Here is a 72,089-nt window from a genome sequence, read left to right on the forward strand (position 1 = left end):
TTTACATGTTAATATCTTATGTTGAACTGCTACCATCATTCATATTTGAAATGTAAAACTTGAGAATGGATGTCAAGTCTTGACATCATTTTCAGTAAGATACATCGTGATAGGAATCATGATGGGAGTAATTGATAAGGTTAAGAGTTCTTAACTTATCAATAAGTATATTGAATTCAAAGGCCTTGAATTCAAGAATGACTTATCTCAAGTATGGCATATAGATAGGGGGAGTTAAGGTTAACTCCGTTATCAATTGATTATCATCAACAAAAAGGGGGAGATTGTTGAATCTCGGATTTTGATGATGAAGTCAATTGTCATTTGTTATCTAATCCATATATTGAGATAAGTGTGTGGGATTAACTACGATGGAAGTAAGACATGCAGTAGAAGTTACGCCGGAGTCAAGACCATGATCACGTTGTAGGTTCGAGAGTTTGACGGAAGTCCGAACTATCGTCGGAGGTTCTACGGGAACATATCTAAGAAGTCCAGGAGCTTGCCAAAAAAGCTCATCGAAACTCGCCAAGTGAATCGTTGCAAGTCCATGAGTTTGTCGGAAGTCCACCGGAGCATCGCCGAAGGTTCGTCGGATGTTCGCCGGAAGTTCGCCGGAAGAAGCGATTGACGCACCGGAGCAAGTTGCAGTAAATGTCTTAAGAAATATCATAGTTAGCATGTAGATTAAGTTAGGAATGGGAGGTGATCCCATTAACTTAATCTGGGGGCAATTGGGCCCTTAATAGACCCAAATTGGGCCGAATGGATCAACTCATTCGGACCAGAATTCCTACTAGGCGGTGGCATCGCCAGGGTCGGTGGTGGCACTGCCCAGGAGATAGTCTCCCAGGAAAGCTAGGCGGTGCAACTGCCCAGGTTAGGCAGTGGCACCACCTGGGCTCAACCTCCAAGCAAGACTAGGCGGTGTAACCGCCCCAGTTAAGCGGTGGCACCACTTGGGCTCAATCTCCGAGCGAGACAGGGCGGTGCAACCACCCTAGTCAAGCGGTGGCACCATTTGGGCTTAGTCTCCGAGTGAGACTAGGCAGTGCAACCACCCCTATCAAGCGGTGGCACCGCCTAGAGGCTCAGTCTCCGAGTTACCAGGCGGTTGTACCGCTCCAATCAAGAGGTAGTACCACCAGGACCCCGAAAATCTGGGATAAGACATTTTTGAATTCCAAATTCAAACCAGTTTGGGGCCTATATATACCCCACCCTTGTAGATTCTACACTTGGGGTTGATCTCTTTAGGAGATCGGCCTCCTTAGAACTCTATAGGGGCTCCTACCTCCAATTTGCTGCTCAAAGGCTGCAGAAAAGATTTATCTATTGCTTATGAAAAGAGGAGGAATATATGACTATTTATAGGGCTTCTAAACCCTAACTCCTAATAGGACTCCTACTCAAGACTCCTACTTCAATCCAACTCCTAATAGGACTCCTACTCAAGACTCCTATTCATTTATAACTCCTTATTCTTCTCTAAGAAACAACCTCCTAACCCTAGCTGGCCTCTTCACCTCTTTAATAGGGGTCGGCTTAGGTAGATTTTACATTAATGTCCCTCTCAATTAGGACTCTCCAAGCTAGAGTCCTAACAGACCAGCCCTCTTCAAATTAGCCTTGTCCTCAAGGCTGATGATTCATGAATTCTTGGAATTTGATCTTCAAGTCGTCATAGTTCTCCCAAGTGGCATTTCTATTGGTAGGTTCGCCCACTGTATTAGCACTTCATTAGTGGGTCGTCGTCGTCGAGTCACGATCCGTTGATCAATAATGACACTTGGCTGGGTTTGGAGTTCTCCTTGGGTAGTCTTATTTGGTGGGTGGCTTTGGGTTGTCTCCAAGCACCTATTTACAACTTTCGTTTGGCCATCAGTTTGTGGGTGATATACCGTACTCCTTTTTAATTTAATACCCTGCATATGGAATAACTTTGTCCAAAATCTTCTTGTAAAGATGCAAGTAGAATTTGTCACAAGTATAATGTATCCCTTATAGTGTAATTCTTTTGAGTCCCAATTGTAATGAGCCATGGAGCTTGGTGCTTCCTCCAATTTTTTTATAATCTTACTAGTCTCTGAATCTTCCTACCATTCTATCTTAATATCCTCAAGGAAGTCGTTGGTCAGAAGTGAAATGGCCGAAACTTCAGCTTGCTCGGGTAGCTACGAAAGCGCATCTACAAGAACATTCTCTTTCCACTTTTTGTAAGTTATTTCATAATCAAATCTAAGAAGTTTTGTTACCCATTTTTGCTGCTCAGGGGATGATATCTTTCGCTTAAAAATGTACTTGAGGCTTTTATGGTCGGTTTTAATTTGAAATCATTGACCAATCAAGTAGGGTCTCCACCTCGTTGTTGCGCACACAATGGTGAGCATCTCCTTATCATATATTGACTTATTTTGATGGGAGGGAGATAATGCCTTGCTAGTATATGCGAGTGGTCGACCATCTTGCATGAGAATAGCTCCAATTCCGACTCTAGATGCCTCGGCCTCAATAATGAAGGGTTGGTTGAAATCTGGTAGTGTTAGCACCGGCGTCGTCGTCATGGCTGCCTTAAGTTTGTCGAAGGTAGCGAAGGCTCTGTCCAACCATTGGAAGATATCTTTTTCCAGTAAGGAAGTAAGTGGTGCACTAATCTTTCCATAGTTTTTCACAAACTTACGGTAGTAGCATGTTAAACCTAGAAAGCCATGTAGCAATTTTATGTTTCTCGGGGTCGGCCAGTTTTGCATTGCTTCAATTTTGAAGGGGTCCACTACCACACCTTCCTCTGATATGATATGCCCAAGATATTCCACCTTCTATTGAAGAAAGCAAAAATTCGTAGTGGTTGTTGTATCTTCAAAAGGTGGTTTTTGGTATGTCTTCTTCGCACACTCGTATTTGATGATACCCGGATCAAAGGTCCACGTATGTGAAGATTTGTGCTCCCTTTCATCCAGCAATTTTTCTGCTATTAGAATAAGGTATTTGTCCTTGATGTTTATGCCATTAAGAGCTCGATAATCAATGCATATTCGTCATGTTCCGTCCTTCTTGCGTACAAGAAGCACCGGTGAAGAGTAAAGGTTACAACTTGGCCGAATAACTCCTGTTTCCAGCATCTCTTTTACAATCATTTCTATTTCATCATTCTGGAGATGTAGATATTGATATGGCTAAGTATTTGCTGGAGGTTTGCTTGAAAGAATCATTATATAATGATCATGCCGACGAGTAAGAGATAGGTTGTGTGATTCGTCAAATATATCTGAAAATTCAGAAAGCAAAGGAAGTAGGTTTGGATCTTTAAATTCTATTGGCTCTCCCTTAGTTTGCTGCTCAAGTTGTACCAAAAAGCCGCTACATGCTTTATGCAAAACCTTCTTCATTTGTTATGTGCAAATCGTCGTTACGTCGCCCCTACGTTTCCCATTTAGTATCACCTGTTTCTCCTTACTGTAAAATTTCATAATTAGTTGCATAAAATTCCAAAAAATATCACCTAATGTCGTCAACCATTTAATTCTGAGCATGGCCTCATGATCATCAAGAGGGAGAAGGAAGAAATATGTAATTATCTCTTGGTAAGGCCTCATGATCAGCAACAGTTTCACTTATGGGTGCCTACGTGTTAGAACCCTTACAGATTCTAAACTTGGGGTTGATCTCTTTAGGGGATCGGCCTCCTTGGAACTCTGTAGGGGTTCCTCCCTCCAAGTTGCTGCTCAAAGGCTGCAGAAAAGATTCATCTATTGCTTAAGAAAAGAGAAGGAATACATGGCTACTTATAGGGCTTCTAAACCCTAACTCCTACTAGGACTCCTACTTAAGACTCTTACTTCTAACCAACTCCTAATAGGACTCCTACTCAAGACTCCTATTCCCTTACAACTCCTAATTCTTCTCTAAGAAAAAACCTCCTACATGAATGTCCCTCTCAATTAGGACTCTCCTAGCTAGAGTCCTAACAGAATGTCCCTCTTAATTAGGACTCTCCTAGCTAGAGTCCTAATAGTTTTACATGAATGTCCCTCTCAATTAGGACTCTCCAAGATAGAGTCCTAACAGACCCGCCCTCTTCAAATCAGCCTTGTCCTCGAGGCTGATGATTCGTGAATTCTGGGAATTTAATCTTCAAGTCATCATAGTTCTCCCAAGTGGCATTTTCTATTGGTAGGTTCGCCCACTGTATTAGCACTTCATTAGTGGATCGTCGTCGTCGAGTCACGATCTATCGATCAATAATGGCACTTGGCTGGGTCTGGAGTTCTCTTTGGGTAGTCATATTTGTTGGGTGGCTTTGGGCTGTCTCCAAGCACCTATTTAAAACTTCCGTCTGGCTGTTGGTTTGTGGGTGATATGTCGTACTCCTTTTCAATTTAGTACCCTGCATATGGAATAACTTTATCCAAAATCTGCTCTTGAAGATGCAAGTAGAATTTGTCACAAGCACAATGTGTCCCTTATAGCATAATTCTTTTGAGTCCCGATTATAATGAGCCACGGAGCTTGGTGCTTCCTCTAATTTTTTTTTTTAATCTTACTGGTCTCCGAATCTTCCTGCCATTCCATCTTAATATCCATAAGGAAGTCGTTGGTTGGAAGTAAAACGACCGAAAATTCAGCTTGCTCAGGTAGCTGCGAAAGCGCATCTACAACAACATTCTCTTTCCACATTTTGTAAGTTATTTCATAATCAAATCCAAGAAGTTTTGTTACCCATTTTTGCTGCTCAGGGGATAATATCTTTCGCTCCAAAAAGTACTTGAGGCTTTTATGGTCGGTTTTAATTTGAAATCGTCGACCAATCAAGTAGGGTCTCCACCTCGTTGCTGCGTGCACAATGGCGAGCATCTTCTTATCATATGTTGACTTATTTTGATGGGAGGGAGATAATGCCTTGCTAGTGTATACGAGTGGTCGACCATCTTGCATGAGAATGACACCAATTCTGACTCCAGATGCGTCGGCCTCAATAACGAAGGGTTGGTTGAAATATGGTAGTGTTAGCGCCGGCGTCGTCGTTATGGCTGCCTTAAGTTTGTCGAAGGTAGTGGAGGCTCTGTCCGACCATTGGAAGACATCTTTTTCCAGTAAGGAAGTAAGTGGTGCACAGATCTTTCCATAGTTTTTCACGAACTTACGGTAGTAGCCTATTAAACCCAAAAAACCATGTAGCAATTTTATGTTCCTCGGGGTAGGCCAGTTTTGCATTGCTTTAATTTTGAAGGGGTCCACCGTCACACCATCCTCTGATATAATATGCCCAAGATATTTCACCTTTTGTTGAAGAAAGTAAAAATTCGTAGTGGCCGTTGTTTGTTCGAAAGGCAGTTTTCGATATGACTTTTTCATACACTCGTATTTGATAATACCCGGATCTAAGGTCCAGCTTTGTGAAGATTTGTGCTCCCTTTCATCTAGCAATTCATCTGCTATTGGAATAAGGTATTTGTTCTTGATGGTTATGCCATTGAGAGCTCGATAATCAATGCATATTCGCCATGTTCCGTCCTTCTTGCGTACAAGTAGCACCGGTGAAGAGTAGAGGTTGCAACTTGGCCGAATAACTCCTGTTTTAAGCATGTCTTTTACAATCCTTTCTATTTTATCCTTCTGGAGATGTAGATACTGATATGGCCAAGTATTTGCTGGAGATTTGCCTGAAAGAATCGTTATATAATGATCAAGCCGACTGGTAAAGATAGGTTGTGCGGTTCGTCAAATATATTTGAAAATTCAGCAAGCAAAGGAAGTAGGTTTGGATCTTCAAATTCTATTGGCTCTCCCTTAGTTTGCTGCTCAAGTTGTACTAAAAGGTCGCTGCATGGTTTATGCAAAACCTTCTTCATTTGTTGTGTGCAAATCGTCGTTATGTCGCCCTCACGTTTCCCGTTCAATATCACCTGTTTCTCTTTACTGTAAAATTTCATAATTAGTTGCATAAAATTCCAAGATATATCACCTAATGTCGTCAACCATTTAATTATGAGCATGGCCTCATGATAATCAAGAGGGAGAAGGAAGAAATATACAATTATCTCTTGGTCCTGCAGCAATAGTTTCTCCTGCGGGCGCCTACGATCACAATTCAAAATCCGTCAGTCGACGACCTTAACGACAAACCTGATGCAATTCTCAATAGGTAAGTTCATATGGACAGCAACCTTACTATTTAGGAAGTTATTAGTGCTGCCCGTGTCGATGAGAACAGTGATCGGTTGTTGTTTGAGAAGGCCTCCAACTTTCATCGTTTGCGGGTTTGAGTAGCTAGCTAGTGTATGTACCGTAACTTTGATCGGTTGTGGCTCTTCTTCTGCATCTTCTTTTTCATGTTCAAGGCTCTTTTCTGGATGTTCAATGACCTCTTCTTCTATCGGTTCAATCATAAGAAGTCTCCCTTTACTACAGCGATGCTCACGGCTCCACGGCTCATCACAATGCCAACATAACCCCTTTGCATATCGCTCCCGAAACTCTTCTCTTGTTAACCTCTTTGGTATAGGGACTTGGTCGACATTAGGGGGGGCTGAGGGCTTCAATATTACTGGTTGAGGAGTGACCCTAGTCCTCCAAGCTTCATGGTTCAATTGCTCCTCTTGATGTCATGCGAAAGAGATGGCTGCCATAAGCGTATACGGTTGTCGCGCTTTAACTTCTCCTCAGATCTCCGGCTTCAAGCCCTCAATGAAGGTCCTCAATAGCTGTTTTTGAGACCAATCATGAGTTTGATTAGATAACCTTTCAAACCTGGTTTGGTACTCCTGAATGGTGGAAGTTTGTCGGATCTTTGCTAGTTGTCCATCAATATTCTCGTAATCGGTTGGTCTGAAGCGGATCAGCAGTCCTTCTTTGAATTGTTGCCATGAAAGGACTCCATAAGTATGTTCAAACCAGTCAAACCACTGTATAGCATCCCCTTCAAGATGTATAGCTACAATTTTCACCATATATGCATCCGCGGTTTTGTGGTACTGAAAATATCGCTCCGCGCGCGAGATCCAACCAATCGGGTCTCCTTCTTCCCATCTAGGAAAGTCCACTCTCATGCATGGATAGTTGGGGTCAGTCATAGAGCTTCCCCTCTCTTGGAAGTCATATCTTTGGGTTTGGTGCGATTGGGCATAGCTCTCTCCTTGATGTGATTTCTTCATGCTTAGTGGTCGGCCCAATCTGAGTTCGGTAAAGAGCGTCCGAATCTTATCCTCCATTCGTGCCTCGAAGGCTTCGAATTTAGTATTGATTACCTCCTCAGATGCCATAGTATATGCCGCCAAATCTGTGATGTTAAGATCTCTCTTTTGTTGTCGGGTTAAAGGCATGTATTGGTTGAGAGAGGTGATGGTCGAAAGGGTTGGTAGATCGGTGGATGTAGGCTACGGTTTAGGCTTGTTTTGTGGCTATTTTGGATGCAGTTTGAGGGTGTGGTTTGGTGGAGTTTTAGGGCTGTAGATGAAAGTTTTGGATCTGTGGTAGATGGTAGCAAAGGTTTGATAGAAATAAGTGGAAGTTCCAGAAAGTATGTGCTGTCTTGTAAGAGTAGAATTGTCGTCGAAGAAACAACGGTTTCTCGACGTAATTTCCACCAAAAACTTGAGAGAATTGAGGAGGGAATTGATAGCAAAATCACAGTTTATATGACAGCAAGGATATATAATTTAATCAAGAAAATTTCGGCAGTATAACAGCAAGGAAATTTGTGCTAGTTGCGATTGCAGAATTCTCGTTGAAAAATTTCAGCAGGTTACGACGAAAATTTACAGCAACATAAAATCGTTTTTAGAGATGAATTTCTTAATAGATCAATCTTAGAGGGAAGCCAAGATGATCTATGAAGTGTATAAGAAATTTCATTCAAAAAAGATTACAAGTAGATGGGTTAAGGCAACAATATGCGGCTGAAATTTTCTACAGCACAGATTTTTAGGTATAGCAGATTGGACGTAAAAGATCAGTGGTTTATATTGAGAATTTTTTGATGAAACCAAAGGTAAATCCACTTGCCAAAGCTGTCATAAAAATTTCATAGAGATTTGGATAGAAATAATATAGTATCAAGATCAAACAAACAGTGCTATGCGGCTGAAATTTTACAATGCAGATTTTCAAGTATAGCAGATTAGACGTAAAAGATCAATAGTTTATATTGAGAATTTTTTGAAAAAACCAAAGGGAAATCTGCTGTTAGGAAGTGTCAAAGATGTCATAAAAATTTCATAGAAATTTGGATAGAAAAAGCACAGTAGCAAGATCAAACAGATGGTACTATGCGGCTGGAATTATGTAATGTATCTTTCGTCGTAGAGATGAAAACTTTGTGACGAAAGGTTTATGCAGCAATATAGGAACAATTTTTGTTTTTAGATTTTTGAATAAGGATAACTAAATTGCAGCAGCAGTAAGGTAGGAAACCAGAACCTGTTGCAATTCACGGGGAGATCAAAGGATGATCCGCGGTGGTGGAGATGATGGCGGAATTCGGCGACGATCTTTTAAGCAATTGTGGGAATTGCTTTGGGCGGTTGTGGAGGGCTGATGGATGGCAGTGGAAGGGCAGCGAGATGCCAAGAATGCTGCTCTGATACCAGGTGGTAGAACCTTGCAGATTCTAAACTTGGGGTTGATCTCTTTAGGGGATCAGCCTCCTTGGAACTCTATAGGGGTTCCTCCCTCCAAGTTGCTGCTCAAAGGCTACAGAAAAGATTAATCTATTGCTTAAGAAAAGAGTAGGAATACATGGCTATTTATAGAGCTTCTAAACCCTAACTCCTACTAGGACTCCTACTTAAGACTCTTACTTCTAACCAACTCCTAATAGGACTCCTACTCAAGACTCCTATTCCCTTACAACTCCTAATTCTTCTCTAAAAAAAACCTCCTACATGAATGCCCCTCTCAATTAGGACTCTCCTAGCTAGCGTCCTAACAGAATGTCCCTCTCAATTAGGACTCTCCTAGCTAAAATCCTAACAGTTTTACATGAATGTCCCTCTCAATTAGGACTCTCCAAGCTAGAGTCCTAACACTATGATCATACTTCAAAATCCATTCATTGGCGACCTTAACGTCAAACCTGCTGCAATTCTTGATAGGTAAGGCCATCTGGACAGCAACCTTACTGTTTAGAAAGTTATTAGTACTGCCCATGTCGATGAGAACAGTGATCGGTTGTTGTTTGAGAAGGCCTCCAACTTTCATCGTTTGTGGGTTTGAGTATCGGCTAGTGCATGTACTATAACTTCGGTCGGTTGTGGCTCTTCTTCTACATCTTCTTCTTCACATTCAAGGCTCTCTTCTAGATTTTCAATGACCTCTTCTTCTATTGGTTCAATCATAAGAAGTCTCCCTTTACTACAGCGATGCTCACGGCTCCACGGCTCATCGCAATGCCAACATAACCCCTTCGCATATCGCTCCTGAAGCTCTTCTCTTGTTAACCTCTTTGGTATAGGGACTTGGTCGATAGTAGTGGCGGCTGAGGGCTTCAATATTGCTGGTTGAGGAGTGACCCTAGTCCTCCGAGCTTCGTGGTTCAATTGCTCCTCTTGGTGTCGTGCGAAAGAGATGGCTGCCATAAGCGTGTACGGTTGTCGCGCTTTAACTTCTCTTCGGATCTCCGGTTTCAAGCCCTTAATGAAGGTCCTCAATAGCTATTTTTGAGACCAATCATGAGTTTGATTAAATAACCTTTCAAACCTTGTTTGGTACTCCTGAATGGTGGAGGTTTATCGGATCTTTGCAAGTTGTCCGTCAATATTCTCGTAATCGGTTGGTCTGAAGCGTATCAGCAGTCCTTCTCTGAATTATCACCATGAAAGGACTCCATAAGTATGGTCAAACCAGTCAAACCAGTCAAACCACTGTATAGCATCCCCTTCAAGATATATAGCTGCAATTTTTACCATAGATGCATCTGCGGTTTTGTGGTACCGAAAATATCGCTCCGCGTGCGAGATCCAACCAATCAGGTCTCCTTCTTCCCATCTAGGGAAGTCCACTCTTATGCATGGATAGTTAGGGTCAGTCATAGAGCTTCTCCTCTCTTGGAAGTCATATCTTCGGGCTTGGTGCGATTGGGCAAAGCTCTCTCCTTGATGTGATTTCTTCGGGCTTAGTGGTCGGCCCAATCTGAGTTCGGTAAAGAGCGTCCGAATCTTATCCTCCATTCGCGCCTCGAAGGCTTCAAATTTAGCATTGGTTACCTCCTCAGATGCCATAGAGTATGCCGCCAAATCTGTGATATTAAGATCTCTCTTTTGTTGTTGGGTTCAAGTCATGTATTGGTTGAGAGAGATGATGGTCGAAAGGGTTGGTGGATTGGTGGATTTAGGCTATGGTTTAGGCTTGTTTTGTGGCTAATTTGGGTGCAGTTTGAGAGTGTGGTTTGGAAGAGTTTTTGGAGCTGTGGATGAAAGTTTTAGATCTGTGGTAGATGACAGCAAAGGTTTGATAGAAATCAGTGAAAGTTGCAGCAAGTATGTGCTGTCTTGTAAGAGCAGAATTATCGTCGAAGAAACAGCGGTTTCTCGATGTAATTTCCACTAAAAACTTGAGAGAATTGAGAAGGGAATTGATAGCAAAATCACAGTTTATATGACAGCAAGGATGACTAATTTAATCAAGAAAATTTTGATAGTATAACAGCAAGGAAATTGGTGCAAGTTGTGATAGCAGAATTCTCGTCAAAAAATTTCAACGGCTTATGATGAAAATTTACAACAACACAAAATCATTTTTAGAGATGAATTCCTCAATAGATCAATCTTAGATGGAAGCAAGATGATCTATGAAGCGTATAAGAAATTTTATTCAAAAAAGTTAGCAAATAGATGGGTTAAAGCAACAATATGCGGCTGAAATTTTCTACAGCATAGATTTTCAAGTGTAGCAGATTGGACATAAAAGATCAGTAGTTTATATTGAGAATTATTTGATGAAACCAAAGGAAAATCTACTATTAGGAAGTGTCAAAGATGTCATAAAAATTTCGTAGAAATTTTTATAGAAAAATCACAGTAGCAAGATCAAACAGATGGTGCTATGTGGCTGGAATTTTGCAATGTATCTTTCGTCATAGAGATGAAAACTTTGTGACGAAAAGTTTATGCAGCAATATAGGAACAATTTTTTTTTTTTTGGATTTTCGAATAAAGATAACTAAATTGTAGCAACAGTAAGGTAGGAAACCAGAACCTGTTGCAATTCACGGGGAGATCAAAGGATGATCCGTAGTGGTGGAGATGATGGCGGAATTCGGTGACGATCTTTTAAGCAATTGTGGGAATTACTTTGGATGGTTGTAGAGGGTTGATAGATGGCTGTAGAAGGGCAGCGAGACACCAAGAACGCTGCTCTGATACCAGGTGTTAGAACCCTTGCAGATTCTAAACTTGGGGTTGATCTCTTTAGGGGATCGGCCTCCTTGGAACTTTATAGGGGTTCCTCCCTGCAAGTTGCTGCTCAAAGGCTGCAGAAAAGATTTATCTATTACTTATGAAAAGAGGAGGAATATATGACTATTTATAGGGCTTCTAAACCCTAACTCCTAATAGGCCTCCTACTCAAAACTCCTACTTCAATCCAACTCCTAATAGGACTCCTACTCAAGACTCCTATTCATTTACAACTACTTATTCTTCTCTAAGAAACAACCACCTAACCCTAGCTGGCCTCTTCACCTCTTTAATAGGGGTCAACTTAGGTAGATTTTACATTAATGTCCCTCTCAATTAGGACTCTACAAGCTAGAGTCTTAACAGCTCAGTCTCCGAGCTGTTAGGCGATTGTACCGCTCCAATCAGGAGGTAGTATCGCCAGGACCTCGGAAATCTAGGAAAAGACATTTTTGAGTTTCAAATTCAAACCAGTTTAGGGCCTATATATACCCCACCCTTTCCTGCATGAAAGGGCATCGAAAATCCAATCTTACTCTGTGATTTTTAGAGCTCAAAAGTGTTGTAAAGGCTAGAAGTTATCCTCCCTCTTTTCTTCCAAGTTTTAATCTTTCAAGAGAGGAGAGAAAAGTTTGTAAGAGTTGTCTCCTAAGCCTGTCAAAAGGAGTGAAACTACAAAAGGGTGGTTGGCCTTCGCCTATTGAAGGAAGGCCTCTAGTGGACGTCGGTGACCTCATCGGAGGAGGAAGCCAAAAGTGGATGTAGGTCAAGATTGACCGAACCACTCTAAATTTTGGTTTGCATTTACTTTTTGTTCTCTATCTTAACTGTAAACTGCCTCCATAGCTTTACTTTAACTGCACTTCGCCTAATCTAAGTTAAAGCAACTTCCGAATCGGCTTTCATACCGAAATCGCTTTTATCGTACGAACGTCGTATTTCAGTTTGCAATTACATTCTATTCTCTATCTTAACTGCAAACTGCCTTTATATCTTTACTTTAACTGCATCTCGCTTAATCACAAGTTAAAGTTATCTCTGAATCGGCTTTCTTACCGAAATCGTTTTTATCATACGAATGTCGTTTTAAATCATCGAAAGTTTTCCGCTGCACTAATTCACACCCCCCCCCCCTCTTAGTGCTCTTGATCCTAATAGATCCAAGTGCAATAGCCCACTACACTGGGGATTCAAGGGATCTACGGTACAAAGGTGGCATTGTGTTTATACCCAACTCCCCTTGTATCAAAATCATCCTGCATGAAATGCACTCTACACCTTTAGCAAGGCATTCTAGATTCCTGAGAACCTACAAAAGAGTGAAGTAAAATTTTTATTGGAGAGGGATGAAAAAAATTATTTCTAAATATGTGGCACAATGTGATGTATGTCAACAACATAAGGGTGAAATAGTGGCAAGTCCAGGGAAGCTACAACCACTACCCATACCAGACTCGGTGTGAACTGACATCTCCATGAACTTCATCGAAGGGCTGCCACCTGTTAGAACCCTTACAGATTCTAAATATGGGGTTGATCTCTTTAGGGGATCGGTCTCCTTGGAACTCTATAGGGGTTCCTCCCTCCAAGTTGCTGCTCAAAGGCTGTAGAAAAGATTCATCTATTGCTTATCAAAAGAGGAGGAATACATGGCTATTTATAGGGTTTCTAAACCCTAACTCCTAATATGACTCCTACTTAAGACTCCTACTTCTAACCAACTCCTAATAGGACTTTTACTCAAAACTCCTATTCCTTTACAACTCCTAATCTTCTCTAAGAAACAACCTCCTAACCTTAGCCGGCCTCTTCACCTCTTTAATAGGGGTCAGCTTAGGTAGGTTTTACATGAATGTCCCTCTCAATTAGGACTCTCCTAGCTAGAGTTCTAACAGACCCGCCCTCTTCAAATCAGCCTTGTCCTCGAGGCTAACGATTCATGAATTTTGAGAATTTGATCTTCAAGTTGTCATAGTTCTCCCAAGTGGCATCTTCTGTTGGTAGGTTCACCCACTGTATAAGCACTTTAGTAGTGGGTCGTCGTCGTCGAGTCACGATCCGTCGATCAATAATGGTACTTGGCTGGGTCTGGAGTTCTCCTTGGATAGTCATATTTGGCGGGTAGCTTTGGGCTGTCTCCAAGCACCTATTTACAACTTCTGTCTTGCCCTCGATTTGTGGGTGATATGCCAAACTCCTTTTCAATTTAGTACCCTGCATATAGAATAACTTTGTCCAAAATCTACTCGTGAAGATGCAAGTAGAATTTATCATAAGCACAATGCGTCCCTTATAGTGTAATTTTTTTGAGTCCCAATTGTAATGAGCCACGAAGCTTGGTGCTTCCTCCAAATTTTTTATAATCTTACTAGTCTCTGAATCTTCCTGCCATTCCATCTTAATATCCTCAAGGAAGTCGCTGGTCGGAAGTGAAACGGCCGAAACTTCAGCTTGCTTGGGTAGTTGCGAAAGCGCATCTACAAGAATATTCTATTTTCCCTTTTTGTAAGTTATTTCATAATCAAATTCAAGAAGTTTTGTTACCCATTTTTGCTGCTCAGGGGATAATATCTTTCGCTCCAAAAAGTACTTGAGGCTTTTATAGTCGGTTTTAATTTGAAATCGTCGACCAATCAAGTAGGGTCTCCACCTCGTTGTTGCGCGCACAATGGCGAGCATCTCCTTATCATATATTGACTTATTTTGATAGGAGGGAGATAATATCTTGGTAGTGTATGCGAGTGGTCGACCATCTTGCATGAGAATGGCTCCAATTTCGACTCCAGATGCGTCGGCCTCAATAATGAAGGGTCGGTTGAAATCTGGTAATGTTAGCACCGACGTCGTCGTCATGGCTGCCTTAAGTTTGTCGAAGGAAGTGGAGGCTCTGTCCAACCATTGGAAGATATCTTTTTCCAATAAGGAAGTAAGTGGTGCATTGATCTTTCCATAGTTTTTCATGAACTTGCGGTAGTAGCCTGTTAAACCCAGAAAGCCATGTAGCAATTTTATATTTCTCGGGGTCGGCCAGTTTTGCATTGCTCCAATTTTGAAGGGGTCCACTGCCACACCTTCCTCTGATATGATATGCCCAAGATATTCCACCTTCTGTTGAAGAAAGCAAAAATTCGTAGTGGTTGTTGTGTGTTCAAAAGGTGGTTTTCGGTATGTCTTCTTCGCACGCTCGTATTTGATGATACCCGGATCAAAGGTCTAGCTTTGTGAAGATTTGTGCTCCCTTTCATCTAGCAATTTATCTACTATTGGAATAAGGTATTTATTCTTGATGGTTATGCCATTGAGAGCTCGATAGTCAACACATATTCTCCTTGTTCCATCCTCTTGCGTACAAGTAACACCGGTGAAGAGTAGAGGTTGCAACTTGGCCGAATAACTCCTGTTTCGAGCATCTCTTTTACAATCCTTTCTATTTCATCCTTCTGGAGATGTGGATACTGATATGGCTGAGTATTTACTGAAGATTTGCCTAGAAGAATCGTTATACAATGATCATGCCGACGGGTAAGAGGTAGGTTGCGCGGTTCATCAAATATATTTAATAATTCAGCAAGCAAAGGAAGTAGATTTGGATCTTCAAATTCTGTTGGCTCTCCCTTAGTTTTCTGCTCAAGTTGTACCAAAAAGCCACTGCATGCTTTATGCAAAACCTTCTCCATTTGTTGTGTGCAAATCGTTGTTATGTCGCCCCCACGTTTCCCGTGCAATGTCACCTGTTTCTCCTTACTGTAAAATTTCATAATTAGTTTCATAAAATTTTAAGAAATATCACCTAATGTCATCAACCATTTAATTCTGAGCATGGCCTCATGATTGTTAGGAGGGAGAAGGAAGAAATCTGCAATTATCTTTTGGTCCTACAGCAATAGTTTCTCCTATGGGCGCCTACGATCACAATTCAAAATCCGTCCGTTGGTGACCTTAACATCAAACCTGCAGCGATTCTCGATAGGTAATGCTATCTGAACAGTAAGCTTACTATTTAGGAAGTTAGTAGTACTGCCCGTGTCGATGAGAACAGTGATCGGTTGTTGTTTGAGAAGACCTCCAACTTTCATCGTTTGCGAGTTTGAGTAGATGGCTAGTGCACGTACTGTAACGTCAGTCGGTTGTGGCTCTTCTTTCGTATCTTCTTTATGTTCAAGGTTCTCTTCTAAATATTCAATAACCTCTTCTTCTATTAGTTCAATCATAAGAAGTCTCCCTTTCATCTTTTGCGGGTTTGAGTAGCCAGCTAGTGTGTGTATTGTAATGTCGGTCGGTTGTGGCTCTTCTTCCACATCTTCTTTGTTATGATTAAGGCTCACTTTTGAATGCTCAATGACCTCTTCTTCTACTGGTTCAATTAAAAGAAGTCTCCCTTTTCTACAGCAATGCTTGTAACTCCACAGCTCGTCGCAATGCCAACATAACCGCTTCGCAGATTGCTCCCGAAGCTCTTCTCTTGTCAACTTCTTTGGTGCAGGGACTCAATCGACAGTAGGGGGGGCTGAGGGCTTCAGTATTTCTAGTTGAGGAGCAACTCAAGTCCTCAAGCTTCATGATTCAATCGCTCTTCTTGATATCGTGCGAAAGAGATGGCTGCCATAAGCGTATACGGTTGTCGCGCTTTAACTTCTCCTCGGATCTCCGGCTTTAAGCCCTCATTGAAGGTCCTCAATAGCTCTTTTTGAGACCCATCATGAGTTTGATTAGATAACCTTTCAAACCTGGTTTGGTACTCCTGAATGGTAGAGGTTTGTCGAATCTTTGCTAGTTGTCCGTCAATATTCTCGTAATCGGTTGGTCTGAAGCGAATCAGTAGTCCTTCTTTGAATTGTCACCATGAAAGGACTCCATAAGTATGTTTAAACTAGTCAAACCACTGTATAGCATCCCCTTCAAGATGTATAGCTGCAATTTTCACCATAGATGCATCGGCGATTTTATGGAACCGAAAATATCGCTCCGCGCACGAGATCCAACCAATTGGGTCTCCTTCTTCCCATCTAGGGAAGTCCACTCTCATGCAAGGATAGTTGGAGTTGGTCATAGAGCTTCCCATCTCTTGGAAGTCATATCTTCGGGCTTAGTGCGATTGGGCAAAGCTCTCTCCTTGAGGTGATTTCTTCGAGCTTAGTGGTCGGCCCAATCTGAGTTCGGTAAAGAGCGTCTGAATCTTATCCTTCATTCGCGTCTCGAAGGCTTCGAATTTAGCATTTATTACCTCCTCAGATGCCATAGTATATGCCACCAAATCTGTGATGTTAAGATCTCTCTTTTGTTGTCAGGTTAAAGGCACGTATTGGTTGAGAGAGGTGATGGTCGAAAGGGTTGGTGGATTGGTGGATGTAGGTTACAGTTTAGGCTTGTTTTGTGGCTATTTTGGGTGTAGTTTGAGGGTGTGGTTTAGTGAAGTTTTAGGGCTGTAGATGAAAGTTTTGGATCTGTGGTAGATGGTAGTAAAGGTTTGATAGAAATAAGTGGAAGTTGCAGCAAGTATGTGCTGTCTTGTAAGAGTAGAATTGTAGTCGAAGAAATAATGGTTTCTCGACGTAATTTCCACCAAAAACTTGAGAGAATTGAGGAGGAAATTGATAGCAAAATCATAATTTATATGATAGCAAGGTTATCTAATTCAATCAAGAAAATTTCGGCAGTATAACAGCAAGGAAATTGGTGCAAGTTGCGATTGCAGAATTCTCGTCGAGAAATTTCAGCGGGTTACGACAAAAATTTGCAGCAACATAAAATCATTTTTAGAGATGAATTTTTTAATAAATTAATCATAGATGGAAGCCAAGATGATCTATGAAGTGTATAAAAATTTCATTCAAAAAAGATTGCGAATAGATGGGTTGAGGTAACAATATGTGGCTGAAATTTTCTACAGCACAGATTTTTAAGTATAGCAGATTGGATGTAAAAGATCAGTGGTTTATATAGAGAATTTTTTGATAAAACAAAAGGGAATTCTACTGTTAGGAAGTGTCAAAGCTATCATAAAAATTTCGTAGAGATTTGGATAGAAACAACGTAGTATCAAGATCAAACAAACAGTGCTATGCGGCTGAAATTTTACAGTGCAGATTTTCAAGTATAGCATATTAGACGTAAAATATCAATAGTTTATATTGAGAATTTTTTTGACAAAACCAAAGGAAATCTGCTGTTAGGAAATGTCAAAGATGTCAAAAAAATTTTGTAAAGATTTGGATAAAAAAACACAGTAGCAAGATCAAACAAACGGTGCTATACGGTTGGAATTCTGCAATGTATCTTTCGTCGTAGAGATGAAAACTTTATGATGAAAAGTTTATGCAGCAATATAGGAATAATTTTTTTGGGATTTTCAAATAAGGATAACTAAATTGCATCAGCAATAAGGTAGAAAACCAGAACTTGTTGCAATTCACGGGGAGATCAAAGGATGATCCGTGGTGGTGGAGATGACGACGGAATTTGGCAACGATCTCTTAAGCAATTGTGGGAATTGCTTTGGGTGGTTGTGGAGGGTTGATGGATGGCTATGGAAGGGGAGCGAGATGCCAAGAACGTTGCTCTAATACCAAGTGTTAGAACCCTTGCAGATTCTAAACTTGAGGTTGATCTCTTTAGGGGATCGGTCTCCTTGGAACTCTATAGGGGTTCCTCCCTCCAAGTTGCTGCTCAAAGGCTGCAGAAAAGATTCATCTATTGCGTATCAAAAGAGGAGGAATACATGGCTATTTATAGGGTTTCTAAACCCTAACTCCTAATAAAACTCCTACTTAAGACTCCTATTTCTAATCAACTCCTAATAGGACTTCTACTCAAGACTCATATTCCTTTACAACTCCTAATTCTTCTCTAAGAAACAACCTCCTAACCCTACCCGGCCTCTTCACCTCTTTAATAGGGGTCGGCTTAGGTAGGTTTTACATGAATGTCCCTCTCAATTAGGACTCTCCTAGCTAGAGTCCTAACACCACCATACAAAGGTAAAAGCACAATTCTCGTAGTGGTTGATCGACTTACAAAATATGCTCATTTTTATGCTATGCAAAATCCCTACCCTATTGCTAGCATTACCTAGATTTTCGTAAAAAATATTGTTAAACTGCATGGGATGCCAACATCCATTGTAAATAATCATGACAGGATCTTCACTAGTAAATTTTGGACCGAGTTATTTCAATTACAGGACACCAAACTCAAGATGAGCACAGCATATCATCCACAAACTGATGCCCAAATAGAGGTGGTGAACAAGTGTTTAGAGACATACTTTCGGTGTTTCGCCAGTGACCGACCAAAGGAGTGGGTAAAATGGCTTCCCTGGACCGAATGGTGGTATAATACTACATATCATTCATCTACAAAATGTGCCCCTTATGAAGCATTGTATGGTCGATCGGCCCTTGTGATTCCAAATTATATAATTGGCTCGGCTAAGGTAGATTAGGTCTGTTAGGAATGAGTCGGCACTAAGAGGAGGGGTGAATTAGTGTAGTGGATAAAAACGTCGATTTCAAAAAAAAATTTCATACGTTGAAAATCGATCCCGGAAATATGCTTAACTTAAAAGCATGTTCGTAAACATATTGAAAGCAATACGCAAGCAAGGAGGTTTGCAGTAAGGTAAGTTGTACAAAAGAAACGCAAACCATATTTTTATAGTGTTTTGGTTCTCGTGACCTATATCCATTCCACTGATTCCTCTTTTGTCGAGGCCACTAGCATCCACTATCGATCTTCCTTTAATAGGCAAAGATCAAACTCCTTCTTACACCCTGATAAGACCCTGGGAGTCTTATCGTCACTCTGATACCAAATGATAAGACCCTAAGGTCTTATCGTAGAAGAAATGGAAGAAATGGGGATGCTCTGATACCAAATGATAAGTCCCTAAAGTCTTATCGTAAAAAAGAAGAAAAGAAAGGGGATGATCAATTCGAGGGGATCAGCCTCCTTGATCGCTTCGAGGGGATCAGCCCTCCTTGATCACTTCGAGAGGATCGGCCTCCTGGGGTTTGTCAAAAGACAGAATAGTTTTTTCCATATATAACTAAAAAGAAGTAATTATATCCCTATTTATAGAGTTCCACCCAGAATCCATTAGGACTTGAACTCTAATAATAAATAAATATTAAATAAACCTCTACTTGACTCTAACTAAACTAAACCGACTCAATAAACAACTAGACTAAACAGACTCAATAAACATTATTCAAAAACTCAGAAAAAGAGTCCTAACAGTTCCTCCCTCTTCAAATCAGCCTTGTCCTCAAGGCTGAGTAGCATCAATCTTGGGGAGCTTCTCTTTCAGCACTTCAATCATAGGCTATCTGCAATGTATCATAAGCCGTTGATCAAGTAAGTATGGTCTCCACTTTTTGACAGTGTAAGCAACAAGTCGATCTTTTAGTGTAGTAATCATTGCAAAAAACTCCTAGCCTTTGCTATCACAAGTTAAAATCCATCCATAAGTAATCTTTACTTCGAATCTGTCACAGCCTTCAATATGGTAAGCTACTCCGGTTGTAACTTTCCTGTCCATAAAATTATTAGTGCTGCACGTATCAATCAACATAGTGACAGGCTGATGCTTCAAAGTTCCTATGATTTTCATAGTTTGTGGGTTAGCATAGCTAGCCAATGCATGCACTGTATGTGTGATGGCTTCAATATCTTCATCAGTTTCCACACCTTCATAATCAAAGTCCAACTCTTCTGCTTTCGGTTCCTCTCCAATTGGCTCAATCATCATATGTTGTCCTTGTTTACATTGGTGCTCCATACTCCACTTTTCATCATAGTGCAAACCCTTTGCTGATCTTTTATTGAGTTCTTCTTGGGTTAGTCTTCAGGTGTCAAGGCTTTGGTTGGGAATAGATGGGGCCAGTGGCTTACTAATCATCTAGTTGTTGTCACTTCTGTTTCCATGATTTTCCCTATTGATTTTTTTCTCATGTAGATGTGCGAATAAGATCGCAACTATCATAGTGCGGGGTTGACGAGCCTTAACTTCATACCGAATCTCTGAAATAAGCCATTCAATAAATGTATCCAGAAGTTGTCATTCCAACCAATCTCTAGCTTGATTTGATAATCTTTCAAACCTACTTTGATATTCCAGCACCATAGAAGTCTAACAAATTTTGGCGAGCTATCTATCCACCTTCATGTACGAGTAGATTGTGTCACAATCTTGGAGCCCTTTTCTAGTATTTCCAGATCTGTGCAATGTAGAACTTGAGCTCCCACCTTGTTGAAATTTACTAAGGCTCCCCAGTAAGTCCTTTTTGAAATCATTAAGTACTTCTTGTAATCGGTTCTCAATTCTAATTTCCAATGCTTCCATTTGTGTTTTTACTGAGTTATCGGTAGCCATTTCGTAAGACTGCAAATCTGTAATCTCAACTCCTATTTTTGGTGTTGGTCAAGGGCATCAATCACTACCCTATTTGGTGCTGCTGTTGTGATGCAGTCGGTGGCAACACTATGGGAATGAAGGGTTGCTGCGAGGATGCGGGGATGTAGCTACGGTCGCCGCGTGGGAGGCAGCGATGCTTGTTGCGGTCGCTGCGTAAAGGGATCTCTATTGCTGAGGGCTTGGAGGCAGCGATGGTGGTGCGGCTGGGGCAGCACCGCCAAGGGTTCACCGCTGCGATGGCTGCGACGACACGGATGGAAGGCAGTGTTGCTCTATTTCTATCACACTGCGGAAGGTGGCGCTGGTGAGAGGCAACGATGCTTGTTGCAGTCGCTGCGTGGAGGGATCGTTGCTGCTGAGGGCTGGGAGGCAGCGATGGTGGTGTGGTTGGGGGCAGCGCCGGTAAGTGTTAGGATCGGAGCGGCAGTAAGAGGGGGGGGGTGAATTAGTGCAGCGGATTAAAACTTCGATTTTAACAAGTTCTTTCGTACGATAAGAACGGAACTTGAAAAGTTTAACTTGAAAGCGTATTCTTAAAGTTGCGCAGCAAGGGTAATAAGGAACTAAAGCAGTAAGAAGATTTGCAGTAATGTAAATGACAATAATAAAATGCAAACCAGAGATTACGCCGATTTTTAGAGTGGTTCGGTCAAATGACCTACTCCACTTGCGAGGCCCCTCTTCGATGAGGCTCCCACCTTCCACTAGCAAGTCTCTTGAAATGGAAGGGTAAACACCCCTCTTACAACCTTTTACAAGTAGCTCAACCTCTTACAAATTTTCAATAAGAAAGAAGGAGGAGAACTCTCTAGCAAATTGAAAACAAGACTTGCTAAGACTTTCTAAGACTTTTCTCTCAATCAAAATGCTTCTCAAAAGTTGTTACCTCAGCTGAGATTTGAGGGGTATTTATAGGCCTCAAGAGAATTCAAATTTTGGGCTCCAAAATTTGAATTCTCTTAGGGTTCCCGGTGCTGGAGGTGCCACCGCCCAGCCAGGCGGTGCCACCGCCCAGCGCTCGGGTGCTGGACGGTGCAACCGCCCAGCCAAGGAGGTGTCACCGCCCAGCTCTCGGGTGCTGGGCGGTGCCACCGCCTGGCACTCCGATTTCACTGGTTTGGCTTAATTTAAGCCCAAACCATATCTGACTTTGGGCCCAGTTGGCCCCTAACCAGGATATAGGATTATCTCTTAATCCTAATCCTAATTATAAGTGAACTACATAACAAAAACACATCCTAAGCAAGCTTTCAACCGCGAACGTCGAGTCTTGTTTCGACGAGCTTTCCGACGAGCTTCTTCTGACGGACTCCCATCATGCTCCCGATCTTGTGATGACTTTAACGAGTAGCCGAGCCTTCTCGGTGATCTCCGTGAACCTCCGACGATCTCTTCGGCGAACTTCCGAAAATTCCGATAGGTTCCCGATTTCTTCTCGGTTGGTTCCGGCAGCATCTCCGACGATTCTTCGGACTCTTAAACGTCCATCGATCTTGACTCCGGTATTCTTGCTTTGTGTTTTCTGGTTATCGTAGTTAATCCTGCACACTTAACTCAATAATATGGATTAGATCAATCAACCCATAAATTGATTTCATCATCAAAATCCGAGATTAAATAATCTCCCCCATTTTGATGATGACAATCAATTGATGATGGAGTTAAACATAACTCCCCCTATCTATATGCCATATTATGAGAAGATGAAAACACTTAAATTTCATCCATTGAATTCAAGCATAAACCGATAAGTTCTAACCGTAGAGCTTATCGTTATTCTCATTAAGCAATAGTAAATGAGAAACTTCGATGAAAATCATAAGTCAAATGATATGGGACAATTTTTACTACGATAGGAGATAAAGATTTTCAACATGAATTTCATGATATCGATGTAAGGCATGCTTTCAATATGATCAATCAATCTTGTGATATTCTCAAGGATTTTGCAAGGCATATAAGACATTCATATCACACAAGCTTTTGCAATTCATATAAGTCATGCTATTAAAATGATACAAGTCATCACTTTTCTCCCCCTTTGTCATCAACAAAAAGGGAATGAGACTTGAAGCACATAATTTATCATACAAAGATTTTATCATTGATCATACATCACTCATCTATATTATCATTGATCATACAAAGATTTTATCATTCAAAATTAAGTATGCTAAAATATTTACGCAGAGTTCATCTTAAAGGAAAATTCACCATTCATCCATATTATCAAATCTCTTCTTTTTATAAATAACAAAAATTGTAGATGTACAAAGAAGAGATTGGGATAAGAAAAAAATTTTAAGTAGTAACTCCAATAAGTCAAGATCATAATTCGAATACAAATCCATTCAAATTCAATTCGTCAACTTGAAACTCATAATCAAGCCATCAAAATCAATTTCGAGATTCAAAATATCATAAAATCATTAATCTTGATCAGATGGAAGCGGTGTTTGACTCAAGATAGGATAAGATAATTTAACAAGTCACCGAGGAACGGAGAGAGAATGAAAAACTTTATGGAAAATCCATTCAAACAAGTTTATTCTTAGGGACAATTTAACATACCTAATTTCCTTCTAATGAATTCAAATTGGTCTTCATTCAAAGCTTTTGTAAATATATCTGCTAATTGATGCTTTGTGTTAATGAATTCTAGAACAACATCATTGTTAAGGACATGATCGCGTATGAAATGATGCCTAACGTCAATGTGCTTAGTTCTAGAGTGCTGAATTGGATTTTTATTAAGACATATGGCACTAGTATTATCACATTTTATGGGAATATTTTTAAAGTGAATTCCATAGTCTTCTAATGTATTTTTCATCCAAATGACTTGTGCACAACATGCACTTGCAGCAATGTATTCGGCTTCCGCCGTAGATAGTGCAACTGAATTTTGTTTCTTGAAAGTCCAAGAAACAAGTGCATATCCTAAAAATTGGCATGTTCCAGATGTACTTTTTTTATCTATCCTACATCCACCAAAATCGGCATCTGCATAAGCTATTAGATCGAATTTTTCAGATTTTGGATACCACAATACTAAATTTGGAGTTCCTTTAAGATACCTAAATATTCTTTTAACACTCTTTAGATGAGATAATTTAGGATTAGATTGAAACCTAGCGCAAAGTCCTACACTAAACATAATATCTGGTCTAGTTGCGATGAGGTAGAGTAGACTACCTATCATTCCCCTATATGTTTTTTGATCGAAATTTTCACTATTTTCATCCATATCTAACTTAGTCGCAGTACTCATAGGGGTGTTTATTACTTTTGAATTATCCATGTTAAATCGTTTTAACAATTCTAATGTATATTTGGATTGGTTAAGAAATATACCATCACTAAGTTGTTTGATTTGTAATCCTAAAAAGAAAGTTAATTCACCCATTAAACTCATTTCAAATTCATGAATCATACATTTGGCAAATGATTCACATAGTGATTCATCCGAAGAGCCAAAAATAATATCATCAACATAAATTTGCACAATAAGAAAATTATTTTCAAAATGTTTAATAAACAATGTAGTATCAACCTTGCCTTTGGTAAAATTATTTAAAATAAGAAAGGAACTAAGCCTTTCATACCAAGCTCTAGGAGCTTGTTTCAAGCCATAGAGAGCTTTAGTCAATTTGAATGCATGATTAGGAAGAAGAGAATTTTCAAATCCGGGAGGTTGTTCGACATATACTTCTTCGGAAATAAAACCATTCAAGAAAGTACTTTTAACATCCATTTGAAATAGTTTAAAATTATTACTACTAGCATAGGCAAGGAGCATTCTTATGGCTTCTAATCGAGCCACGAGAGCGAAGGTTTCTTCGTAATCGATACCTTCTTCTTGGTTGAAACCTTTGGCCACTAATCTAGCCTTGTTTCTAACCACGATACCATTTTCGTCTTGCTTGTTTCTAAAGACCCACTTAGTACCTATGACTAAGTGGTCACTTGGTCTAGGAACAAGCTTCCATACCTCATTCCTCTCAAATTGGTTCAATTCTTCTTGCATTGCAATGATCCAAAAATCATCTTTTAATGCTTCGTCAATGCATTTAGGTTCAATTTGAGAAAGGAAAACGGCGTTAGCACAGAAATTTTTGAAAGAAGAACGAGTTTGAACCCCTTTTGATGTATCTCCTATAATTTGCTCTTTTGGATGAGCATCTACATACTTCCATTCTTTTGGTAAAGAAATTTCGGAAGAAGATGCATTCAAATGGCTATTTTGAGGAGAGGGTTCATTTAAATTCAAATTATCAAAACCAAGATCATCATCAAAATCATTTTTCTTTAAATCGAAAATTTCATTAAAAACTACATGAATAGACTCTTCAATTACTAAAGTTCTTTTATTAAAAACCCGAAAAGCTTTAGAAACGGAAGAGTAACCAAGAAAGATGCCTTCATCGGATTTAGCATCAAATTTTCCTAAAGCATCCCTTTCATTTAAAATAAAGCATTTACAACCAAAAACTTTAAAATAGGAGATGTTTGGTTTTTTGTTATTCCATAATTCATAGGGAGTTTTGGATAAGGATGGTCTTATTAGGACTCTATTCATGATGTAGCAAGTCGTATTTACGGCTTCGGTCCAAAAGTACTTAGGTAAACTATGTTCATTCAACATAGTTCTTGCCATTTCTTGTAGGTTTCTATTTTTCCTTTCAACTACTCCATTTTGTTGAGGATTTCTTGGAGTTGAGAAGTTGTGATTGTACCCATTACTTTCGCAAAAATTTTGAAAGTCACGGTTTTGGAATTCACCACCGTGATCACTCCGAATTGATGAAATCATGAAGCCTTTTTCGTTTTGAGTGAGTTTACAAAATTTAGAGAAACACTTGAAGCAATCACTTTTGTGAGCTAAGAAATAGGTCCAAGTGTATCTAGAGTAGTCATCCACAATCACAAAAGCATATTTGCTTCCACCTAGACTTGTTGTATCAATTGGTCCAAATAAGTCCAAATGGATCAATTGTAATGGTCTAATAGTGCTAATTTGATTTTTTGGTTTGAAGCTTGTTTTTATTTGTTTGCCTAGATGACATGCATCGCATACTTTGTCCTTAATAAACTTTATATTTGGAATTCCTCGTACTAATTCTTGAGATGAGATCTTAGATATTATTTTCATGCTTGCATGGCCGAATCTCCTATGCCAAAGCCAAGCATCATCATTTATGGTGGAGAAGCACATTTCATTACTTAGTTCATCAAGATTGATGGTATAGACATTATTTTGTTTTAAAGCAATCATAGTCATGTTATGATTTGGTTTTTCAATAATGCACATATTTGATTCAAATCTAACGATGTAACCTTTATCGCATAGTTGACTAATACTAAAGAGATTATGTTTCAATCCATCAACTAGTAAGACATCATCAATGGAAAAATTAAATTTATTACCAATAGTTCCCTTGCCAATGATTTTGCCCTTGTTGTTGTCTCCGAAGGTAACGTACCCTTCTTCTTTGCTAGTGAGCATAGAGAAATGAGATGGATCTCCAGTCATATGTCTTGAGCATCCACTATCGAGATACCATCTCTTGCTCCTAGCTTGTGGGTTTGTCTATAAAAGAGGATGATTTTTAGGTACCCATTTGATTTTGGGTGCCTCAAAAATTGACCCACTAACTTTGTTATTTATTATTGAATTCTTTATAGTTCCTTTAGGAACCCATATTAATTTTTGTGAACTAATTTTCCTAAATGGGCAATTGTAGGCAATATGTCCGGATTTGCAACAAAAGTTGCATTTCATATAAGAGGAAACATGTAATGTAGGTCCTTTTATGAAAGTGGTAGGATTTTGATGTAATCCTTTTACAAATCCAATTCCATTTCTATTTGCGATGTGACCCTTGTGTGCAAGGATCATATCTAATCCTTTGCTACCAACCTTAAACATGTTTAAGGTTTCCTTAAGAAGCAAATTTTTATTTTTTATTGCTTCTAAGTGCTCACACTTAAAGCATGGAGGAGTTTGAAGACTATCAAACTTATCTTGTAGCAAAGCATGCTCTTTCTTTAAGATACTTAACTTCTTGCTAACAGTTCTACATTCATCAAATAATTCATGAAAAGCAATAGATAGTTCTTCAAAAGATAAATCTTCATTAAATAAATCACATACCTCTTCTCCTAACGCCATTAGCGCGTAATGAGCAACTTGCTCGGTGTTGGACTCCTCTTCTTCGGATGCGCTTGAATCATCCCACGTTGCTTTGAATGCCTTCTTTTTTTATGTTCTCTTTTTGACTTGAGGACAATCGTTCTTATAGTGTCCCGGTTTTTTGCATTCATAGCAAATCACTTGGTCCTTCTTTTGTTCAAATTTATTTTTTGTATTATTTTTAAATCTGTTCTTTCTTAAATATTTTTTAAATTTTTGAGTCAAAAGTGCAATGTCATTGTCACTGTCCTCATCACTTGATGTTCCTTTCAAGTGGTCTTCTTGTGATTTGAGTGCCATATCCTTCCTGTTCTTTGGAAGGGGGTTCTCGAGCTCGTCATGAGCTTGACATGTCATTTCGTAGGTCATTAGAGACCCAATGAGTTCTTCAAGAGGGAATGCTTTAAGGTCTTTGGCCTCTTGAATGGCCGTAACTTTTGGATCCCAACTTTTAGGGAGGGATCTTAAGATTTTAGTTACTAGTTCAAAGTTAGTAAAATCTTTACCAAGAGCTTTGAGTCCATTGATGACATCCGTAAATCGGGTGTACATGTCTCCGATGGACTCACTTGGTTTCATTCGGAAAAGTTCGTAAGAGTGCACAAGGATGTTGATTTTGGACTCTTTCACTCGGCTAGTGCCTTCATGAGTGACCTCAAGAGTTCTCCAAATATCAAAAGCCGAATCACACATTGAAACACGATTAAATTCGTTTTTGTCTAGTGCACAAAACAAGGCATTCATAGCCTTTGCATTTAAAGCAAAAACCTTCTTCTCCGATTCATTCCATTCGCTCATCGGAAGAGAAGATTTTTGAAATCCATTCTCAACAATAGACCAAAGCTCAAAGTCCATAGAAATGAGGAAGATCCTCATGCGAGTCTTCCAATATGTGTAATCCGACCCATTAAACAAAGGTGGTCATGCAATAGAGTGGCCCTCTTGCATGCCGGAGTAAGCCATCTCTCTTGGGTATTAAACCAAATATGAGAGATAACCTCGCTCTAATACCACTTGTTAGGATCGGAGCGGCACTAAGAGGGGGGGGTGAATTAGTGCAGCGGATTAAAACTTCGATTTTAACAAGTTCTTTCGTATGATAAGAACGGAACTTGAAAAGTTTAACTTGAAAGCATATTCTTAAAGTTGCGCAGCAAGGGTAATAAGGAACTAAAGCAGTAAGAAGATTTGCAGTAATGTAAATGACAATAATAAAATGCAAACCAGAGATTACGCCGATTTTTAGAGTGGTTCGGTCAAATGACCTACTCCACTTGCGAGGCCCCTCTTCGATGAGGCTCCCACCTTCCACTAGCAAGTCTCTTGAAATGGAAGGGTAAACACCCCTCTTACAACCTTTTACAAGCAGCTCAACCTCTTACAAATTTTCAATAAGAAAGAAGGAGGAGAACTCTCTAGCAATTTGAAAACAAGACTTGCTAAGACTTTCTAAGACTTTTCTCTCAATCAAAATGCTTCTCAAAAGTTGTTACCTCAGCTGAGATTTGAAGGGTATTTATAGGCCTCAAGAGGATTCAAATTTTGGGCTCCAAAATTTGAATTCTCTTAGGGTTCCTGGTGCTAGAGGTGCCACCACCCAGCCAAGCGGTGCCACCGCCCAGCGCTCGGGTGCTGGACGGTGCAACCGCCCAGCCAAGGAGGTGTCACCGCCTAGCTCTCGGGTGCTGGGCGGTGCCACTGCCCAGCTAGGCGGTGCCACCGCCTGGCACTCCGATTTCACTGGTTTGGCTTAATTTAAGCCCAAACCATATCTGACTTTGGGCCCAGTTGGCTCCTAACCAGGATATAGGATTATCTCTTAATCCTAATCCTAATTACAAGTGTACTACATAACAAAAACACATCCTAAGCAAGCTTTCAACGGCGAATGTCGAGTCTTGTTTCGGCGAGCTTTCCGACGAGCTTCTTCTGACGGACTCCCATCAAGCTCCCGATCTTGTGATGACTTTAACGAGTAGCCGAGCCTTCTCGGTGATCTCCGTGAACCTCCGACGATCTCTTCGGCGAACTTTCGAAAATTCCGATAGGTTCCCGATTTCTTCTCGGTTGGTTCCGGCAGCATCTCCGACGATTCTTCGGACTCTTAAACGTCCATCAATCTTGACTCCGGTATTCTTGCTTTGTGTTTTCTGGTTATCGTAGTTAATCCTGCATACTTAACTCAATAATATGGATTAGATCAATCAACCCATCAATTGATTTCATCATCAAAATCCGAGATTCAACAGTAAGGACTCGCCACTATGGTGGCTGCGATGGAGGAAGAGTTGCTGCCCTATGTTTTTGTCACTGTGTGCGATGAGAGCGCGGAGGCTGAAAGGCGACGATTGTGACTGCTATGACCCAAGGAAGCAATCGCCGAGCAGCCGGGTTGAGGCTGCGGTGATGGCAACCAACAACTGCTGCAGTAGAGGCAGAACAAGAGGGAGGTGGCATTGAAGCGGCCGAGGTTGAGGCTGTAGTGGTGGCAACCGGCGGCAGCGGCAAAGATGCAGAGCAAGGGGGCTGCAGCAACGGTGCAGATAGAGGGGGTTGACGTGAAGGCTACGGTGGCTGGCAGCAACAGTTGTTGCTGGCCGGAGCCAAGCGGTGGTGGTGGAGAAGGAGGCAGCGAGGGTCATGGCAGGCTGGGCGGCGAGCGACGTTGTCGCTGGCTGGGCAGCAGTGGCGACAGTGGTGGCAACCGACGTTCGTAGTAGCAAGGGGATCCACGATTGCGGCAGCAAGGGGACCCGTGACTGCGACGGTGGTAACTACCCTGTTTCGATCACCACGGATGTAGAGCAAGGGGGAACAGCGGCTGGGAAGCGAGCGGGAGCAGTGGCTGGGAGGTGAGCAACGGTCGTCACACGGGGGAGCAGCGGTTGGAAGGCAACGGCGACGGCGACGGCTAGAAACAAGGGCAGTAGATGTGAGTTGCCCGTGATTGCCCTGTTTCGGTTACAAAAGATGCAGAGCAAGGGGGAGCAACGGTTGGGAGGCGAGCACCGGTCTGGCTAGGGCAGCGTCGTCGATGGACGGCTACGAGGAGTGGTCCGTTGGCTGGGAAACAGTGGCCGCGGCCTTCTTGCTCAGGGGAGATGGGGAAGCCAGGAGAGGAGGTTGTTGGCCGGGGCACAACCGCGGCGTTGGGCGCTGGGCAAGGAGCAGCGACGGCGGTGGTTGTCGGCCATGAAGCAGCATCGGCGGTGGAGAATAGGCAGTGGTGGTCGGTGCAGGGAAGCAAAGGTTCCTTCTCGGTTGAGAAGGAACAGCGTGTGGGGCTGCTGGCTTCACCCTTTCTCATAAATTTTTTTTTTTTGAATGATAGCTATGGCAACATAGCGAGAACGCCAAGGATCGTCGCTCTAATACCAAATGATAAGACCCTGGGAGTCTTATCGTCGCTCTGATACAAAATGATACGACCCTAAGGTCTTATCGTAGAAGAAATGGAAGAAATGGAGATGCTTTGATACCAAATGATAAGACCCTAAAGTCTTATCATAAAAAAGAAGAAGAGAAAGGGGATGATCACTTCGAGGGGATCAGCCTCCTTGATCGCTTCGAGGGGATCGCCCTCCTTGATCACTTCGAGGGGATCGACCTCCTAGGGTTTGTCAAAAGATAGAATAGTATTTTTTATATATAACTGAAAAGAAGCAGTTACATCCCTATTTATAGAGTTCCATCCAGAATCCATCAAGACTTGAACTTTAATAATAAATAAATATTAAATAAACCTCTACTTGACTCTAACTAAACCAAACCGACTCAATAAACAACTGGACTAAACAGATTCAATAAACATTATTCAAAAGCTCAAATAAAGGGTCCTAACACACCCCCCTTCTCCTTTTATTAGGTTTAGGAGACAACCATTATAAGCACTCACTCCTCTCTCAAACTATTCTAATACTTAGACTAGAAGAGGAGGAATCTCACAAGAGATTGCTATAGAGTTTTTCCCTTTTTAAATTCTCTATGCTTGTGTCTTTTAACCAGGGATGAGTGGGGTTTTTATAGGCCTCAAGTTGATTCAAACTTGGCGCCTAAAAATGTCTCATCAAGGGTTTCTAGGGCACGGGCGGTACCACCGCCTATGTAGGGTGGTACTACCACTAGTGTCAATCTGACACTAACACTGCACTGGGCAGTACCACCGCCCAATCTGGTGGTACCACCGCCTGACACCAGACACTGGGCAGTACCACTGCCTGACAGCCTCTCGAAGATTGTGTTTGGGCGGTACCACCGCTTGACATAGTCTTAGAGACTATACCACTATGGTGCCACCTATTGGGTCATTGTTTGGGCTTTTCATTGGGCCCAACACAGTCCTTACATGGGCCTAACTGGCCCCTAATTGGGTTCGCCTAATTTCAATCTAAATTATGTGCTAGCTACAAATTCTAAGGCATACACTAAGCTAAATAAGTCTAATGAGTCAAGGTTTCTTCTAGCAAGCTTCCGACGAACTTCGGATGATCTCTCAACAATGTTCCAGCGGACTCCTGGCAAGCTCCTATACTTCACAATGATCTTCTTGGCGAGTTTTGATGAGCTTCTTTGGTAAGCTCCTAGACTTCTCGGTTGGTTTCGGCAAAACTTCTGACGAACGTCCAAACTTCCGATGAACTCTCGAACTCCCAACGAAATCTCGTTCTCGACTCCGGGACTTCATTTTGCTTTATGTCTTGCTATTGTAGTTAATCCTGCATATATAAAACATATTTCAATCTAGACAATTATTACTAAGCATGAATCATGTTGTCCGGCTTGTCATTGGTCCATTAACGCTTCTTCCGATTCTTCAGCGCATTATCCTCTCTTGCGACCTATTACCCAATCGGCCAATTGACCTTCGCAACTCCGATATCCTTGGTGCAATATCCACTCTTCTTAGCCCGATGCCCGAAACCATGGCTCGAAGCCTTCTGTCGATACGTCGATTGATCCTTCAGCGCGACATCCAATCTTCTAACATGATTTTCTTTGGCCCAACATGATTCTTCCTGCTTTAATTGTCTCTCCCTGATCGAAGCATCTTGTGTCACTCAAAACGTATATTAAATTATTAAACACTATCAATTGGTTTCATCATCAAAATCTAAGATTCAGCAAGGTCGACCGAGAATTGATTGACAAACTCCTACAACTCTTAAAGGATAATCTCTCTGTTAGGACCCTTTTTCTAAGCTTTTGAATAATGTTTGTTGAGTCTGTTTAATCCAATTGTTTATTGAGTTGGTTTGGTTCAGTTAGAGTCAAGTAGAGGTTTATTTAATATTTATTTATTATTAGAGTTCAAGTCTTGATGGACTCTAGGTGGAACTCTATAAATAGGGATTTAACTACTTCTTTTGGGTAATCTATGAAAAATACTATTCTGTCTTTGGACAAACCCTAGGAGGTCGATCCCCTCGATGCGATCAAGGAGGGCCGATCCCCTCGAAGCGATCAAGGAGGGCCGATCCCCTCGAAGCGATCAAGGAGGCTGATCCCCTTGAAGCGATCATTATCATCCTCATTTCTCCTATTTCTTCCACGATAAGACTTTAGGGTCTTATCACTTGGTATCAGAGCGACGATAAGACCTTTAGAGTCTTATCATTTGGTATCAGAGTCTACGATAAGACCTTTAGGGTCTTATCACTCTCTACCCCTGAAGCCAGAATGAAGCAGCAAGTCGACACACGATGAAGTGAAAGAGAATTTACAATTGGAGATTGGGTTTATCTTTGCTTACAGTCATATAAGCAACTCTCCATCAACACACGAGCCTCTATGAAGCTATCCTCACGTTTTTATGGGCCCTATCAGATCATAGAGCGTATTAGAGCCATGGCGTATAGACTTAAATTTCTTGAAGATGCCAAAATTCGCCCTATCTTCCATGTGTCATGCCTGAAGCCCAAGTTGGGAGAACATAAGTCACCCTATATCCAACTGTCCAACACCACTGATGATGGAGATATTCAAGCCCAACCACAAGCCATCCTCGATCGCAGAATCGTGATGCATTGCCAATGTCCCTCTTTTGAAGTACTAGTGTATTAGAATAATTTACCACTTAAAGATGCCACATGAGAATCATAAGAGGAGCTAAAGACCTAGTTCCCTGAGTTCATGGAACCTCAGCCTTAAGAACAAGGCTGATTTGGAGAGGGCGGACTTAATAGGACCCTAGCAAGGTTGGGTCCTACTCAACCAAGAAGCAGCTAATAAAACCCTGTGAGATTGTAATAAACCCCACCTTGCCACCTCTATCCTATAAAGAAGAGTGGCTAGGATTTATATTTGGGCCTTTAAGCTTCCTAGCCGTCGCTCCTTTTACTGGGTGGGTTGGTTAGGGTTAAGGGCAAAAGGGATAACTCACTTAGAAAGCAGCCCCTAGGGCTAGGGTTTGGAGTCTTATATAATCATTTAGCTTCCATCTCTTTGAGAATAAGATCTATCTATAATTGCAGTCATTTGGCCGACTTCTAGGAGGGTGGAACCCTTATAACGTTCCAAGGAGTGATGTCCCTCAAAGATCAATCTACATAGAATTCCTCTATGGTTCTATCAGAATGATAAAGTGATCCTCTTGAAAGCCAAAAAGAGCCATTTCTCTTGGGTGTTAAATCAAATGAGAAAAATATGACTCTAATACAAACTATTAGGATCGAGTTAGCATTATGGGGGGAGGGGGGTGAATTAGTACACGAATAAAAATGATGTTGGTTCGAAAATCTCGTTCGATAAAAACGTTTTGACAAAGCCCGTATAGGAAATATTTAACTTTGAAAGTGTACGGAAGTGTAGAGTGAGAATGTAAAGTAAGTAAGGCAATTTCTAGTAAAGGTAAATTGCACAAATAAAAATGTAAATCGAGTTTTATAGTAGTTTAGTCATCGTGACCTACATCCACTCCCGATTCCTCTTCCATCGAGGCCACCGACATCCACTAATGATCTTCCTTCAATAGGTGAAGATTAACTAGCCTTTTACACTCTTTCTCCTTTTTACGGGTTTAGGAGACAACCCTTACAAGTCTCTCTTTCTTAGAGCTCACTTCTCCCTTTAGACAAACTTCTAAATACTATGAAGAAATGAACTGAAATCCTAAGAGAATTTCCTTATTTTTTCTCAAGTATTTTTCCCCTTTTTTCAACTTAATTTCATGCTTAATTCTTACTACACCAAGCAACAATAGCTGGGATATTTATAGACCCCAAATGACTTTAAAATTGGAGCCAAAAAAGGTCTCATCCTGGGTTTCTCGGGTCATAGCAGTATCACCACTTGTGCTGGGTGGTACCATTGCCTGCAGCACTGATACTGAACGGTACCACCGCTTGGGAGACTATGTCTAGGTGGTACCATCGTCCAAACTAGCGGTACCATCGCCTGACAGTCTCGGAGTCTGAGTTTGGGCAATACCACCACCCAGACTAGTGGTACTACTGCCTGACATAGTCTCGAAGACTATGCCACTGATAGGTCTATCTGTTAGGTCACTGTTTAGACCTTTCACTTAGCCCAACATAGCCCAAACTTGGGCCCAACTGGCCCCTAATTGAGTTGGCCCAATTCTAACCCAATTACGCCTAAAACCTACTTCGATCTAGACAATTATTACAAATCTTGAATTAAATGTTATCCGACATGTCATTGGTTCATCGACGCTTCGTCCGATTCTTTAGCGCATCGTCCTTTCTTACGGCCTATTGCCCAATTAGCCAGATAACCTCCGTAACTCCAATTTCCTCAGCATAATTTTAACTTTTCTTGGCCCGATGCTCATACCCATGGCCTGAAGCCTTCTGCTGATACGTTAACTGATCCTCCGGCTCGATGTCCAATCTTTTGATATGTTCTACTTCGGCCCAACATTATTCTTCCTACTATAATTCTCTCTCCCTGATTGAAGCTTCCTACGTTACTTAAAACGTAGATCCGATTATAAACACATCAATTGATTTCATCATCAAAATTTGAGATTCAATACTCTCTAGCGATGATCCACATGGTAGGGGTTGTGAAGACGCTCCTCGAATTATTGTTGAATCTCGGATTTTGATGATATAATCAATTGGTGGGTTAATTGATCTAATCCATATTATTGAGTTAAGTGTGCAGGATTAACTACGATAACCAGAAAACATAAAGCAAGGATACCGGAGTCGAGCTCGATGGACGTTTAAGAGACCGAAGAATCATCGGAGATGCTGCCGGAACCATCCGAGAAGAAATCGGGAATGTGTCAGAAGTTCACCGAAGAAATCGTCGGAGGCTCGCGGAGATCACCAAGAAGGCTCGGCTACTCGTTAAAGTCATCACAAAGATTGGGAGCTTGCAGGGAGTCCGTCGGAAGAAGTTCGTCGGAAAGCTCGCCGGAACAAGACTCGACGTTTGCGGTTAAAAAACTTGCTTAGGATGTTTTTTTGTGTTATGTAGTTCACCTGTAATTAGGATTAGGATTAAGAGATAATCCTATATCCTGGTTAGGGGCCAACTGGGCCCAAAGTCAGATTTGGTTTGGGCGAAAATTAAGCCAAACCAATGAATCGGAAAGCCAGGCGGTGGAACCGCCTGGCTGGGCGGTGACACCTCCTTGGTTGGGTGGTTGCACCGTCCAGCACCCGAGCGCTGGACGGTGGCACCTCCAGCACCGGGAACCCTAAGAGAATTCAAATTTTGAAGCCCAAAATTTGAATCCTCTTGAGGCCTATAAATACCCCTCAAATCTCAGCTGAGGTTACAACTTTTGAGAAGCATTTTGATTGAGAGAAAAGTCTTAGAAAGTCTTAGCAAGTCTTGTTTTCAATTTGCTAGAGAGTTCTCCTCCTTCTTTCTTATTGAAAATTTGTAAGAGGTTGAGCTGCTTGTAAAAGGTTGTAAGAGGGGTGTTTACCCTTCCATTTCAAGAGACTTGCTAGTGGAAGGTGGGAGCCTCATCGAAGAGGGGCCTCGCAAGTGGAGTAGGTCATTTGACCGAACCAATCTAAAAATCAGCGTAATCTCTGGTTTGCTCTTTATTATTGTCATTTACATTACTGCAAATCTTCATACTGCTTTAGTTCCTTATTACTCTTGCTGCGCAACTTCAAGAATACGCCTTCAAGTTAAATTTCTCAAGTTTCGTTCTTAACGTACGAAAGATTTTGTTAAAATCGAAGTTTTAATCCGCTGCACTAATTCACCCCCCCCTCTTAGTGCCGCTCCGATCCTAACAAGTGGTATCAGAGCAAGGTTATCTCTCATATTTGGTTTAATACCCAAGAGAGATGGCTTACTCCGGCATGCAAGAGGGCCATTCTATTGCACGACCACCTTTGTTTAATGGGTCGGATTACACATATTGGAAGACTCGCATGAGAATCTTCCTCATTTCTATGGACTTTGAGCTTTGGTCTATTGTCGAGAATGGATTTCAAAAATCTTCTCTTCCGATGAGCGAATGGGATGAATCGGAGAAGAAGGTTTTTGCTTTAAATGCAAAGGCTATGAATGCCTTGTTTTGTGCACTAGACAAAAACGAATTTAATCGTGTTTCAATGTGTGACTCGGCTTTTGATATTTGGAGAACTCTTGAGGTCACTCATGAAGGCACTAGGCGAGTGAAAGAGTCCAAAATCAACATCCATGTGCACTCTTACGAACTTTTCCGAATGAAACCAAGTGAGTCCATCGGAGACATGTACACCCGGTTTACGGATGTCATCAATGGACTCAAAGCTCTTGGTAAAGATTTTACTAACTTTGAACTAGTAACTAAAATCTTAAGATCCCTCCCTAAAAGTTGGGATCCAAAAGTTACGGCCATTCAAGAGGCCAAATACCTTAAAGCATTCCCTCTTGAAGAACTCATTGGGTCTCTAATGACCTACGAAATGACATGTCAAGCTCATGACGAGCTCGAGAACCCCCTTCCAAAGAACAGGAAGGATATGGCACTCAAATCACAAGAAGACCACTTGAAAGGAACATCAAGTGATGAGGACAGTGACAATGACATTGCACTTTTGACTCAAAATTTTAAAAAATATTTAAGAAAGAACAGATTTAAAAATAATACAAAAAATAAATTTGAACAAAAGAAGGACCAAGTGATTTGCTATGAATGCAAAAAACCGGGACACTATAAGAACGATTGTCCTCAAGCCAAAAAGAGAACATAAAAAAAGAAGGCATTCAAAGCAACGTGGAATGATTCAAGCGCATCCGAAGAAGAGGAGTCCAACACCGAGCAAGTTGCTCATTACGCGCTAATGGCGTTAGGAGAAGAGGTATGTGATTTATTTAATGAAGATTTATCTTTTGAAGAACTATCTATCGCTTTTCATGAATTATTTGATGAATGTAGAACTGTTAGCAAGAAGTTAAGTATCTTAAAGAAAGAGCATGCTTTGCTACAAGATAAGTTTGATAGTCTTCAAACTCCTCCATGCTCTAAGTGTGGTTGGTAGCAAAGGATTAGATATGATCCTTGCACACAAGGGTCACATCGCAAATAGAAATGGAATTGGATTTGTAAAAGGATTACATCAAAATCCTACCACTTTCATAAAAGGACCTACATTACATGTTTCCTCTTATATGAAATGCAACTTTTGTTGCAAATCCGGACATATTGCCTACAAATGCCCATTTAGGAAAATTAGTTCACAAAAATTAATATGGGTTCCTAAAGGAACTATAAAGAATTCAATCATAAATAACAAAGTTAGTGGGTCAATTTTTGAGGCACCCAAAATCAAATGGGTACCTAAAAATCATCCTCTTTTGTAGACAAACCCACAAGCTAGGAGCAAGAGATGGTTGTTAGGATCGAGAGCACTAAGAGGGGGGGGGTGAATTAGTGCAGCGGAAATCTTTTAGCGATTAAAAACAAAAGCTGCGTTCGATCGATAAAAATCAGTTTTGAAGCAAAAGCCGATTCTAAGATAACTTATGATTAAGTGCAGTTTACGTCTAAACGTAGTTTACGTCTAAACACAATTTATGTTTAAATGCAGTTTTACGTCTAAACGCAGATTTACGTCTAAACGCAGATTTACGTCTAAACGCAGATTTACGTCTAAACTCAGATTACGTCTAAAACGTCTAAACACAGTTTGGACAGTTTTACGTCTAAACGTAATTTTACGTCTAGATGCAGTTTCAAAGGGATCTGAACTTAGAAACTCGTTCGTAATAGCGCAGAAGACAGTTTTGCAGAATCAAGGCGTAAACGTAAACTGCAATGTAAATATTGCACGAAAACACTGGTTTACATCTGAAAACAGATTTGGAAAGATCAGCACTTAGAAACTTGTTCGTGAAGACGTAGGAGACAGTTTTGCAGAATCAAAACGTAAACGTAAACTGTAATGTACGAAAACACTGATTTACGTCTGAATGCAGATTCTGAAGGAACAGCACTTAGAACTTGTTCGTAGAAGCGCAGAAAGCAGTAGTTATGAAGGAGGTTTGCAGTAATGATAAAGTGCTCAAAATAAACGCAAACCATAGATTTATAGTGGTTCGGTCAGTCTTGACCTACTCCACTTTTGGCTTCCTCCACCGACGAGGTCACCGACGTCAACTAGAGGCCTTCCTTCAATAGGCGAAGGCCAACTGCCCTTTTACAGTTTCTCTCCTTTTGACAGGCTCAGGAGACAACCTTTACAGACCTTTCTCTCCTCACTTTACAACTCAAGAACTTGAAGAACAGAAGGAGGAGACTTAAAGGCTTTACAACACTTTTGAGCTCTTAGAATCACAGAAAAGATCAAGATTTCAGTGTAGGTCTGTATCTTTTCAGTGCTGAATGGGTGGGGTATTTATAGGCCCCAACCCAATTCAAATTTCGAGCTCAAAACGATCAAATCCCGGAATTCCGGGATCAGGCGGTTGCACCTCTTGACTGGAGAGGTTGCACCGCCTGGCAGAGCTCGAAGACCGAGCTCAGGCGGTGCCACCTCTCTGTCAGGGAGGTTGCACCGCCCAGTCTTGCTCGAAGACTGAGCTCAGGCCGTGCCACCTCTCTGTCAGGGAGGTTGCACCGCCTAGTCTTGCTCGAAGACTGAGCTCAGGCGGTGCCACCTCCCGGCTGGGGAGGTTGCACCGCCCAGTCTCGTTGGGAGGCTTAGCCCAGGCGGTGCCACCTCCTGGCCTAGGCGGTTGCACCTCCTGGTGCAATCAGGGTCCGAATGGTTAGTTCCATTCGGCCCAATTTCAGTCTTTTAGGGGCCTAATTGCCCCAAGATTAAGCCAAAGGGATCACCTCCCATTTTCCAACTTAATCAATGTGCTAACTACGATTAAATCTAAGACAATTTCTACAGCTTTGCTTCGGTGCATCAATCGCTTCTTCCGGCGAGTTTCCGGCGAACTTCCGTCGATCATCCGATGAACCCTCGGTGATGCTCCTGCGGACTTCCGGCAAACTCCTAGACTTTGCGACGATCCACTTGGCAAGTTCCGACGAGCTGCTTGGCAAGCTTCTGGACTTCTCGGATCTATTCTCGTAGAACCTCCGACGACCGTCCGAACTTCCGTCGAACTCTCGAACTTCCAATGTGATTATGAACTTGACTCCGACGCAACTCCTGCTGCTTATCTAACTTTCATCGTAGATAATCCTGCACACTTATCTCAACACATAGATTAGACAACAAATGACAATTGACTTCATCATCAAAATCCGAGATTCAACAATCTCCCCCTTTTTGATGATGACAATCAATTGATAATTGAGTTATCCTTAACTCTCCCTGTCTATATGCCATAGTTGAGATAAGTCAATCTTGAATTCAAGACCTAAGAATTCAAGTGATGTATTGATAAGTTAGATCAGTTAAACTTATCAATACTCCCATCATGATACTCATCATGATGTATCTCTTCAAAGATGATGTCAAGGCTTGACATACATCAACAAGTTTGTATGATTGTGTTTATAACTATTTATCATGTAGTTTAAACATTATCATATAAAGCTGTGAAACACTATTACATGATGCACACATTTGAAGTATTCTAGCAAGTTTTGCATTTTCTTCACATGATCAATTTAGGGCATAATGCAAACTTTAGCACATGTTCATATGTTCATATATTTCTTGATGATGCAAGGATGGCATAATCATAGCAGTGTTTATCAATTCATATATTTCTCCCCCTTTGTCATCAACAAAAAGCATAGTAATTATGATACCAGGAAAATAAATATTAGCAAGCTTATAGAGGAATTTTTCGTAGATTGCTTTAAAAACTTCTTCCCCCTTTATAAAGGTTGCTTTAAAAGCTTATAGAGGAATTTTGGAGTACATACATATCACTTCATCAAATTTATTCATGAAAGTGTACGAGAAAATCTGTTTTATAGCATTCGAATAAATAAGATGCATTCGGACAAGATTTTGTTGCAGATTTTCACATAGAAACATGGCAATCAAGTGATGCAATATAGTCCGAAAAATAATTTCAGCAAGTTTATCTATTCGGACATATCAACATTCCTAATTCTCTTCTTATGAAATCAAATTATTCTTCACTTAGAGGTTTTGTAAAAATTTCAGCTAGTTGATGTTTAGTGTCAATGAATTCTATGGTTACGTCATGATTAGTGACATGATCTCGTATAAAGTGATGTCTAATATCAATATGTTTTGTTCTTGAATGTTGTATTGGATTCTTGGTTAAGCAAATTGCACTCGTGTTATCACATTTAATGGGAATATCTTTAAGATTAACTTTGTAATATTCTAAAGTGTTTTTCATCCATACAACTTGTGCACAGCATGCACTTGCTGCAATATATTCAGCTTCGGTTGTTGATAGTGCAACCGAGTTTTGTTTCTTTGATGACCAGGAAACAAGGGCATGTCCTAAGAATTGACATGATCCTGATGTGCTTTTTCTATCTAATCTACAACCAGCAAAGTCTGCATCAGCATAAGCAATTAACTCAAAATTCTCTGATTTTGGGTACCATAATCCTAGATTTGTGGTACCATTAAGATATCTAAATATTCTTTTAACTGCTTTGAGATGAGATATCTTAGGGTTTGATTGAAATCTAGCACAAAGTCCTACACTGAACATGATGTCTGGTCTGGTTGCAGTGAGGTAAAGTAAACTTCCTATCATACCCCTATAAGTTTTTTGATCAAAGCTTTCTCCACTTTCATCAATTTCTAACTTAGTGGAGGTGCTCATAGAAGTGTTACTAGCCTTTGAGTTGTTCATATTGAACCTTTTTAATACACTCATGGCATATTTAGTTTGACTAATAAAGATGTCATTGCTTAGTTGTTTGATTTGTAAACCTAAGAAGAATGTTAATTCTCCCATTAAGCTCATTTCGAATTCAAGACTCATAGTTTTAGCAAAAGATTCACAAAGAGATTCATTTGTAGAGCCAAAGATAATATCATCAACATAAATCTGAACAATAAGAAAATTATTTTTAAAATTCTTGATAAATAATGTAGTATCAACCTTGCCATTTGTGAAGTTATTTTTGATAAGAAAAGAACTAAGTCTCTCATACCAAGCCCTTAGGGCTTGTTTTAAACCATAGAGAGCTTTAGTTAATCTGAACACATGATTAAGGAGGCTATTATTTTCAAATCCAGGAGGTTGTTCAACATAAACTTTTTCGGAAATAAAGCCATTTAAAAAAGCGCTTTTAACATCCATTTGAAATAACTTAAAATTATTACTACTAGCGTAGGCAAGGAGCATCCTTATGGCTTCCAATCGAGCCACAGGTGCGAAGGTTTCTTCGTAATCGATACCTTCTTCTTAGTTGAAACCTTTGGCCACTAATCTAGCCTTGTTTCTAACCACGATACCATTTTCATCTTGCTTGTTTCTAAAAACCCATTTAGTACCAATTACTAAATGGTCATTTGGCCTAGGAACAAGCGTCCACACCTCATTTCTCTCAAACTGATTCAATTCATCTTGCATTGCGATAATCCATGAATCATCTTTCATGGCTTCATCAACGCATTTGGGTTCAATTTGGGAGAGAAAGGCGGCGTTGGCACAAAAATTTTTAAAAGAAGATCGTGTTTGAACCCCCTTTGATGTGTCTCCTAATATTAGCTCCTTAGGATGAGCATCTACATACTTCCAATCCTTGGGTACGGATGTTTCGGAAGTGGATGCATTCAAGTTGCTAGTTGGAGAAGGGGTTTCATTTAAGTTTAAGGAATCAAAATTAACATCATCATCAAGATCATTTAAAAACAACATGAATGGATTCTTCAATAATTAAGGTTCTTTTATTGAAGATACGAAAAGCTTTAGAAACCGAAGAATAACCAAGAAAGATTCCTTCATCGGATTTAGCATCAAATTTTCCTAAGTTATCCTTTTCATTTAAGATAAAACACTTACACCCAAAGACTTTAAAATATGAAATATTGGGTTTTTTGTTATTCCATAACTCATAAGGAGTTTTGGTGAGTAAGGGTCTTACTAGTACTCTATTCAAAATATAGCATGCAGTGTTTACGGCTTCGGCCCAAAAGTATTTAGGTAGGCTGTGTTCATTCAACATGGTTCTTGCCATTTCTTGTAGATTTCGATTTTTTCTTTCTACTACCCCATTTTGTTGAGGATTTCTTGGAGTAGAGAAATTATGGTTATATCCATTAAGTTCACAGAATTCTTGGAAACAAGGCTAGATTAGTGGCCAAAGGTTTCAACCAAGAAGAAGGTATCGATTACGAAGAAACCTTCGCTCCCGTGGCTCGATTAGAAGCCATAAGGATGCTCCTTGCCTATGCTAGTAGTAATAATTTTAAACTATTTCAAATGGATGTTAAAAGTGCTTTCTTGAATGGTTTTATTTCCGAAGAAGTATTTGTCGAACAACCTCCCGGATTTGAAAATTCTCTTCTTCCTAATCATGTATTCAAATTGACTAAAGCTCTCTATGGCTTAAAACAAGCTCCTAGAGCTTGGTATGAAAGGCTTAGTTCCTTTCTTATTTTAAATAATTTTACCAAAGGCAAGGTTGATACTACATTGTTTATTAAACATTTTGAAAATAATTTTCTTATTGTGCAAATTTATGTTGACGATATTGTGTTTGGCTCTTCGGATGAATCTGTTAGGATCGGAGCGGCACTAAGAGGGGGGGGTGAATTAGTGCAGCAGATTAAAACTTCGATTTTAACAAAATCTTTCGTACGTTAAGAACGAAACTTGAGAAATTTAACTTGAAGGCGTATTCTTGAAGTTGCGCAGCAAGAGTAATAAGGAACTAAAGCAGTAAGAAGATTTGCAGTAATGTAAATGACAATAATAAAGAGCAAACCAGAGATTAAGCCGATTTTTAGAGTGGTTCGGTCAAATGACCTACTCCACTTGCGAGGCCCCTCTTCGATGAGCCTCCCACCTTCCACTAGCAAGTCTCCTGAAATGGAAGGGTAAACACCCCTCTTACAACCTTTTACAAGCAGCTCAACCTCTTACAAATTTTCAATAAGAAAGAAGGAGGAGAACTCTCTAGCAAATTGAAAACAAGACTTGCTAAGACTTTCTAAGACTTTTCTCTCAATCAAAATGCTTCTCAAAAGTTGTAACCTCAGCTGAGATTTGAGGGGTATTTATAGGCCTCAAGAGGATTCAAATTTTGGGCTCCAAAATTTGAATTCTCTTAGGGTTCCCGGTGCTGGAGGTTCCACCGCCCAGCCAGGCGGTGCCACCACCCAGCGCTCGGGTGCTGGACGATGCAACCGCCCAGCCAAGGAGGTGTCACCGCCCAGCCAGGCGGTGCCACCGCCTGGCTTTCCGATTCATTGGTTTGGCTTAATTTTAGCCCAAACCAAATCTGACTTTGGGCCTAGTTGGCCCCTAACCAGGATATAGGATTATCTCTTAATCCTAATCCTAATTACTGGTGAACTACATAACACAAAAATCCATCCTAAGCAAGTTTTTTAACCGCGAACGTCGAGTCTTGTTCCGGCAAGCTTTCCAACGAACTTCTTCCGACGGACTCCCTGCAAGCTCCCAATCTTTATGATGACTTTAACGAGTAGCCGAGCCTTCTTGGTGATCTCCGCGAGCCTCCGACGATTTCTTCGGTGAACTTCCGACACGTTCCCGATTTCTTCTCGGATTGTTCCTGCAGCATCTCCGATGATTCTTCGGTCTCTTAAACGTCCATCGAGCTCGACTCCGGTATCCTTACTTTATGTTTTCTGGTTATCGTAGTTAATCCTGCACACTTAACTTAATAATATGGATTAGATCAATTAATCCACCAATTGATTATATCATCAAAATCTGAGATTCAACAATCTCCCCCTTTTTGATGATGACAATCAATTGATGACGGAGTTAAACATAACTCCCCCTATCTATATGCCATATTATGAGAAGATAAAAAACACTTGAATTCCATCCCATTGGATTCAAGCATAACCCGATAAGTTCTAATCGTAGAACTTTATCGTTATCCTCATTAAACAATAGTAAGTACGAAACTTTGATGAAAATCATAAGTTTAAATGATACGGGACGAATTTTGCTACGATAGAAGATAATGATTTTCAATATAAATTTCATGATATCAATCTTGTGATATTTTCAAGGATTTGCAAGTCATATAAGACATTCATATCACACAAGTTTTTGTAATTCATATTAGCCATGCTATCGTTCTGGTGTAAGTCATCACTTCTCCCCCTTTGTCATCAACAAAAAGAGACAAGCCAGCTAATTGATGATCATAGAAAAAGGTTTAGCATTTATCAAAGTTCATCATTCAAATTTGCCAGAAATAGTTTATCCAAAAGACATCATCATCTATGCAGATTAAGACAATAGTTATCTAAAGGAAAGATCAGTTATCGTACAATCGATGACAAATATGAACTTGTTTTTAAAAGCAAACAGGACAGAATAAAAAGATACATCAATTTAATCCTTAGGAGGTAATCCACAGTGCTGATACATGATATCTATTTTTTCATTCATCTGTCGTAGTGTCTTCAAAATTTCAACTTGTTGATTCTGAATTTGTTCTTGCTGTGATTTGATCTGAGATAGCTCCGCCATAATGAAATTTTCAGAGGAGGAAACAGGAGCTGAAGGTGCTGCTCCAAAGGGACTAGGAGGAGGAGATTCACTTCCCATAAGAATTGGTGTTTCAGGTTGTTCTATTGGTGTAGGAATTGGATCCGTCCTTCTAGGCTGCCTAACCCATATGCCATTGCTGAAAGTGCACCTAAGTTTTTTTAGCAGGTTTTTATTTATTATGTTATATCGATCATTTTGAATAGAGTCTTCATCGGGTGGAATGCAAATGTCATAGGCATGAAGAATTCTAGTGATTAACCTCCCATATGGCAATATAGTATCTTTAGTCATAATTTCCTGCATGTGTTGGCGAATCAAGTACCCAAAACAATTATGCTGACCGGTCATAATCCAATACATGGTTCCTATCTCTAATTGACTTACTTCGTCAAGATGAAATTGTTTGGGGAATATGATGCTTGTGATAATGTGATGAAGAATTTTAGAGTTGAAAGGCATTAAGTGTTCACAGCTCTTGGGTAGGAAGTCAAGGTTTGGATTTGCAAAAATTGTTTTCACGGCTTCGGAATAGGTTGCTCCTATTTTTTTGACGTCCCATTTACCTTTAAAATAGCATCCCCTATCTTTTTCAATTATGCCAATTAGCTCACAAAGGGTGCTGTCAAAAATTCTAATGGGTGTTCTTAGAATGTAAGTGCTTAGGCTATCATTGTCTTCATATAGGTTGGCATAGAACAATCTCACTAACCGTGGATAGATTGGTTCATCTATTTGTAGTAGAGGTAGAGCTTCTAGTTGAGCAAACCACTTAATGGGATCTAAGTCCTCTAGTTCATCCAAATCAACGTATTTTCCCTTATGGACACATCGTGTTTCAAATTTTGGAAAGCTAAGGGCTACCTCTTTTGATCTAAAAAGGTCATGGTTATATGAATCTCCTTCAATCCTTATTCCTTTTGATCTCTTTGGAGCCATTTTCTAGACAAGATGATGATGAAATTGTGAAAAATAAGCAAGAGAAAGAGAAAAGAAATGAGGGATTTCAAGTGTTACCTTGTGGAGATTATGTTGAGAGATGGAAAGCTTGGACCACCAAGAATCCTTCTCCAATGTTTCTAAGAGGTAGAATGAGGGTTAGAGGGAATGAGAGAGGGTTTTGGAGAGGTCTTTCTTCGGGTTGGGGGCGGTGTCACCGCCAGCCCTAACCCCTCGGGTTAAAAGGGTGACTCGGTCAGTGTCACCGCCAAACTGGTCGGTGTCACCGCCTGGCGCCCAAGCGCCAGTCGGTGCAACCGCCGGATCTGGCAGTGCCACCGCTAGCATCACGCGGAGGAAAGAAAAAAAAAATTTTCTTCCTTCCTTTTGTTTAGCTTCTTCCCTCAAGATCATAATTTATACTTTAATGGATCATTTTGAATTGAAGAAGAAGGAAGAATTCAAATTTATAAACGAAGGGAAAAGAACGAGTCTTTTTTGTGAAGTTCATTTTAGGGACAATTTAGCATGCCTAATTCCCTTCGGATGAATTCAAATTGGTCTTCATTCAAAGCTTTTGTAAATATATCTGCTAATTGATGCTTTGTGTCAATGAATTCTAGAACAACATCATTGTTAAGAACATGATTGCATATGAAATGATGCCTAACGTCGATGTGCTTAGTTCTAGAGTGCTGAATTGGATTTTTGATAAGGCATATGGCACTGGTATTATCGCATTTTATGGGAATATTTTCAAGGTGAATTCCATAGTCTTCTAATGTATTTTTCATCCAAATTACTTATGCACAACATGCACTTGCAGCAATGTATTCGGCTTCCGCCGTAGATAGTGCAACTGAATTTTGTTTCTTGGAAGTCCAAGAAACAAGTGCATGTCCTAAAAATTGGCATGTTCCGGATGTACTTTTTCTATCTATCCTGCATCCGCCAAAATCGGCATCTGCATAAGCTATTAGATCGAATTTTTCAGATTTTGGATACCACAATCCTAAATTTGGAGTTCCTTTAGGATACCTAAATATTCTTTTAACACTCTTAAGATGAGATAATTTAGGATTAGATTGAAACCTAGCGCAAAGTCCTACACTAAACATAATATCCGGTCTAGTCGCAGTGAGGTAGAGTAGACTACCTATCATTCCCCTATATGTTTTTTGATCGAAACTTTCACCATTTTCATCCATATCTAACTTAGTCGCAGTACTCATAGGGGTGTTTATTGCTTTTGAATTATCCATGTTAAATCGTTTTAACAATTCTAATGTATATTTGGATTGGTTAAGAAATATACCATCACTAAGTTGTTTGATTTGTAATCCCAAAAAGAAAGTTAATTCACCCATTAAACTCATTTCAAATTCAAGACTCATATATTTGGCAAATGATTCACATAGTGATTCATCCGAAGAGCCAAACACAATATCGTCAATATAAATTTGCACAATAAGAAAATTATTTTCAAAATGTTTAATAAACAATGTAGTATCAACCTTGCCTTTGGTAAAATTATTTAAAATAAGAAAGGAACTAAGCCTTTCATACCAAGCTCTAGGAGCTTGTTTTAAGCCATAGAGAGCTTTAGTCAATTTGAATACATGATTAGGAAAAAGAGTATTTTCAAATCCGGGAGGTTGATCGACAAATACTTCTTCGGAAATAAAACCATTCAAGAAGGCACTTTTAACATCCATTTGAAATAGTTTAAAATTATTACTACTAGCATAGGCAAGGAGCATCCTTATGGCTTCTAATCGAGCCACGGGAGCGAAGGTTTCTTCGTACTTGATACCTTCTTCTTGGTTGAAACCTTTGGCCACTAATCTAGCCTTGTTTCTAACCACGATACCATTTTCGTCTTGCTTGTTTCTAAAGACCCACTTAGTACCTATGACTAAGTGGTCACTTGGTCTAGGAACAAGCTTCCATACCTCATTCCTCTCAAATTGGTTCAATTCTTCTTGCATTGCAATGATCCAAAAATCATCTTTTAAGGCTTCGTCAATGCATTTATGTTCAATTTGAGAAAGGAAAGCGGCATTAGCACAGAAATTTTTGAAAGAAGAACGAGTTTGAACCCCTTTTGATGTATCTCCTATAATTTGCTCTTTTGGATGAGCATCTACATACTTCCATTCTTTTGGTAAAGAAATTTCGGAAGAAGATGCATTCAAAGGGCTATTTTGAGGAGAGGGTTCATTTAAATTCAAATTATCAAAACCAAGATCATCATCAAAATCATTTTTCTTTAAATCAGAAATTTCATTAAAAACTACATGAATAGACTCTTCAATTACTAAAGTTCTTTTATTAAAAACCCGAAAAACTTTAGAAACGGAAGAGTAACCAAGAAAGATGCCTTCATCGGATTTAGCATCAAATTTTCCTAAAGCATCCCTTTCATTTAAAATAAAGCATTTACAACCAAAAACTTTAAAATAGGAGATGTTTGGTTTTTTGTTATTCCATAATTCATAGGGAGTTTTGGATAAGGATGGTCTTATTAGGACTTTATTCATGATGTAGCAAGCCGTATTTACGGCTTCGGCCCAAAAGTACTTAGGTAAACTATGTTCATTCAACATAGTTCTTGCCATTTCTTGTAGGTTTCTATTTTTCCTTTCAACTACTCCATTTTGTTGAGGATTTCTTGGAGTTGAGAAGTTGTGATTGTACCCATTACTTTCGCAAAAATTTTGAAAGTCACGGTTTTGGAATTCACCGCCGTGATCACTCCGAATTGATGAAATCATGAAGCCTTTTTCGTTTTGAGTGAGTTTACAAAATTTAGAAAAACACTTGAAGCAATCACTTTTGTGAGCTAAGAAATAGGTCCAAGTGTATCTAGAGTAGTCATCCACAATCACAAAAGCATATTTGCTTCCACCTAGACTTGTTGTATCAATTGGTCCAAATAAGTCCAAATGGATCAATTGTAATGGTCTAGTAGTGCTAATTTGATTTTTTGTTTGAAGCTTGTTTTTATTTGTTTGCCTAGTTGACATGCATCGCATACTTTGTCCTTAATAAACTTTATATTTGGAATTCCTCGTACTAATTCTTGAGATGAGATCTTAGATATTGTTTTCATGCTTGCATGGCCTAATCTCCTATGCCAAAGCCAAGCATCATCATTTACGGCGGAGAAGCACATTTCATTACTTAGTTCATCAAGATTGATGGTATAGACATTATTTTGTTTTAAAGCAATCATAGTCATGTTATGATTTGGTTTTTCAATAATGCACATATTTGATTCAAATCTAACGATGTAACCTTTATCGCATAGTTGACTAATACTTAAGAGATTATGTTTCAATCCATCAACTAGTAAGATATTATCAATGGAAAAATTAAATTTGTTATCAATAGTTCCCTTGCCAATGATTTTGCCCTTGTTGTTGTCTCCGAAGGTAACGTACCCTTCTTCTTTGCTAGTGAGCATAGAGAAATGAGATGGATCTCCAGTCATATGTCTTGAGTATCCACTATCGAGATACCATCTTTTGCTCCTAGCTTGTGGGTTTGTCTACAAAAGAGGATGATTTTTAGGTACCCATTTGATTTTGGGTGCCTCAAAAATTGACCCACTAACTTTGTTATTTATGATTGAATTCTTTATAGTTCCTTTAGGAACCCATATTAATTTTTGTGAACTAATTTTCCTAAATGGGCATTTGTAGGCAATATGTCCGGATTTGCAACAAAAGTTGTATTTCATATAAGAGGAAACATGTAATGTAGGTCCTTTTATGAAAGTGGTAGGATTTTGATGTAATCCTTTTACAAATCCAATTCCATTTCTATTTGCGATGTGACCCTTGTGTGCAAGGATCATATCTAATCCTTTGCTACCAACCTTAAACTTGTTTAAGGTTTCCTTAAGAAGCATATTTTCATTTTTTATTGCTTCTAAGTGCTCACACTTAGAGCATGGAGGAGTTTAAAGACTATCAAACTTATCTTGTAGCAAAGCATGCTTTTTCTTTAAGATACTTAACTTCTTGCTAACAGTTCTACATTCATCAAATAATTCATGAAAAGCGATAGATAATTCTTCAAAAGATAAATCTTCATTAAATAAATCACATACCTCTTCTCCTAACGCCATTAGCGCGTAATGAGCAACTTGCTCGGTGTTGGACTCCTCTTCTTCGGATGCACTTGAATCATCCCACGTTGCTTTGAATGCCTTCTTTTTTTATGTTCTCTTTTTGACTTGAGGACAATCGTTCTTATAGTGTCCCGGTTTTTTGCATTCATAGCAAATCACTTGGTCCTTCTTTTGTTCAAATTTATTTTTTGTATTATTTTTAAATCTGTTCTTTCTTAAATATTTTTTAAATTTTTGAGTCAAAAGTGCAATGTCATTGTCACTGTCCTCATCACTTGATGTTCCTTTCAAGTGGTCTTCTTGTGATTTGAGTGCCATATCCTTCCTGTTCTTTGGAAGGGGGTTCTCGAGCTCGTCATGAGCTTGACATGTCATTTCATAGGTCATTAGAGACCCAATGAGTTCTTCAAGAGGGAATGCTTTAAGGTCTTTCGCCTCTTGAATGACAGTAACTTTTGGATCCCAACTTTTAGGGAGGGATCTTAAGATTTTAGTTACTAGTTCAAAGTTAGTAAAATCTTTACCAAGAGCTTTGAGTCCATTGATGACATCCGTAAACCGGGTGTACATGTCTCCGATGGACTCACTTGGTTTCATTCGGAAAAGTTCGTAAGAGTGCACAAGGATGTTGATTTTGGACTCTTTCACTCGGCTAGTGCCTTCATGAGTGACCTCAAGAGTTCTCCAAATATCAAAAGCCGAATCACACATTGAAACACGATTAAATTCGTTTTTGTCTAGTGCACAAAACAAGGCATTCATAGCCTTTGCATTTAAAGCAAAAACCTTCTTCTCCGATTCATCCCATTCGCTTATCGGAAGAGAAGATTTTTGAAATCCATTCTCGACAATAGACCAAAGCTCAAAGTCCATAGAAATGAGGAAGATTCTCATGCAAGTCTTCCAATATGTGTAATCCGACCCATTAAACAAAGGTGGTCGTGCAATAGAATGGCCCTCTTGCATGTCGGAGTAAGCCATCTCTCTTGGGTATTAAACCAAATATGAGAGATAACCTTGCTCTGATACCACTTGTTAGGATCGGAGCGGCACTAAGAGGGGGGGGTGAATTAGTGCAGCAGATTAAAACTTCGATTTTAACAAAATCTTTCGTACGTTAAGAACGAAACTTGAGAAATTTAATTTGAAGGCGTATTCTTGAAGTTGCACAGCAAGAGTAATAAGGAACTAAAGCAGTAAGAAGATTTGCAGTAATGTAAATGACAATAATAAAGAGCAAACCAGAGATTACGCCGATTTTTAGAGTGGTTCGGTCAAATGACCTACTCCACTTGTGAGGCCCCTCTTCGATGAGCCTCCCACCTTCCACTAGCAAGTCTCTTGAAATGGAAGGGTAAACACCCCTCTTACAACCTTTTACAAGCAGCTCAACCTCTTAGAAATTTTCAATAAGAAAGAAGGAGGAGAACTCTCTAGCAAATTGAAAACAAGACTTGCTAAGACTTTCTAAGACTTTTCCCTCAATCAAAATGCTTCTCAAAAGTTGTAACCTCAGCTGAGATTTGAGGGGTATTTATAGGCCTCAAGAGGATTCAAATTTTGGGCTCCAAAATTTGAATTCTCTTAGGGTTCCCGGTGCTGGAGGTTCCACCGCCCAGCCAGGCGGTGCCATCGCCCAGCGCTCGGGTGCTGGACGGTGCAACCGCCCAGCCAAGGAGGTGTCACCGCCCAGCCAGGCGGTGCCACCGCCTGGCTTTCCGATTCATTGGTTTGGCTTAATTTTAGCCCAAACCAAATCTGACTTTGGGCCCAGTTGGCCCCTAACCAGGATATAGGATTATCTCTTAATCCTAATCCTAATTACAGGTGAACTACATAACACAAAAAAACATCCTAAGCAAGTTTTTTAACCGCGAACGTCGAGTCTTGTTCCGGCGAGCTTTCCGACGAACTTCTTCCGACGGACTCCCTGCAAGCTCCCAATCTTTGTGATGACTTTAACGAGTAGCCGAGCCTTCTTGGTGATCTCCGCGAGCCTCCGACGATTTCTTCGGCGAACTTCCGACACGTTCCCGATTTCTTCTCGGATGGTTCCGGCAGCATCTCCGATGATTCTTCGGTCTCTTAAACGTCCATCGAGCTTGACTCCAGTATCCTTGCTTTATGTTTTCTGGTTATCGTAGTTAATCCTGCACACTTAACTCAATAATATGGATTAGATCAATTAATCCACCAATTGATTATATCATCAAAATCCGAGATTCAATAGAATCACTATGTGAATCATTTGCCAAATGTATGAGTCTTGAATTTGAAATGAGTTTAATGGGTGAATTAACTTTCTTTTTGGGATTATAAATCAAACAACTTAGTGATGGTATATTTCTTAACCAATCCAAATATACATTAGAATTGTTAAAACGATTTAACATGGATAATTCAAAAGCAATAAACACCCCTATGAGTACTGCGACTAAGTTAGATATGGATGAAAATGGTGAAAGTTTCGATCAAAAAACATATAGGGGAATGATAGGTAGTCTACTCTACCTCACTGCGACTAGACCGGATATTATGTTTAGTGTAGGACTTTGCGCTAAGTTTCAATCTAATCCTAAATTATCTCATCTTAAGAGTGTTAAAAGAATATTTAGGTATCTTAAAGGAACTCCAAATTTAGGATTGTGGTATCCAAAATCTGAAAAATTCGATCTAATAGCTTATGCCGATGCCGATTTTGGCGGATGCAGGATAGATAGAAAAAGTACATCCGGAATATGCCAATTTTTAGGACATGCACTTGTTTCTTGGACTTCCAAGAAACAAAATTCAGTTGCACTATCTACGGCGAAAGCCGAATACATTGCTGCAAGTGCATGTTGTGCACAAGTAATTTGGATGAAAAATACATTAGAAGACTATGGAATTCACCTTGAAAATATTCCTATAAAATGCGATAATACTAGTGCCATATGCTTTACTAAAAATCCAATTCAGCACTCTAGAACTAAGCACATCGACGTTAGGCATCATTTCATACGCAATCATGTTCTTAACAATGATGTTGTTCTAGAATTCATTGACACAAAGCATCAATTAGCAGATATATTTACAAAAGCTATGAATGAAGACCAATTTGAATTCATCCGAAGGGAATTAGGCATGCTAAATTATCCCTAAAATGAACTTCACAAAAAGGACTCGTTCTTTTCCTTTCGTTTATGAATTTGAATTCTTCTTCTTCAATTCAAAATGATCCATTAAAGTATAAATTATGATCTTGAGGGAAGAAGCTAAACAAAAGGAAGGAAGAAAATTTTTTTTTCTTTCCTCCGCGTGATGCCAGCGGTGGCACCGCCAGATCCGGTGGTTGCACCGACTGGCGCTTGGGCGCCAGGCGGTGACACCGACCAGTTTGGCGGTGACACCGACCGAGTCACCCTTTTAACCCGAGGGGTTAGGGCCGGCGGTGACACCGCCCCCAACCCGAAGAAAGACCTCTCCAAAACCCTCTCCCATTCCCTCTAACCCTCATTCTAACTCTTAGAAACATTGGAGAAGGATTCTTGGTGGTCCAAGCTTTCCATCTCTCAACATAATCTCCACAAGGTAACACTTGAAATCCCTCCTTTCTTTTCTCTTTCTCTTGCTTATTTTTCACAATTTCATCATCATCTTGTCTAGAAAATGGCTCCAAAGAGATCAAAAGGAATAAGGATTGAAGGAGATTCATATAACCATGACCATTTTAGATCAAAAGAGGTAGCCCTTAGCTTTCCAAAATTTGAAACACGATGTGTCCATAAGGGAAAATACGTTGATTTGGATGAACTAGAGGACTTAGATCCCATTAAGTGGTTTGCTCAACTAGAAGCTCTACCTCTACTACAAATAGATGAACCAATCTATCCACGGTTAGTGAGATTGTTCTATGCCAACCTATATGAAGACAATGATAGCCTAAGCACTTACATTCTAGGAACACCCATTAGAATTTTTGACAGCACCATTTGTGAGCTAATTGGCATAACTGAAAAAGATAGGGGATGCTATTTTAAAGGTAAATGGGACGTCAAAAAAATAGGAGCAACCTATTCCGAAGCCGTGAAAACAATTTTTGCAAATCCAAACCTTGACTTCCTACCCAAGAGCTGTGAACACTTAATGCCTTTCAACTCTAAAATTCTTCATCACATTATCACAAGCATCATATTCCCCAAACAATTTCATCTTGACGAAGTAAGTCAATTAGAGATAGGAACCATGTATTGGATTATGACCGGTCAACATAATTGTTTTGGGTACTTGATTCGCCAACACATGCAGGAAATTATGACTAAAGATACTATATTGCCATATGGGAGGTTAATCACTAGAATTCTTCATGCCTATGACATTTGCATTCTACCCGATGAAGAATCTATTCAAAATGATCGATATAATATAATAAATAAAAACCTGCTAAAAAAACTTAGGTGCACTTTTAGCAATGGCATATGGGTTAGGCAGCCTAGAAGGACGGATCCAATTCCTACACCAATAGAATAACCCGAAACACCAATTCTTATGGGAAGTGAATCTCCTCCTCCTAGTCCCTTTGGAGCAGCACCTTCAGCTCCTGTTTCCTCCTCTAAAGATATCATTATGGCGGAGCTATCTCAGATCAAATCACAGCAAGAACAAATTCAGAATCAACAAGTTGAAATTTTGAAGACACTACGACAGATGAATGAAAAAATAGATATCATGTATCAGCACTGTGGATTACCTCCTAAGGATTAAATTGATGTATCTTTTTATTCTGTCCTGTTTGCTTTTAAAAAAACAAGTTAATGTTTGTCATCGATTGTACGATAACTGATCTTTCCTTTAGATAACTACTGTCTTAATCTGCATAGATGATGATGTCTTTTGGATAAACTATTTCTGGCAAATTTGAATGATGAACTTTGATAAATGCTAAACCTTTTTCTATGATCATCAATTAGCTGGCTTGTCTCTTTTTGTTGATGACAAAGGGGGAGAAGTGATGACTTACACCAGAACGATAGCATGGCTAATATGAATTACAAAAACTTGTGTGATATGAATGTCTTATATGACTTGCAAATCCTTGAAAATATCACAAGATTGATATCATGAAATTTATATTGAAAATGTTTATCTTCTGTGTGATATGAATGTCTTATATGACTTGCAAATCCTTGAAAATATCACAAGATTGATATCATGAAATTTATATTGAAAATCTTTATCTTCTATCGTAGCAAAATTCGTCCCGTATCATTTAACTTATGATTTTCATCGAAGTTTCGTACTTACTATTGTTTAATGAGGATAACGATAAAGTTCTACGATTAGAACTTATCGGATTATGCTTGAATCCAATGGGATGGAATTCAAGTGTTTTTTATCTTCTCATAATATGGCATATAGATAGGGGGAGTTATGTTTAACTCCGTCATCGATTGATTGTCATCATCAAAAAGGGGGAGATTGTTGAATCTCGGATTTTGATGATATAATCAATTGGTGGGTTAATTGATCTAATCCATATTATTGAGTGAAATGTGCAGGATTAACTACGATAACCAGAAAACATAAAGCAAGGATACCGGAGTCGAGCTCGATGGACGTTTAAGAGACCGAAGAATCATCGGAGATGCTGCCGGAACCATCCGAGAAGAAATCGGGAACGTGTCGAAAGTTCGCCAAAGAAATCGTCGGAGGCTCACGGAGATCACCAAGAAGGCTCGGCTACTCGTTAAAGTCATCACAAAGATTGGGAGCTTGTAGGGAGTCCGTCGGAAGAAGTTCGTCGGAAAGCTCGCCGGAACAAGACTCGACGTTCGCGGTTAAAAAACTTGCTTAGGATGTTTTTTTTGTGTTATGTAGTTCACCTGTAATTAGGATTAGGATTAAGAGATAATCTTATATCCTGGTTAGGGGCCAACTAGGCCCAAAGTCAGATTTGGTTTGGGCGAAAATTAAGCCAAACCAATGAATCGGAAAGCCAGGCGGTGGAACCGCCTGGCTGGGCGGTGGCACCTCCAGCACCGGGAACCCTAAGAGAATTCAAATTTTGAAGCCCAAAATTTGAATCCTCTTGAGGCCTATAAATACCCCTCAAATCTCAGCTGAGGTTACAACTTTTGAGAAGCATTTTGATTGAGAGAAAAGTCTTAGAAAGTCTTAGCAAGTCTTGTTTTCAATTTGCTAGAGAGTTCTCCTCCTTCTTTCTTATTGAAAATTTGTAAGAGGTTGAGCTGCTTGTAAAAGGTTGTAAGAGGGGTGTTTACCCTTCCATTTCAAGAGACTTGCTAATGGAATGTGGGAGCATCATCGAAGAGGGGCCTCGCAAGTGGAGTAGGTCATTTGACCGAACCACTCTAAAAATCAGAGTAATCTCTGGTTTGCTCTTTATTATTGTCATTTACATTACTGCAAATCTTCTTACTACTTTAGTTCCTTATTACTCTTGCTGCGCAACTTCAAGAATATGCCTTCAAGTTAAATTTCTCAAGTTTCGTTCTTAACGTACGAAAGATTTTGTTAGAATCGAAGTTTTAATCCGCTGCACTAATTCACCCCCCCCCCTCTTAGTGCCGCTCCGATCCTAACAATTATTGCCCAAATCTCCACACCTACTAGCTGAGGAGGAGAAGGGGAGAGAAGAATAGGAGGTGGCAGCTAAAAAGAGCTAGCCTATGACCCTTTGGTTCTCTCCTATTTGTAGGGGCACCTGTTAGGACTCTAGCTTGGAGAGTCCTAATTGAGAGGGACATTCATGTAAAACTGTTAGGACTCTAGCTAGGAGAGTCCTAATTGAGAGGGACATTCTGTTAGGACTCTAGCTAGGAGAGTCCTAATTGAGAGGGGTATTCATGTAGGAGGTGTTTTCTTAGAGAAGAATTAGGAGTCCTATTAGGAGTTGGTTAGAAATAAGAGTCTTAAGTAGGAGTCCTATTAGGAGTTAGGGTTTAGAAGCCCTATAAATAGCCAAGTATTCCTTCTCTTTTCATAAGCAATAGATGACTCTTTTATGCAGCCTTTGAGCAGCAACTTGGAGGGAGGAACCCCTATAGAGTTCCAAGGAGGCCGATCCCCTAAAGAGATCAACCCCAAGTTTAGAATCTGCAAGGGTTCTAACACCTGGTATCAGAGCAGCATTCTTGGCGTCTCGCTGCCCTTCCACAGCCATCCACCAACCTTACACAACCATCCAAAGCAATTCCCACAATTGCTTAAAAGATCGTCACCGAATTCCGACATCATCTCCACCACCGCGGATCATCCTTTGATCTCCCCGTGAATTGCAACAGGTTCTGGTTTCCTACCTTACTGCTGCTGCAATTTAGTTATCCTTATTTGAAAATCCAAAAAAAAAAAAAAATCGTTCCTATATTGCTGCATAAACTTTTCGTCACAAAGTTTTCATCTCTACGACGAAAGATACATTGCAGAATTCCAGCCGCATAGCACCATCTGTTTGATCTTGCTACTGTGCTTTTTCTTTCCAAATTTCTATGAAATTTTTATGACATCTTTGACACTTCCTAACAGTTGATTTCCCTTTGGTTTCATCAAAAAATTCTCAATATAAACTACTGATCTTTTATGTCCAATCTGCTGCACTTGAATTGCAGAATTCAAGCCGCATAGCACCATCTGTTTGATCTTGCTACTATGCTTTTTCTATCCAAATTTCTACGAAATTTTTATGACATCTTTGACACTTTCTAAAAGTAGATTTCCCTTTGGTTTCATCGAAAAATTCTCAATATAAACTACTGATCTTTTATGTCCAATCTGCTGCACTTGAAAATCTATGCTGCAGAAAATTTCAGCTGCATATCGTTGCCTTAACCCATCTATTTGCAATCTTTTTTGAATGAAATTTCTTATACACTTCATAGATCATCTTGGCTTCCATCTAAGATTGATCTATTAAGAAATTCATCTCTAAAAACGATTTTATGTTGCTGCAAATTTTCATCATATCCCGCTAAAATTTTTCGACGACAATTCTGCAATTGCAACTTGCACCAATTTCCTTGCTGTTATACTGCCGAAATTTTCTTGGTTAAATTAGATATCCTTGCTGTCATATAAACTGTGATTTTTCTATCAATTCCCTCCTCAATTCTCTCAAGTTTTTGGTGGAAATTACGTCGAGAAACCGTTGTTTCTTCGACGATAATTCTACTCTTACAAGACAGCACATACTTGCTGCAACTTCTACGGATTTCTGTCAAACCTTTGCTACCATCTATCATAGATCCAAAACTTTCATCCACAGCCCTAAAACTCTACCAAACCACACCCTCAAACTGCACCCAAAACAGCCACAAAACAAGCCTAAACCGTAGCCTACATCCACCAATCCACCAACACTTTCGACCATCACTTCTCTCAACCTATACATGCCTTTAACCCAATAGCAAAAGAGAGATCTTAACATCATTGATTTGGGGCCATATACTATGGCATCTAAGGAGGCAATCAATGCTAAATTCGAAGCCTTGGAGGCGCGAATGGAGGATAAGATTCGGACGCTCTTTACCGAACTCAGATTGGGCCGACCACTAAGCCCGAAGAAATCATATCAAGGAGAGAGCTTTGCCCAATCACACCAAGCCCAAAGAGATGACTTCCAAGGGAGGGGAGGCTCTATGATTGACCCCAACTATTCATGCATGAGAGTGGACTTCCCTAGATGGGAAGAAGGAGACCCGATTGGTTGGATCTCGTGCGTGGAGCGATATTTTCGGTACCACAAAACCGCGGATGTATCTATGGTGAAAATTGCAGCTATACATCTTGAAGGGGATGCTATACAGTGGTTTAAGCAGTTTGAACATACTTATGGAGTCCTTTCATGGCAACAATTCAAAGAAGGACTGCTGATCCGCTTCAGACCAACCGCTTACGAGAATATTGACGAACAACTAGCAAAGATCCGACAAACCTCCACCATTCAGGAGTACCAAACCAGGTTTGAAAGGTTATCTAATCAAAATCATGATTAGTCTCAAAAACAGCTATTGAGGACCTTCATTGAGGGCTTGAAGCCGGAGATCCGAGGAGAAGTTAAAGCGCGACAACCGTACACGCTTATGGCAGCCATCTCTTTCGCACGACATCAAGAGGAGCAATTGAACCATGAAGCTCGGAGGACTAGGGTCACTCCTCAACCAGTAATATTGAAGCCCTCAGCCCCCCCTACTGTCGACCAAGTCCCTGCACCAAAGAGGTTAACAGGAGAAGAGCTTCGGGAGCGATATGCGAAGGGCTTATGTTGGCATTGTGACAAGCCGTGGAGCCGTGAGCATCGCTGTAGTAAAGGAGGACTTCTTATGATTGAACCGATAGAAGAAGAGGTCATTGAACATTCAAAAGAGAGCCTTGAACATGAAGAAAAAGATGCAGAAGAAGAGCCACAACCGACCGAAGTTACGGTACAAACACTAGCTAGCTACTCAAACCCGCAAACGATGAAAGTTGGAGGCCTTCTCAAACAACAACCGATCACTGTTCTCATCGAGACGGGCAGCACTAATAACTTCCTAAACAGTAAGGTTGCTGTCCATATGAACTTACCTATTGAGAATTGCAGCAGGTTTGTCGTTAAGGTCGCCAACGGACGGATTTTGAATTATGATCGTAGGCGCCCACAAGTGAAACTGTTGATGATCATGAGGCCTTACCAAGAGATGATTGCATATTTCTTCCTTCTCCCTCTTGATGATCATGAGGCCATGCACATAATTAAATGGTTGATGACATTAGGTGATATTTCTTGGAATTTTATGCAACAAATTATGAAATTTTACAGTAAGGAGAAACATGTGATACTGAACGGGAAACGTGGGGGCGGCTTAACGACGATTTCCACACAACAAATGGAGAAGGTTTTGCATAAAGCATGCAGCAGATTTTTGGTACAACTTGAGCAGCAAACTAAGGGAGAGCCAACAAAATTTGAAGATCCAAATCTACTTCCTTTGCTTGCTGAATTTTCAGATATATTTGATGAACTGCGCAACTTACCTCTTACCCGTCGGCATGATCATTATATAATGATTCTTCTGTTGAATCTCGTATTTTGATGATGAAACTACTTGATATATGTTTATGATTTAATCTGCGTTTTGAGTGACGTAGGATGCTTTGATCAGGATAAGACAATTAAAGCAGGAAAATCATGTTGTGCCGGAAGAACATGTCAGAAGATTGGACGTCGGGCCGGTGGATCGGTCGACGTATCGACAGAAGGCTTCGGGCCGTGGACTCGGGCATCGGGCCAAGAAGAGCGGGTATTGTGCCAAGGATATCGGAGTTGCAGAGTCAACTGGCCGATTGGGCAATAGGCTGCAGGAAAGGACGATGCGCCGAAGAATCGGACGAAGCGTCGAGGGACCAATGACATGCCGGACAACTTAGTTAATTGCTTAGGATTAATTGTCTCGATCGAAGTTTTGCTTTAATTGTGCAGGATTAACTATGATAACGATGAAGACATAAAGTGAAACAAAGTGTCGGAGTCAAGCGCGAAGGATTTGTTGCAAGTTCGAGAGTTCGACGGAAGTCCGAAGGTTCATCGGGAATGCTACCGGAACTAGCCGAGAATGAGTTGGGAGCTTGCCGAAGGATTTTCGGAAGCTCGCCGGAAGGTTCGTTGGAAGTTCGCGGAGCTCGCCGAGAAAGATCAGAGCTTGCCGAAGAAGCTCGTTGGAACTCGCTAAGATCAAATCGTGAAGTCTAGGAGCTTGCCGGGAGTCCGCAGAATGGTTTCCGAGAGTTCATCGGAAGACCGCCGGAAGTTTGCCGGAAGCTCGCCAGAAGAAGTCTTGACTTGCGGACTTTGTAATAGCTTAGAAAATGTCTTTAAAATCATAGTTAGCACATTAATTAGGGTTAGGATTAGGTGTTAATCCTATAACCCAAGTAGGGGCCAATTAGGCCCAAATTCGGACTAGTTTGGGCCAAGTTTGGAGCCAAACCAAGTGAGCTGAAATAGTGAAAGAGGTGGCACCGCTAGGGTCAGAGGTGGCACCGCCCAGGAGAGGTTCTCCCAACGAAGCTGGGAGGTGCAACCGCCCCAGCCAGGAGGTGCAACCGCCCAGGCTCAGTCTCCGAGCAAGACTGGGCGGTGCAACCTCTTCTGTCAAGAGGTAGCACCGCTAGAGCTCAAGTTTCGAGCTCTGCCAAGCGGTGCAACCTCTCCAGTCAGGAGGTGCAACCGCCTGAGCTCGGTCTTCGAGCTCTGGCAGAGAGGTGCAACCGCCCCTAACAGAGGTGGCACCGCCCAGAGGCTCAGTCTTCGAGCTCTGCCAGGCGGTGCAACCTCTCTAGTCAGGAGGTGCAACCGCCTGATCCCGGAATTCCGGGATTTGATCGTTTTGAGCTCCAAATTTGAATTGGGTTGGGGCCTATAAATACCCCACCCATTCAGCACTGAAAATATAGAACACACACTCGAAATCTTGCTATCTTTCTGTGTTTCTTAGAGCTCAAAACTGCTAGTTCTCCTCTTTCTATTCTTCAAGTTTGAGTTGTAAAGAGAGGAGAGAAAACTTCTGTAAGGGTTGTCTCCTAAGCCCGTCAAAAGGAGTGAATCTGTAAGAGGGTAGTTGGCCTTCGCCTATTGAAGGAAGGCCTCTAGTTGACGTCGGTGACCTCATCGGTGGAGGAAGCCAAAAGTGGAGTAGGTCAAGACTGACCGAACCACTCTAAATCTCTGGTTTGCATTTATTTTGAGCACTTTATCATTACTGCAAACCTCCTACATAGCTACTGCTCTCTGCGCTTTTACAAACAAGTTTCTAAGTTCTGTTCTTTTCAAATCTGCATTCAGACGTAAATCGGTGTTTTCGTACGATCTCTACATTGCGGTTTACACTTACGTTTTGATTCTATTTATAACTGTAAACTGTCTTCTGCGCTTTTACGAACGAGTTTCTTTGCAGTTTACGTTTACGTCTTGATTCTGTTTATAACTGCAAATTGATTTCTGTGAACGAGTTTCTTTGCAGTTTACGTTTACGTCTTGATTCTGTTTAGACGTAAAACTGTGTTTTAGACGTAAACTACTTTTAAACGTAAAACTACGTTTAGACGTAAAACTACGTTTAGACGCAAACTGCGTTTAGACATAAAACTAAGTTTAGACGTAAAACTGCGTTTAGACGTAAACTGCGTTTAGACGTAAAACTACGTTTAGACGTAAAATTGTGTTTAGACGTAAAACTGCGTTTAGACGCAAACTGCACTGCGCTCAGACGCAATCTGATCTTAGATGTAAACTGCGCTTAGATGCAAACTGCGCTTAAATGCAATCTGCGCTTAGACGCAAACTGCGCTTAGACGCAAACTGCGCTTAGACGCAATCTGAGTTTAGACGTAAACTGCTTTTAGACGCAAATTGTAAACTGCATAAATTGCGCTTAGATGCAAACTGTGTTTAGACATAAACTGCACTTAATCATAAGTAATCTTAGAATTGGCTTTTGCATCAAAATAGTTTTTATCGAACGAACGCAGCTTTCGTTTTTAATCGCTGAAAGATTTCCGCTGCACTAATTCACCCCCCCCTCTTAGTGCTCTCGATCCTAACATCTTCGAGGCAAATCTTCAGCAAATACTTGGCCATATCAGTATCTACATCTCCAAAAGGATGAAATAGAAGGGATTGTAAAAGAGATGCTCGAAACAGGAGTTATTCGGCCGAGTTGCAACCTCTACTCTTCACCGGTGCTACTTGTACACAAGAAGGACGGAACATGGCAAATATGCGTTGATTACCGAGCTCTCAATGGCATTACCATCAAGGATAAATACCCTATTCCAGTAGTAGATGAATTGCTAGATGAAAGGGAGCATAAATCTTTACAAAGATGGACCTTCGATCCAGGTATTATCAAATACGAGTGTATGAAGAAGTCATACCGAAAACCGCCTTTCGAACACACAACGGCCACTACGAATTTTTACTTTCTTCAACAAAAGGTGAAATATCTTGGGCATATCATATCAGAGGAAGGTGTGACGGTGGACCCCTTCAAAATTGAAGCAATGCAAAACTGGCCTACCCCGAGGAATATAAAATTGCTACATGGCTTTTTGGGTTTAACAGGCTACTACCGTAAGTTCGTGAAAAACTATGAAAAGATCAGTGCACCACTTACTTTCTTACTGGAGAAAGATGTCTTCCAATGGTCAGACAGAGCCTCCGCTGCCTTTGACAAACTTAAGGCAGCCATGACGACGACGCCAGTGCTAACACTACCAGATTTTAACCGACCCTTCATTATTGAGGCTGACACATCTGGAGTCGAAATTGGAGTCATTCTCATGCAAGATGGTCGACCACTCGCATACACTAGCAAGGCATTATCTCCCTCCCATCAAAATAAGTCAACATATGATAAGGAGATGCTCGCCATTGTGCGCGCAGCAACGAGGTGGAGACCCTACTTGATTGGTCGACGATTTCAAATTAAAACCGACCATAAAAGCCTCAAGTACTTTTTTAAGCGAAAGATACCATCCCTTGAGCAGCAAAAATGGGTAACAAAACTTCTTGGATTTGATTTTGAAATAACTTACAAAAAGGGGAAAGAGAATGTTCTTGCAGATGCGCTTTCGCAACTACCCGAGCAAGTTGAAGTTTCGGTCGTTTCACTTCTGACCAGCGACTTCCTTGAGGATATTAAGATGGAATGGTAGGAAGATTCGGAGACCAGTAAAAAAAAAAAAAAAAAAAAATTTAGAGGAAGCACCAAGCTCCGTGGCTCATTACAATCGGGACTCAAAAGAATTATGCTATAAGGGACGCATTGTGCTTGTGACAAATTCTACTGGCATCTTCAAGAGCAGATTTTGGACAAAGTTATTCCATATGCAGGGTACTAAATTGAAAAGGAGTACGACATATCACTTACAAACCAACAGCTAGACGGAAGTTTTAAATAGGTGCTTGGAGACAGCCCAAAGCCACCCACCAAATATGACTACCCAAAGAGAACTCCAGACCCAGCCAAGTGCCATTATTGATCGATGGATTGTGACTCGACGACGACGACCCACTAATGAAGTGCTAATACAGTGGGCGAACCTACCAATAGAAGATGCCACTTGGGAGAACTATGACGACTTGAAGATGAAATTCCCATAATTCACAAATCATCAGCCTCGAGGACAAGGCTGATTTGAAGAGGGCGGGTCTGTTAGGACTCTAGCTTGGAGAGTCCTAATTGAGAGGGACATTCTGTTAGGACTCTAGCTAGGAGAGTCCTAATTGAGAGGGGTATCCATGTAGGAGGTGTTTTCTTAGAGAAGAATTAGGAGTTGTAAGGGAATAGGAGTCTTGACTAGGAGTCCTATTAGGAGTTGGTTAGAAGTAAGAGTCTTAAGTAGGAGTCCTATTAGGAGTTAGGGTTTAGAAGCCCTATAAATAGCCATGTATTCCTTCTCTTTTCATAAGCAATAGATGACTCTTTTATGCAGCCTTTGAGCAGCAACTTGGAGGGAGGAACCCCTATAGAGTTCCAAGGAGGCCGATCCCCTAAAGAGATCAACCCCAAGTTTAGAATCTACAAGGGTTCTAACAGCACCCTATCGACTTAACCCTAATGGATCCTATACTATTGGGTATTGGATCTCCATCCAACTACCCAAGCCTATTAGATTAGTGGATCTCTATCCAATAATCTCTTATTGGCCCTTATTGAATCTCATCCATAGGATCCAATAATTCAGGGGCTTATTGGATATCCATTAAGATAGGGGCTCCGACTGATTTCTCATATCCGAACCTCTACTCATCATAACACCTACCATAAGTGTGTGACCCTCTAGGCCCAATATCGAGCTGGCCATGAGTCATACTTGTCAGAACTCCTTTTGGCTCAGTGAATTATTATCTCTATAATAATTCACTCGACTCATCGACTACGGATGTACTAAACCACCCTTGCCGCAATCCCTAGACGATACAGGGGAATCCAATCTATTGGACTTATCTATCCTCAATTATCATGTATCTATAATCTTTTATCCAACTCATATCCTAGAGATCATATACCAGTCATGGTGCTGTCAGGCCCATACTATTGAATCTCGTATTTTGATGATGAAACTACTTGATATATGTTTATGATTTTATCTATGTTTTGAGTGATGTAGGATGCTTCGATCAGGATGAGACAATTAAAGCAGGAAAATCATGTTGTGCCGGAGGAACATGTTAGAAGATTGGACGTCGGGCCGATGGATCGGTCGACGTATCAACAGAAGGCTTCGGGCCGTGGACTCGGGCATCGGGCCAAGAAGAGCGGGTATTGTGCCAAGGATATCGGAGTTGCGGAGTCAATTGACCGATTGGGCAATAGGCTGCAGGAGAGGACGATGTGCCGAAGAATCGGACGAAGCGTCGAGGGACCAATGACATGCCGGACAACTTGGTTAATTGCTTAGGATTAATTGTCTCAATCAAAGTTTTGTTTTAAGTGTGCAGGATTAACTACAATGAAAGTAAGATATGCAGTAGGAGTTACGCCAGAATCAAGACAATGATCAAGTTGGGAGTTCGAGAGTTCGACGAAAGTTTGGACAGTCGTCGGAGGTTCTACGGAAACAAATCTGAGAAGTCCAGGAGCTTGCCAAAGAAGCTCATCAGAACTCGCCAAGTGGATCGTCGCAAGTCCAGGAGTTTGCCGGAAGCTCGCCGGAAGAAGGTATTGATGCACCGGAGTATGTTGCAGTAAATGTCTTAGGAAAAATCGTAGTCAGCACAATGATTAAGTTGGAAATGGGAGGTGATCCCATTAACTTAATCTTGGGGCAACTGGGCCTCTGAAAAACCCAAATTGGGACGAATGGATCAACCCATTCGGACCCTGATTTCTGCCAGGCGGTTGAACCGCCCCAGCTAGGCGGTGGCACCGCCTGGGCTCAATCTCCGAGCGAGACTGGGCGGTGCAACCGCCCCTGACAGGAGGTGGCACTGCCTGAGCTCGGTCTTCGAGCTCTGGCAGGAGGTGCAACCACCTCAGTCAGGCGGTGGCACCGCCTGAGCTCGGTCTTCGAGCTCTGGCAGGAGGTGCAACCACCCCTGACAGGAGGTGGCACCGCCCAGAGGCTAAGTCTTCGAGCTCTACCAGGCGGTGCAACCACCTCAGTCAGGCGGTGCAACCGCCATATCCCGGAATTCCGGGAATTGACAGTTTTGAGCACCAAATTCAAACTGGGTTGGGGCCTATAAATACCCCACCCTTTCATCACTGAAAGGGCACCACGAAACAATTGAAATTCTGATTTTACTTTATGATTTTTAGAGCTCAAAAGTGCTGTATGAGTTGAAAGTTCTTCTTCCTCTTTTCTTCCAAGTTCTAATCTGTTAAGAGAGGAAAGGAAATTCTGTAAGGGTTGTCTCCTAAGCCCGTCAAAAGGAGTGAAACTGTAAAAGGGTGGTTGGCCTTCGCCTATTGAAGGAAGGCCTCTAGTTGACGTCGGTGACCTCGTCGGTGGAGGAAGCCAAAAGTGGAGTAGGTCAAGATTGACCGAACCACTCTAAATCTCGGTTTGCATTTACTTTGAGCATATTATCTTTACTACAAACCTCCTCAAAAGCTAACTGCTTTCTACGCATATACGATTGGGGTTCAAGCTTTGCACTTTCCGAATTGGCGTTTAGACGTAAATCAGTTTTATCGTATGATCATCATATTTCAGTTTGCGTTTACATTTTGATTTCTATCATAACTGCAAACTGCCTTTATATCCTTGTTTTAACTACATCTCGCTTAATCAAGTGATTTACGAATCAGCATTTAGACGTAAATCAGTTTTTTCGTACGAATATCATATTTCAGTTTGCGCCTACTATCTGATTTGAACCATAACTGCAAACTGCATTTATATCTTTGCTGCATCTCACTTAATCAAAAGTTAAAGTGATTTACGAATCGGCTTTCTTACTGAAATCACTTTTATCGAACGAATGCAGTTTTTTTTTTAATCGTAGAAGGTTTTCCGCTGCGCTAATTCACCCCCCCCCCCCTCTCTTAGTGCTCTTGATCCTAACAATTGGTATCAGAGCCCGGTATTTCTCATTTCGGATTTACACCCGAGAGAAATGGCTCTTCATGGCTTTCAAGAGGGCTTATCGGTTGTTCGTCCACCGTTGTTTAACGGATTGGATTACACTTGTTGGAAAACTCGAATGAGAGTTTTCTTGATTTCTCTGAATTTGGATTTATAGAATATCGTTGAAAACAGTTTTCAACTTCCCTCTAAACCGATGAACGAATGGTCGGATTTGGAGAAGAAGAATTTTTCTTTAAACGCAAAGGCTATGAATGCCTTATTTTGCGCTTTGGACAAAAATGAGTTCAATCGGATTTCTATGTGCGAAACGACTTTTGACATTCGGCAAATACTTGAAATCACACACGAGGGAACTAGTAGAGTCAAAGACTCGAAAGTTAACATTTTATTACATGATTTTGAGCTTTTTCAAATGCAACCAAGCGAGACTATAGGCGACATGTACACCCGTTTCACGGATGTCGTCAATAGTTTAAGAGCTCTTGGAAAATATTTTTTGGATTTTGAACTCGTAAACAAGATTTTACGTTCTCTTTCTAAGAAGTGGGATTCAAAAGTAACTGCAATACAAGAAGCTAAAAACCTAAACAACTTACCACTTGAAGAACTAATTGGTTCGTTGATGACATATGAAATGGTGCACAATGCACATGATGAACAAAATCATCTTCCAAAGAACAGGAAGGATTTGGAACTCCGGACAAATGAATACCACTTGAGCGATAACTCAAGTGATGAGGACAATGATGAACTTGAACTTCGAACACTAAATTTTAATAAGTTTATTAAATAAAAATCTAAAATAAATAATAAACTTGAACAAAGGAAGAGGCCAAAGAAGAAGAACACAAAGTGGGATGAATCGAGCTCCTCCGAAGACGAGGAGAAAATCAAGAAAGGCGAGGTGGCAAACTACGCCTTAACCGCTTTCAATGATGAGGTAATCGAAATCCCCCTAATTTATTTTGAAATTACTCGATGCTCTCATGATGTATTTTCTTTTTTAGTTTAGAATTAATTTTCTTAAAAATTACATGTTTAAAAAAAAAAATTATGATCATGCTAAGTAATTTCAAAAATGATAATATTACATATTTTATGATAAACAAATAAAATAATTTTGATTGAAAATATGAAATCATGGTTAAGAAGTAATAATATGTATTACGTTGATTTCCATTGTTATTTCTCGATTTTGATTAAAAAAAAATCATGTTTGATTTGAAGAAATGCATAATGATGTAATATATTTTGATTAACAATTTTATGCATGAGATTTTAAGCTATACATGATGATAAGCATTTGTTATTTTCATGAGTGTATTTGAAAAACTATGGCAAAAATGTGCTCGAATGCATGAACTTGTTAAGATTATTTTTCGGACTTTCTTGATTCAATGTTCAAATCACTTAATTGCCATGATGATTTTACACTATTACATGCCTTAATAACATGTTGGAAATTATGTGTTTTGGATACAAAAATTTTTTATGATCATGAGCATATTTTATCTTCATGATTGAACTTGAAAATCTATAGCAAAACCTTGTCCGAATGCATGAAAGTGTTAAATTTCATTTTCGGATTTTCTTGATCATAATAGTTCATTTTTGAGAATCTATTGATCTTGATGGTTTTATGATGAAATTCATTTTTCGATCCTAAACGTTGATGCATGTTTAACATAAATGAAAAAGCATGCTAACATGAAATCAATCACTTAAAATGAAATACTTAAAAAAGGGGAAAATATATTATCAATGAAATCATGAATCTACTTATGTTACGAATTTTGTGAACCATAAAAATGATTTTTGGTGGTTTGAATTTGAATGAGTTTTATCCAAAATCATGATCTTGGTTCCGTGATATTTACAAATTAAGATTTATTATGAATTAAGATTTTTTCATTAATCGTTCTCCTAAGATTTTCTTTTGATTAATTATGGAGTAGGTTTTTAAAAAAGAAATCATATACTTTGGTATTCACATGTTCTAATCTTTCATGATATGATTTTTATGCAATTCCTTGTATTCATGAATTGTTTATCTCATCACCTTATAATTCTTCTTGATATTCCTTATGTGATGATAAGAATACATGAAATATTCATTAATTTGTTTTGATGTATACAAATAAGAAGTTTCGATCATGTATGGTAGAATGTAATTTGAAAATTTTGGTACCATCATGTTGCAAAATAAATGATGATTAGGAATCATGCATTAATGATGATTGTATATTTTATGATTTGGCATGATGCATATTCATGAATTTGAAATGACGCATGCAATACTTATGACAATGATGTACATAATGTATTGCATATGATATGTATCATGAATGCCTTAAATAATGAATGTTTGATATCATGATCAACATGTTGATAAATGCTTAAAAATTTTAATGTTTGAGTATCATGTATGATATACCCATTAATGATGATTGATTTATTTTTCGGTATCGTGCATGAAAAATAAGGTTTTTGAAATTGTGCATGTTTTAATTTGAATATATAATGATGCACAAATAAAATTGATACTTACCTTTGTCATAATCTGAAAATTGAAAAAAGGGTCTTCCATTCTTTTTGACAATGACAAAGGGAGAGCAAGAATTTCTAGCATGGACATCATGAAAAGAGGCAAACTAGCTAGCTTACACAATTCAAGATGAAAGCAAAAATTACACTCCTCTAAAGAGAAGATGCAAATGTAACACTTGCCAAAATGTTTGCTTGCCTCATGTAAAACATTATCTCTTGCTAGTTTGTCATTTTGCTAGCTTGCACTTTGCAAAGAAAGCAAAAATGACACTTCTCAAAAGAGAAGACAGAGCTGTTATCTTGAACATCACAAGCTTGCCAAACAAAAATTGCAAAAGTGCTATCTTGCCTATCTCAAGAAGCAAAACTTACAACTTGCACATTGCAATAGGAAGCAAGAATCATAAGCTTACACAAGAAAGCTATCTTGCATTTGCTTTCAAAATTTTTTCTAGCTTGTATGTAGTAAAACTTGCATATCGTAAAAATTGCTAGCTTGTAGTATAAAGAGAAGCAAATAGTTGCTATCTCAAGAAAATTAAACATGCTAAACTTACACCTTGAATGGAAGCAAAATTGCGAGCTCAAACATTGCAAAGGAAGCAAAAATTTGCTAGCTTGCAACTTGCATATTTCAAGAAGCAAGAGTTGCCTTCTTGAACATCTCTAAATTGCTAGCTTGTAAGTTCTAAAATGTTGTAACATTGCTAGCTTGCATGTTCTAAAAGTGCTATCTTGTATGCTGTAAAACTTGCATATCTAAAACTTGATAGCTTGAATGTTCTAGGCATGATGTAACATTTGCTAAATTTTCTAGCTTTAAAACTGCATGGTGATAAAACTTGATATTATGTTTTTCATACAATAAGTTAAACTAATATTCCAAACACAAGAATAGTTGGACTTCTCTGTTTTGTTGATGACAAAGGGGGAGAAGTATGATGTTATGCATAAGTTTATGCATAAGTTCATGATGACGTGTTGCAAGTATTCATGATGAATATTGCAATGACTTGAATTCAGTTTGAATTCAAGATTCTATCAATATGGCATATTGATAGGGGGAGTTTGTTTAAACTCCAAGAGTTAAGTTTAACTCCGTTATCAAGTGGTTGTCATCATCAAAAAGTGGGAGATTGTTAAATCTCATATTTTGATGATGAAACTACTTGATATATGTTTATGATTTAATCTGCGTTTTGAGTGACGCAGGATGCTTCAATCAGGATGAGACAATTAAAGCAGGAAAATCATGTTGTGCCGGAGGAACATGTCAAAAGATTGGATGTCGGGCCAGTGGATCGGTCGACGTATCGACAGAATGCTTCGGGCCGTGAACTCGGGCATTATGGGCAATAGGTTGTATGAGAGGACGATGCGCCGAACAATCGGACGAAGCGTCGAGGGACCAATGACATGCCGGATAACTTGGTTAATTGCTTAGGATTAATTGTCTCAATCGAAGTTTTGTTTTAAGTGTGCGGGATTAACTACGATGAAAGTAAGATATGCAGCAGGAGTTGCACCGGAATCAAGATAATGATCATGTTGGGAGTTCGAGAGTTCGGCGGATGTTTGGACAGTCGTCGGAGGTTCTACGGGAACAAATCCGAGAAGTCCACGAGCTTGCCAAAGAAGCTCATCGAAACTCGCCAAGTGGATCGTCGCAAGTCCAGGAGTTTGCCGGAAGCTCGCCGGAAGAAACGATTGATACACCGGAGCAAGTTGCAGTAAATGTCTTAGGAAATATCGTAGTTAGCACAATGATTAAGTTGAAAATGGGAGGTGATCCCATTAACTTATTCTTGGGGTAACTTGTAATATCCCTCACTTTTGAAAATTTATTAATAAGGATTTATATGTAAATTGGAGGACCTATATGTAAATATAGAAATTTCAAGGACTAAACTGTTAAGTTACAAAAAGAAAAAAATAAAGAAAATCAAAAATTTCGGTTTTATCCCACCACCTCCCACGCTCTCTAAAACAGAGAGCAGGAGCGGTGGGGCGTGGGGAGAAGAAGAGAGGAAGAAGAGGGAGAAGAGAAGAAGAAGAAGAAGAAGAAGAAGAAGAGAGGAGGATAGCTGCGGCAAGGCTGCAGCGAGGAGGTGTGTGGCGTTGGGGAGGAAAAGGGAAGAGGAGAAGAAGAGAAGGAGAAGAAGAGAGAAAAGAGAGGGAAGAGGGAGAGGAGCGAGAGGTGGCAGTAGCTAGGGCTGCAGCACCTCTGTTTCCTGTAGGTGGAAACAGAGGAGAGGTGTGGGGCATTCGAAGAGGAGAAAAAGAAGAAGAGGAAGAGAAGAGGAAGAGGAAGCAGGAGAAGAGGTTGTGATA

The sequence above is a fragment of the Musa acuminata genome, chromosome BXJ1-9, assembly GCF_036884655.1.
Source record: "Musa acuminata AAA Group cultivar baxijiao chromosome BXJ1-9, Cavendish_Baxijiao_AAA, whole genome shotgun sequence".
Classification (NCBI taxonomy): Eukaryota; Viridiplantae; Streptophyta; class Magnoliopsida; order Zingiberales; family Musaceae; genus Musa; species Musa acuminata.